Source organism: Phaseolus vulgaris, chromosome 1 (genome assembly GCF_000499845.2).
Source record: "Phaseolus vulgaris cultivar G19833 chromosome 1, P. vulgaris v2.0, whole genome shotgun sequence".
NCBI classification, from domain to species: domain Eukaryota; kingdom Viridiplantae; phylum Streptophyta; class Magnoliopsida; order Fabales; family Fabaceae; genus Phaseolus; species Phaseolus vulgaris.
In genome coordinates, this window is record NC_023759.2 from 13,097,712 (window position 1) to 13,159,466 (window position 61,755).

At 37.4% G+C, this 61,755-nt stretch overlaps 5 protein-coding genes and 1 long non-coding RNA gene across 6 annotated transcripts; 5 read left to right on the plus strand and 1 right to left on the minus strand.

Moving 5' to 3' along the window:
• Window positions 1-10,164: 10,164 nt before the first annotated feature.
• LOC137815540 (uncharacterized) lies at window positions 10,165-10,770 on the plus strand. The gene is made up of 2 exons (XM_068618657.1): window positions 10,165-10,377; window positions 10,423-10,770. The coding sequence occupies exons 1-2, from the start codon at window positions 10,165-10,167 to the stop codon at window positions 10,768-10,770; spliced, it is 561 nt and encodes a 186-aa protein (XP_068474758.1).
• A 5,239-nt stretch (window positions 10,771-16,009) lies between these two features.
• LOC137813609 (sialyltransferase-like protein 1) lies at window positions 16,010-25,402 on the plus strand. Its single transcript, XM_068615960.1, has 11 exons — window positions 16,010-16,404; window positions 16,491-16,567; window positions 16,879-16,965; window positions 17,078-17,155; window positions 17,240-17,331; window positions 17,422-17,623; window positions 17,859-17,949; window positions 23,858-23,916; window positions 24,052-24,200; window positions 24,376-24,457; window positions 24,539-25,402. The coding sequence occupies exons 1-11, from the start codon at window positions 16,287-16,289 to the stop codon at window positions 24,929-24,931; spliced, it is 1,428 nt and encodes a 475-aa protein (XP_068472061.1). The 5' UTR covers window positions 16,010-16,286; the 3' UTR covers window positions 24,932-25,402.
• LOC137813610 (uncharacterized) lies at window positions 22,435-23,158 on the plus strand. Its single transcript, XR_011081461.1, has 2 exons — window positions 22,435-22,644; window positions 22,723-23,158. It is a non-coding gene; the product is annotated as an uncharacterized lncRNA (long non-coding RNA).
• An 840-nt stretch (window positions 25,403-26,242) lies between the features above and the next one.
• On the plus strand, window positions 26,243-27,311 carry LOC137813611 (light-regulated protein, chloroplastic). The gene is made up of 3 exons (XM_068615961.1): window positions 26,243-26,695; window positions 26,788-26,946; window positions 27,126-27,311. The coding sequence occupies exons 1-3, from the start codon at window positions 26,511-26,513 to the stop codon at window positions 27,199-27,201; spliced, it is 420 nt and encodes a 139-aa protein (XP_068472062.1). The 5' UTR covers window positions 26,243-26,510; the 3' UTR covers window positions 27,202-27,311.
• Window positions 27,312-52,408: 25,097 nt separating this feature from the next.
• Window positions 52,409-55,448, plus strand: LOC137813612 (putative pentatricopeptide repeat-containing protein At2g01510). Its single transcript, XM_068615962.1, has one exon. The coding sequence runs from the start codon at window positions 52,725-52,727 to the stop codon at window positions 55,152-55,154; it is 2,430 nt and encodes an 809-aa protein (XP_068472063.1). The 5' UTR covers window positions 52,409-52,724; the 3' UTR covers window positions 55,155-55,448.
• Window positions 55,449-56,478: 1,030 nt separating this feature from the next.
• Window positions 56,479-57,230, minus strand: LOC137813613 (rRNA-processing protein CGR1). The gene has a single exon (XM_068615963.1). The coding sequence runs from the start codon at window positions 57,161-57,163 to the stop codon at window positions 56,588-56,590; it is 576 nt and encodes a 191-aa protein (XP_068472064.1). The 5' UTR covers window positions 57,164-57,230; the 3' UTR covers window positions 56,479-56,587.
• Window positions 57,231-61,755: the final 4,525 nt, after the last annotated feature.

A 61,755-nucleotide genomic window follows, 5' to 3' on the forward strand; every position in this document is an offset into this window, starting at 1 on the left:
AGTTCTTGCTGAATTTCCACATGAGAAGCTTTTAGTAATTAAGGATAGGTTATGATTTTCAGACATGGCCAATTTAAAAGCTTTTGGAGCAATTCCGGAGAATTTGGATTGGCACCAAATAAGTTTTTTTTTTTTTTAAATGTGATAATCATTATGTATGAGATGATCCTCATTTGTTTAAAATTAGTGCAGATAATTTGTTGTGAAGATGTGTTCCACTAGATAAAGCCAAGAGAATCATATGGCAATGCCATAGTTCATAAATATGGAGGACATTTTAATGGGGAAATGACAACTGCAAAAATTATCCAATCAGGTTTCTTTTGCCCTTCATTATTCAAAGATGCACATACTTTAGCACAAAGATGTGATAGGTGCCAAAGAACAGGAAGCATCTATCAAAGACATGAGATGCCATTACAAAACATTCAAGAAATTAAAGTTTTTGATTGTTGGGGCATTGATTTCATAGACCACTTCCATTTTCTTTTTCAAATGAATATATATTATTGGCAGTTGAGAATGTCTCTAGATGGGTTGAAGCAATTCCATCACAAAATGCAGATTCTAAGACAGTCATTAAATTTCTTAAAAGGAATATTTTTTGTAGGTTTGGTACTCCCAGAGTATTAATAAGTGATGGTGGTTCTCACTTTTGTAATACCTAAAGAAAGTTTAGAAAATTATGGTGTTAGCCATAAAGTAGCTTCAATCTATAATCCACAAACAAATAGGCAAGCAGAAGTTTCTAATAGAGAAATAAAGAAAATTTTAGAGAAAACAGTGGCCCCATCTAGAAAAAATTGGTCAATCTAGATCGATGAAGCTTTATGGACTTATAAGACTGCATATAAAACCCTACTACTCTTTCTCTATTTCAATTTATCTATGGGAAAGCATGTCATCTTCCATTAGAATTGGAATACAAGCACATTGGGCATTGAATATGTTAAATTTATATGTTAAAGTTGTTGGGGAGAAGAGAAAACTCCAAATTCAGAAACTTGAGAAGTTGACATTAAATGCATATAGTTCCTCAAAGCTCTATAACGAATGCACAAAGAAATATCATAACAAGAAGATTGTAGAAAGAAATTTTCATATTGGCCAATATGTGTTGTTACTTAATTCCAGATTGAGACTTTTTTCCTGGAAAGTTAAAATCTATTTGGTCAGACCCTTATATTGTGAAGGAAGTTAAGCCATATGGAGCAATAGAGTTAGAAGACCAAATATCATATAGAAGATGGGTAGTAAATGGTCAAAGGGTGAAGCCATATTTGGGTAATTAGAAGGAAGAACTCACTATTGTGATTCTTTTAAATGGACCTTATATGACGTTAAACAAGTGCTTATGGGGAGGCAAGCCTATATATATATATATATTATTGTGATTTATTATTTTAATTTTTGTTTTGATTTTTGCTCCTAAATCCATATTTTTGTGTAAATTCAAGACTTTTGTGCAGGAAACTTGCCCAAAAATGATATAGCTCGCCTAAGCAAGTTAGGCATTTTAAGAGGGATGCTCTCTGAAGTACTCTCGCCCAAGCGAGATAAATCTTGCTTATGCGAGATTCCACTTATACAATTGCCTAGTCGAGATATTGCTCGCTTGAGCAAGTTTGACGATCCAAAAGTACGTAATTAAGGGCAACCCATCCCCTAAATGCCTCCAGATTAATTTGAAGCCTGGGATAGGTATTTTTATGATACATGAAAATTTAACAGGATGATTGATTAGAACAGAGAATGACAAATCATAAGGAATGAGACTAATTAAACGAAATACGTGTGTGAATCTTAAACAATTTTGAGAGGTTTACTGATGAATTTGACCGTTGTGGTTGCTTAATTTTTACTTTATGTTACATTATAAAAGAGCATGATGATGATTAAGACATTTGTGTTAATTAGGAGCTAAGAGCCAAATAGTCAACCTTTATGTAAATAGAATTCATTTTTTTATAACCCTATTGTGCCAAGAATTTTTGTTATTATTTATTGCACCCTAAACCTTTAATGATATATTTGCCTACCCATTGACATGTTTAAGGAAGGAGAACATAAATGCAATATTTATAGAAAAGGGAATGATTGGTTCTAATTGTTTTTGAGTTTAAATAATAAAGTTGTTGGAAATAGGAATAATTTATTTCTATTATTTAAAAAATAAAATAGAAAAGAAAAGAAAGAAATTCATGTGGAAATCATGAATAAGTAAAAAAGAAAATGAGGAAATGTGTGAAGTCAAAGAAAATGGTGATTAGATGATACATATGTATTGTAATTGGATTGTTGGTATGTTCTTCTTCTTTAAAATCTGCATTTTATTATCTAAAAAGACCAATATATTTTGGAAGCCCAACCTCATTATAACTCTGTAAAAGATCTTAAGATTCATGTTTCTAATATGACTGTGATATGAAGATGAAACGAAAAGCAACTGTGATTTGTTAGGATTCAGTGAAAATAGAGAAAAACACTTACATGTGAGCATATGAAAATAAATTCCTTGATGAATTTTAATTTTGTTATTTTAGTTTGATTTTGGAAGTTGATTGTATTTATATTTTGGTATATTTGAAGTTGGAAGTAACATAAGTTTCTAATTTAATTTTTTGTTTAGTGAATAAAGTTATTTTGATATTTAAATTCAAATATGATTTTTTTATATTCATTTACTTTTCTTGAGGACAAGCATTATTCTAGGTTGGGGGGAGTTGATAAGTGTCATATTTAAGTAATATTTCATATTAAAAGACCAACATTTATGGATATTTATTGATAAAAAAAATTATAATTTAACCCTAATTTATGAATTTAAATATTTTACATATTTTGTGATTATAATATGAATAAGAACGATTTATCCCAAATTTGTGTTAATTTTAGGATTCTAGGGGAAAATGGAGATGAAAGAGCTAAAAGAGAATAGACAAGATGAGAAGGGAGAGCTGGAACGTTAAAAACTCGCCAAACTTGCGTAATATTTTGTTCTTGATTGATAATTGGTATTATCATTCTATTCTTAACGCTTGTTTTATCATGATTTTTGATCCTTAGATTTGACTAAAAAGTACTTCTAAGCATTTGACCTAAATGATAATGTTTAACATATTTGAATGTTAGGAATAGATTTGAAATGTTAATTGTTATCAACATCTGCTTGTAACGATAAGAATTTATTTTATAAATATGCAATGAATTAATATTTAGGAGACTATTTTTATAATTTTATATTACATGTTTTTTAAAATACAAAAGAGTGAGAAGAACGAACCCCAATCCTAATTTGAATGTTAAAGATATATTTGTCTCCACTTCTTTATCACATACTTGTTCTTTCTTTAACAACTGAACTAGAATGTTATCCATATGAATCTTCATATTGCGTATATTCTATTCTTGTATCAGATGTTGACATTGGATTGTTTTGATATGAGTTATAAATACATATTTTCCACATGATTTCTCTTGTGTGTTTCCTCTAAACAATGATTGAATGATGCTTTAATGCTTGATTGCATTAATATCATTCATCAACGCATGGTTTTCTCAATAAGATGTTGAGTATGAAAACTTTGGATATTGTCTTTGTATACGTTTTTGTGTTCTTAAAACACATTTAGAAACTCTTTGTGAATCTCAGAGTCAATATAATCTTTATATTAAAGCATGAATATCACTGAAAACAATATCTTCTAATATATTTGAATTATCAATATTTTAATTAAAAAAATACATTATCAAGACTTTCCAAATTAACTTATATTAAAAATGTAAGTCCAAATAGATTTAATTTGGTTTATATACCATTTGATAAAACTCTTTAATATATTATCAGTTGTATACTTTGTTTTTCAAAATCTTACTTATACATTTTTGAATAAAATTAATGGCGAATAATTGTATTCATAAACAATTTATGATTAGTTAGGAAATTATATTTCTTTCATTAAATATTAAAGCACTATTTTGCATTATATTTCAAATCAATTTCACAAATACATTATATTCTTAGTTTTGACTTTTTCGTTTTGATTTAAATTGTTTACAATGATTTCAAAATATCAAAACGATTATGAAAACATTTGATAATCATTTGAACATTCTATATATAGAATGTAAATAGTGAGTTTGTGAACTTCTCTCTGAAGATCGTCCAATGTGCATCATCATCTGTCACATGTATGACTTGATCATTGTCTGACACATTGTATATCTTTCATCGTTTTTCAATTGTGTTAGCTCTTTCTAGAGCATCTAGACCATCCAAGACCAAGCTAGGAGCGTCCAAGACCAAGCTAGGAGCGTCTAAAGATCAAGCTAGGAGCGTCTAAGACCAAGCTAGGAGCGTCTAAGACCAAGCTAGGAGCGTCTAAGACCAAGCTAGGAGCATCTAAAGATCAAGCTAGGAGCGTCTAAGGCCAAGCCAAGAGCGTCTAGAACAAGGAGACTTGGATCAAGCTATGAATGGAAAAAGGCCTAATAGCACATATTCCGTGAAGGCCCATCAAGTGTAGTTTAGCTTTAAATGAGGTGTAAATAGCATAACCATGTGGACAATTGTTTAATTTTCTGCACATTAGAATTAAGGAAGCATTAACCTTGATTAGCTAAAGGTTTCTAGAAGCCTTTACTAATAAAGGACCATGTGCACCCATGTGCCATGTGCACCCATGTGCTTCACATTTACATTTCATTTGGCTTACATTTGTGTAGCATTTAGGTCATCAAATCTGGTCCTCCTTAGCCTATAAAAGGAGGAGCCAACCTCATGTATTGCAAGATTATTATGAGTAAAGTTATCTCCATATTAAGCCTACCATAAATACTTTATGAATTTTTACTAGTTGAAACACTGTTCTAAGGTCAATTGGGTTTCGTTGAATGGAGCCCAACATAGTCCTCTATTAACCACGACTTCTCCTACTTCAAAAATTTCAAAAATAGTTTTTAAAAATTTAAATGCTCGTCGCAAGACACTAGAAACACTTTTTCTTTTATCCAAAGTTTACACATCAATTTCCCTTATATCGGCAACAGCTAGACAAGTTCAACTTCTGAGTCGAGTAACTCCTTTCTCCTCAAGAGAGGATGAATATAGAAATAATTAAAAACCTCTCTTTCTCTATTAGCAGCAAAGGCCTCTTTAGTGTACCTCGCACCGAGGATCCTCATGCCTTGTTCATGGATAAGGTTTTATGAAACTTTATTCTCCAAGCTCTGTTACTTGGTTAGCTAGCTTCGCTTATTTATCATGCATATATCATGGGAAAGGACTTCGATTATAAGAAGTTGCACACCAAGGTTGGAGTACCTACCTTAGAAAAGACCTTGTTGAACAACTTCTAAAACCCCGCTATGCGAAAGAAGGGTGACACAGGGGAAGGAAGACGATACGTTCTTGGTCGTATCGCTATGTGTGGTTGTACCTCCACCGACAAATGTTCGAAAGTTGAGGTACCAACACCCTTTTCCGACCTAAAGCCAACCCTTCCTCCTTCAGTGGCTCCTAGCATTCCCAGTCCTCGTCCTTTACTCGAATATGAGCAACCTGCCTTGCTCGGGCTGATAATATGTGGAAAAAGGCGACCTTTGATTTGAGTAGATCATGTATCTACTCGGTGCCAAACTCTTACTCCATGTAGCACATAAACATGAAGTTCAATCAAGTTAGGGTTGAAGGGAATGAAGGGTTTCCAGTCCCTAATGACGTTGAATTATTAAAGGTCATTGGTCCAAGTAGATGCCTTGAATTTGCAAAAATAATGTTGGCTAGAAGTACAACAAAAATTCACTATTGGAAGGACGTGATGAGTAAAAACATTGAGGTGATTGCTAAGGTGCATAGGTTGGAGTTTGTAAACCAAGAATTGTTAAAGGTAAGGTGCATATGAAGCTTATGCTTTTTGATCAATCCTTAGCGCTTGTGCAAGGTTAACGTAGGATGAAAGTGTTGGAGGACGAGGTCGAGTTGCTGAAAGAATGCCTCAAAGATGCAAAAGGGGACGAACAACAAGTTGAAAGAGGTCGAGGAGAAATCCATGAGTAAGTTAAGAGAGGTCGAGATCCACATGACTCTTCTCCAAAAGGAAAAAGAGAAAAATTGAGAAGAGTGACACAGATTTGAAGGTGAAAAATGCAAGATTGCCTCAGTTAGGCCTGAGGTGATGAAAACCCATTCAGCCACAACATCCACAAAATAAAGAGATTAAAGACCTAGAGCCTTGTTCAGGGACTTATTGGCCAAATGACCTAATTGGTCTTTTATCTATCTTTTGTAGGCCCACTAAAGAGAACAACCCCAAGAAGAAAACATGCATATTATATCCAAGAAGATCTCTAGTTCAAAGAAGAACAACTAGAGAATTTGACAACACACTAGATGAAGAGTGGAACTCAGTAGGGTGAAACTCTTATCATTTTGGGCCAAGCTTTAGTTTGTATAAATGTTTAGAGTATAATAGAATTTATTTGAGTTTGTAATTGTTAAATAAATTGAGCCAAGTAGAGTAGGATTTTTTGTCTTGTATTTTGACATATGATAGATTGGGGTTAGGGTTCTAAACCTACACAAGGTTTCAATTGGGCTTACATTGGCCCAAATGAAACCCTAGGTCGGTCCTAGAGCAAGGAGAGCACACCAAAGGGACTGAACCACAAATAAGGTGCAAGAAAATCATGGGAGAAGCAAGGAAGGTGTGACTAGACACATGACACACTTTCATTTGCTCTTATGAATCTAGGGTTTATTTTTTAATTTGAATATTTGAATTTTGGCTTTATTTTGGGTAGGCCATAACACTACAAGTAAATGTGCTCAACTCATGTAAAAAATAACTTGAATGAGAAGAGTTATGTTGACATTTTTTGGCCATAAACACTTGATTTTGCGCTCTCTCTAAGGTAGTCTCTTGTGTAGCCTCCCCTAGACTCCTTCCTTGTGAGTTGGTCTCACCTTTCACTCTCTAAAAACCATTTTCTCCACTTTAAAATTTAGTTTACTCTTCATATATTTTCAGCAGCTTCCACAACTCTATACAAAATTTCAAATCAAAACAATGCAAAAAGAAGAAGGCACACATCATGAGGGGCATGCAGAGGGGTTAAAAAAGACAATGCATCAAGTTGTATATTTTCCTCCTACTCTAAACGTAGCCTTATTTAACCTAGATAAAGATGTAGTCAGCAATGAGTTAGTTGACGATTAAATCATTATAAACATTAAATAGTAATGAAAAATGATGTTTTGTACTTTGTTTATTTTCAAATGCGTTAATCGAAAAACTTTGATCTGATCAGTTGGATAACTGAATAATTATGGTAATTGAATAACTTTGACCCGACTACTTGCATTACCCAATTTACTTTTACTCGATTACTTGTTTGCGTCGAATTACTTAAATCGAACTATTTGTGTTCACTTGTGAACGTTTTTAATCGAATTTCTTTGATTTAATTTTATCCTTTAAAATTGAATAATTTATGAAATTTATTTATTCAATAACATGTCTCATTAAAACCTTGCTCAACAAAACCCTCCTTAAGGATAAAATTTGAGTTAAAGAAAAAGAGTACATCGTCATCGTTACAAGAATTAAAAATAAAAGTATAAACCTAACTATAATACATCTTGAGGTGAGTGACATTCCATGTTCAGGGTAAAAGTTTGCCACTTAATTATTCTAATTTGTAAGCTTCATTTTGGAGCGAATCAACAACTCTGTATAGGCGTCCTAATTGTGTGCTAACCTTCCATCTTGTTTATTCTTTCGGGCTTCGTTGAGTTTGCGCCATACCTAATGTGAGTTGATTTTAAAATTGCATATTTTATGGGTTGCACTTTGTTTATGAGTTTTTGTTTTAAGCAGAATATGGTGAGAAACCCAAAGAAGATTCCCATTGGACACAAACTCAACCAAGTGGTTAAGTAAGTGTGAAGGTTCACTTTTAGAGGGCAAAAATAAAGCACAATTATATGGTGATTTAGATGATGATGGGTAGAAATGAAGAACATAAAAGATGAAAGGAAGCAAGCTAAAAACCGAATGGTAAAGAGAAATACAAGAACATAAAAGGAATGGAAAATGGTGCAAAGGAGAAATTAAAAGATGAAAAGGAAAGAGATGCTTAGGATGATGAAAGTGTGATCACGCCACTTGGAGGGGAAAAAAGTCTCCAATATGAGTGGTGAAGAGCTGCCACTTGAGGTGTTGTGCATTCAAGATAAGATCCAAAGATAATAGGAGACTTAACTCACTAAACACTTTGACAAAGTTTCTTTTCTATTAAAAATTTAAGTGTCTAATACAAGAGGCAAGACACCCTTTATATAGGAGAGAGTGACTTGGGGAGCAAGAGTGAGAGGGGTAGAGGCGTCATTTGTGAGAAACCTTCAAGAAGGTAGGTCAAAGTGGAATGCCTCCCAAGCTAGCCTACATCTTCTAGAAACTAGGTTAAGGGGAGATTTTGGAAAGGGTTTCTAGAAGCTAGGTTTTTGGTGAATTTGGCACAAACCCAATATTTATACTAAGTACACCATATTCTAGCTTATTCTTCTAATTGTAGCCCATAACGAGCCAATTTATTTACTTAATCGTGTCTTTTAAAAGACCAGAAGAAAGAACATTTGGAACTCTGGTCTATGTCTAGTTCTTATTCTGATGAGGTCCTTCTAAGGTTTGGTGAGGCCTTGTCTTGGATGCTGAAGCGTCTGTGGGGTCCTTGGTCATCTGTTTGTCAAGTTGAGTTGTATCAATACCACATCTTTTTTTGAAAGACTCATTGTGCTTTTGTTTTTGTCTTCATTTATGATCTGAGCTTCTTCTTGAATCTCATGCACAAGGTTCAGTATAACTCTTCGATTTGCATCATTATGTTGTGCATCGTAGTTCTAACTTCCCCATATGGCTTGTCTTAATTCCACAAGAATCATAACATTTGTTATGTGTGTCAAAATGAATGGTGTTCCTAAGTTGAATACTAAGGTGTACGATGGTACCCCTAAAGGATACCTCGTATCTCTTCTGCCAAAAGCCCTTTGGCTTGGCTGAGCTTTTTCTTAAGCTCGTTCAGATCGATTCGCTGCTTTAGTTTGGTCGTTGGTTCGGGTGCTCTACAAATGATACTCGGTGTTTGATGCCAAGTTGTTGTGAAAAATGCTTGAATCCCTTATCTATAAACTACCAACCATTATCGGTGACAACAGAGTGAGGAAACCCATGTCTACAACTAACAATTTTCCAAAAGAACTTTTGTACTTGCTTAGTTGTAATGGTTGCCAATGGTTCTTCCTCTATGCATTTTGTGAAGTATTGTTCGCTTTGGAGCTCGAAGTTCCATTACAGTTTTATCCTTAAAAGGTGTCTCGAAAGGTTGAGGGAAGAAAGTGGATTTAAATCGCCTTTGACCTTTACTCCTAAACAATGTGAGACTATTGGACATACAAGAACCAACCCCTAGTCGAGGGTTAAGAGAACGAATGTTCGTCTTTGGAATCATTTTCCATTCCCACAAATAACGTCAATGTTCTAACATCAAGTCGGTTGAGTTAACATCATTAAGATCAATCATCGCACTTAAAATATTATTTGTTTTAAAGTTCAAAATTTTATCACAGTTTATTCTTAAAAAATGTCTAAAAAAATGTCGCAAAAAATATATTTAAATTATCCTTTAACTCAACTCTAAAAAAATACGAAATTATTCGACATATAAAAACTTGTTTTTTTTATTTAATTTTATATCAATAATACGTTGAATCTCGTTTCTTAAATTTTGGAATCTATTTAATTTGATTCATTTGGTCCAAATTAATGTTGAAATAAGCTAAATAAAAGAGTTAGGTTGTTAACTCTAAGTATCCAAAACTTAAAGCTAGATATTTCTGTTATCAAAATGTTTTAATTCATTATGTTTTTAACAACTATAAATAGCATTGCTTGTATTGTATCAATACAGTTTTTCTAATAAAGAGATTTTAGTTTCAATTCCAATTATCAATTAATTCCCAACAGATTGGTATCAAGAGCATAGGGAGGGAACTTGTGTGGTTTCCTAGCAGTGAGGGTAAGAATGCGGCTGGATCTTTGAGCAGAGGAGGATCTGCTGTTTTGCAAGCCAAGAATTGGAGGTTGACTGCTGTAGGTGATAACTGTCATGGCTGCATTTGGTGTGGTTCCAGAGAATCTTCCGGTGTTTGATGGGAAGGATTGTGATGATTGGATTGTGAAGATGGAAGCCATTCTTGGTTTTCAAGAATTAGAAGAAGTTGTCAAGATTGTGTTTCAAGATTCAACCAAGCTTGAAACAGAAGAGCAGAAGAAAAAGTCTGAGAAACAGTCAAAAGAAAATAAAAAGATTGATTGCAAGGCACGAATGTTACTGCATTAGTGTGTCTCAGCTGCCATTTTCCAGAAAATCTCAAAAGCTGAATCTGTCAAGCATATTTGGGACATACTGGAACAAACCTATGGAAATACTGGTAGGGTTAAGAAGGTGAGACTGCAATCACTCAGAAGACAAATTGAATTGCTATCCATGACTGATCAAGAATCAGTGTGTGATTACTTTGGTAAAATCCAAGCAATTGCAAATTCCATGCGAGGTTGTCATGAGCAGTTGCCTGATTCAAAGGTGGTTGAGAAGATTCTTAGAACTTTGACTCTTGCTTTTGATCACATTGTCGTGGCAATTGAAGAATCCAAGGATCTTGATGAAATGACAGTAGAAGAACTTCAGAATTCTCTTGAAGCACATGAGTAGCGGTTACTTTCAAGAAAAGGTAAAGAAAAGGTAGTAGATCAAGTTTTCCATGCTCAAACTGCTGGCAGAGGCAGAGGAAGAAGTGGCTGGAAAAAGAAAGGAAGAGGAAGAGGAAGAGGAGGTCAATCAAGTGACTGGCCTGCTTCAAGCAGTCAGAACCAGAGTCAAAATAGTATGCAGAAGTAGAAATTAGCTGCTGGTAGAGGGAGTCAAGATCATGGATCCAAGAAATTCCATGATAAAAGAAAATTGCAGTGTTATAATTGTGGAAAGTATGGTCATTTTGCAGCTGAATGTTGGGGAGCTGATAACAGTAGCAACACTGGAAAAATTTTCAAGAAAGATGAAGCACATCTAGCTCAAGAAGATGAAGATTCTGATTTAGATAAAGTGTTATTAATGGCAACTACAAATCATGATGAAGATGCTTCAAGTTAGTACTTAGACACATGTTGTTCCAATCATATGACTGGCACAGGGAGTGGATTATTGATTTTGATTCTAATGTCAAAAACAGTGTGAGATTTGTAGATAATAGTATGATCTCTGCTGAAGGAATTGGCAAGGTCAGATTCACTTGTAAAGATGGAAGAGTTGGTTGTATGAATGATATTCTATATGTGCAAATGGAGAATAATCTTCTCAGCTTAGGCCAACTACTGGAAAAAGGATTCAAAATGTCAATGGAGCAGAATTCTATCAAGATCTATGATCAGAAATCAAGGTTAGTTCTTAAGGCACCTTAGTCTAAAAATAAGACTTTTAAGACTAACCTTAATACATCAACTGCACAATGCTTGTCTTCAATTGGGGATAAGGAGGAAACAAATCTGGTGTGACACTACAGATTTGGCCATTTGAATTTCAAGAGTTTGAACAAACTGAGCAGTAAACAGATGGTCACAGGGTTGCCACGAGTCAACCTATCTCATAAGACTTGTGAAGGTTGCCTATATGGGAAGCAATCAAGAAAGAATTTCAAGAACTCAGTACTGCAAAGAGCAAAGAAGCCTTTAGAGGTTGTATATTCAGATGTATGTGGCCCTCTTGATAGCAATTCACTTGGAGGTAATAGGTATTTTCTTACTTTTGTGGATGAATTTACCAGAAAAATTTGGATTTACCTATTAAAGGAGAAAGGTGAGGTGTTTGGAAGATTTGTAAAATTTTGTGCTAAGGTTGAAAGGCAATCAGGCTATGCCTTAACCATTTTCATAACTGATGGAGGTGGAGAATTCAATTCCAAAGAGTTGGAAGAATTTTGTGCTGCAAAAGGAATTGAACATGAAGTTACAGCTCCTTACACTCCACAACATAATGGAATTGCAAAGAGAAGAAATAGAACTTTGCTTGATATGGCAAGGTGCATGCTCAAAGGCAACCTATATTCTCAATAGGTGTCCTACAAAAAAAATTGGAGGCAGTTGTACCAGAAACAGTTTGGTCTGGACTTAAACCAACTGTTAGTCATTTGAAAATATTTGGTTCCTTGTGCTATAGGCATATTCCAGATGAGAAGAGGAAGAAGTTGGAAGATAAGAGTGAAGCTCTTATCTTAATTGGATATCATCCAACAGGTGGTTACAGGTTGATGAGAATCAAATAAAGGAGGCTTTTATTAATGAAGGGAGAGGTCATTCACCTACACATTTGAAGTTCTTCCTTCTAGTCTTTTCAAAATTAAAAGAAGACATAAAATAAAGAGAGGATCAAGCCTAAAGCCAAAGAAGTCTACTAGCCTTCAAAGAATGGGCTTCAAATAAATATCTCTCTTTATAGTTTCTTTTATAAAATGTAGAATGTTTAAATATATAGTTTTTAGGAAGGTGCTTAGAGGGAAACCTTAGATACCTCTTTTGTAAAAGCATCTTTAGGCATTAGTTTAGAATTTTCTAGAAGGTGACTCTTCATGCTTAACTTTAGGTGCTAGAAGTGAGTAGCATGCAAGGGACTTTTGGTTAGCTTGTTTTGTAAGCTTCATGACCGGCCCTTGCTCTTATAAAAGGAGGGCTTAGGTCCTTCATAATGCAGATTTGGAATTTGTAGTAAAGAAACTCTCCCAATTTGGTGATTGAGTGAGTGAGATTTGAATTTTAGAGAAAAGAAACTATACTCAAATTTTGAGTGATCATTGGAGAGCTTTTGAGCCTTCTTCTCTAGTCTCATCTTGAAGGATCCATGGTGTCCTCAAGTGGCGGCAGCTCACTCATCTAGGAGCATCCATCCTTCTAGTGGCGTGATCATCCAACCATTCTTCCATCTTCATGAGCACTCTCTTCTCCTTCCTTTCTTCTTTTGTTATTTCCTTGTCTTAGCTTGTTTCCTTGTTGTTTTGGTTCGGCAGTTTCAGCTTATTTTTTGTGTTGCTTCGGTTCTTTCATTATGCTTTGCTGTTCTTCACCTTTCTTCTTCATTTTCCAGCTTTTTGTTCGGTTCAATTTAATTTCCAGCACTCAAATTCAGTTTGCTTAGCTTTTATGCCTTTTTGTTCGGTTCAATTTGACAATAATTGGATCTTCTATATGAGTTTGTGTTTTGGCACTAGTTTTGGTGAGTTCCTGTTCATAGAACCTTGATCCATTTCTATGATAAAGTGCCTAGCTCTTAACCAACTCAAGATGATTCCTAAGAATGTCAAGAATCATTCTAATTGTGCTAGTGGAATCACATCACAGGTTGTTCAACCCAGTAAACCAGCAAATTCTCATCAGCAGAGATGTTGTTGTAGATGAGAATGCATCCTGGAATTGGAGTAAATCTGTAAAACAGATTCATTGTGTCTTAGAAGACAATGGACAACAACAAGATGAAGAACATGAAAATACAGTTGAGCCAGAATCTAGAAGATCACAAAGGCAAAGATTTCCTTCTTCTAGATTAACAGGTCATGAAGTTTACAATGATAATTTGATCACTGATGAAGGATAGTTGGTTCACTTAGCATTTGTGGCAGACATTGAGCCAATCACTTGGAAGGAGGCAATAGTTGATAGAAAGTGAAAGAGTGCTATGATTGAAGAGCTGGAATCACTGGAGAGAAATGAAACTTGGGAATTAGTGGCTTTGCCAAAGGGAAAAAGACCAATCGATGTCAAATGGGTTTTCAAGATAAAACTCAAGTCTGATGACAGCATAGCCAAGCATAAATCAAGATTAGTTGCTAAGGGTTTTCTGCAGAAACATGGAATAGACTACACTGAAGTCTATGCACCAGTGGCCAGATTGGAAACCATTAGATTGGTGATTGTTGTGGCCAGTTCTAGAAACTGGAAAATCTATCAAATGGATGTTAAATCTACATTCTTGAATGGAATTTTAGAAGAGGAGGTTTATGTGACTCAGCCACCAGGTTTTGAAGCAAAGGATGCCAACCACAAAGTGTTCAAATTCAAGAAAGCACTCTGTGGACTCAAACAAGCTCCCAGAGTGTGGAATAAACTGATAGATTCGTTTTTGCTCAATCTAGGCTTCACAAAGCGTTCAGTAGAATATGGAGTGTATGTAAGAGAGTCACAAAGTCAAAGTTTGATCTATGTATGTCTATATGTGGATGATTTGTTAATCACAAGGAGCTCAATGACAGAGATTGAGCAATTTAAAAATAGATTGAAGGCTGTTTTTGAAATGACAGATTTGGGAATGCTTAGCTATTTTCTAGGAATGGAATTTGTATACACAGATAAAGGTATTATCATGCATTAAAGGAAGTACATTAATGAAGTGCTCAACAGATTCAATATGGATCAATGCAATGGAGCTAGGGTGCCTGCTGCTGGAAATTTGAAACTGACAGAAGCCTTGGAGGAGATTGCAGTAGATAGTACTTTGTTTAAACAGATTGTTGGAAGTTTGAGGTTCATCTGCAACAACAAGCCTGACATAAGCTATGCAGTTGGACTAATAAGCAGAGTGTAATCCATGAGCCTCTCATATGGCAGCAACAAAGCACATATTGAGGTATCTTAAGGAGACATCAGGGTATGACTTACTTTTTCTAGTAAGCTTGAATGAAGTAGAAGACTGTTTGAAGGCTTGGAGTGATTCAGATTGGTATGGTGATAAAGTGGGAAGGAAGAGCACCTATGGATATTTTTTCAAATATCTGAAAGCATCAATTTCTTGGTGTTCTAAAAAGCAAACTGTAGTTGCTCTCTCATCTTGTGAGGCAGAGTATATAGCTGCAGCAGAGGCAGCTTGTCAATGTGTTTGACTTGAGTCTGTGCTTGATGATTTGAAGCTGGATCATGTGAAACCTGTGCAACTTTGTGTGGACAACCAATCAGCCATCAACCTTGCAAAGAATCCAATCTCACATGGGAGGAGTAAACACATAGAGACCAAGTTCCATTTCTTAAGGGAACAAGTTGGAAAAGGAAAGCTAGATGTGAAGCATTGCAGGAGCAAGTGACTGATATTTTCACCAAACCACCTAGACTAGACAGATTTGAAGAATTAAGAGAGTAATTAGAAGTTAGAAGTGTTGCATAATTTAGCTTAAGGAAGAGTGTTGAAATAAGTTAAATAAAAGAGTTAGGTTGTTAACTCTAACTATAAAAAAAACTTAAAGGTAGATATTTCTGTAATCAGAATGTTTTAATTTATTCTGTTTTTAAATTCAATTCCAATTATCATTTAATTCCCAACAATTAACTTAATATGTTAAAATATATAATTAGAGACATTTTTAAAAACACTACAATTTAAGCACCACTAATTTAAAACAATTTAAAAATCAACCATCTTTATTAAAATATTACGTTGTGAAACAACAATAACAGTAAAAATAATGTAAAATAAAAATAAATAAAGTAACCAAAAAAAATATAGGATAAATGATTAACTCTGTTATTGAATGTGTGCAAGGTTCTTAGTTTAATCCTTAAACTAATAAAAAATGTGATTTAATAGATTATAATTTAGTAATAAAATATTCTTAATTTAATGTCAAAATAACCTTTAAAATTATATTTTAATAACAAAATAGTGTTACACAATTATTACAGTAATAATAATACTTTTTTTTATTTAATCTCTCTATGTAAAAAATATTAATTAATTCCTAAATGTTATAATTTAATAATAAATAATATAGATTGACCTGGACACGGTAAAAAATATTTAGTTAACAATCTAATAAATTAATTTTAATTATATTTATTTTATTTTTTAATTTAGAATATTATTATAATAGGTTTCAAGCGAATTTAATTTGATTTTTCAGTGTAAAATCAACATTTTTGTAAAAGAAATATTGTAGTTTTGCCAAAATATATATCATAACTCAGTAGTCCCTGGTCTGATTTGGCACCAGGTTAAAACGCGATTCTCCCCTCAGAACGCGAATCCAAACGCGCTTCCAATCCTTTCATCACAAGGAAAGTAAGTCGGTGACGTTCGCCAGAGCGAAAAACGTCGTTGTTTGGGAGAGCTGAAGCTGTTCCTTCCCTGCCACATTTTCATTCCGTTGTAGATGACATTGTTCTGTCACTTTCTATTTGCGCGTAACCCAAACACCAATGAGGCAGCACAAGCAGGTTTCAGCTCTTAACCGGCGACCCACCGTCCTTTATCTGGTGTGCGCCGCCGCATTCTTCTCCCTCCTCCTCTTCTACATCCAATCCTCTTTCTTCGCAGGTACTTTCACCGTAACCACACCACACTTATAATATATATCATTCTAATTCAGTTTTCTTAATTTCCGTTTAAATTTGCATGTTCAGGATCCCTCTCTTCGGATCGCAACTCCGAAAGTATCCGCGTCTTGTCTAACTTTCAGTCCAGTGTTCAGCAATGTGTGGTAACTGTTCGATCTGAAACATTCCTCCCTCGTGAATAATAATACTGATATGGTTTTTTATTTATCTTATCATTTCTCAATATGATTGATGTGTAACTCCAGTTACACTCACTTCCAATTCTGATAGAAATCCAGTTACACTCACTTCCAATTCTGATAGAAATCCAGTTACACTCACTTCCAATTCTGATAGAAGAAAAGCACGTCAAACACACATAAGCAACTGAATCTAAGTCTTGTTGTGTTTTTTTTTATTTCTTTAAAAAATAGAATTTAGTTGTGTTATGTGCTGAGGTGGGGAATTGAAACAGGGTAACAGGGGGCTAGGACTCACTGCTCATATTATTGACCATTGTAAATTGATCCTTAAATACCCCGAAGGTACCAACAGCACTTGGGTATGTCTTTCTGTCTCCTCAATCCTGAGTTCTGAGACCTCTTATTTGATTTAATGTTTTGTTAATAGCGAAATTGTTGAGTTTTTTTATTCCAATGTTTAAATTATTGCAGTACAACGCACAGTTTAAGAAATTTGAGCCGTTGGAGTACAGTTATGATATGTGTGAGGCAATCCTGTTGTGGGAACAGGTGCATTGTCATGACACTCCTTTTGTTCCTGTTTAAGTTGAACTTTCAGAATGATACTAGTGCTGATATGTTGAGATGTTGCAGTATCGGAACATGACAACTGTGCTGACAAGAGAGTATCTTGATTCTCGACCTGGTGGTTGGATGGATTACGCTCCACAAAGGATAGCACAGTTGTATGGATCTTGAAACCTTATTTCATGTTTGTTTACTGGGTTGCATGTTTTATCAGTTAGTGTATGTGGTAATTCCTTTTCTTCTCGTAGGGGGACAAAGAAGTGCACTAACAAGACTCTTTGCGAAGAGAACCTCAATGTGTTATTGCCTGCAAAGCCCCCATTTCACCCACGGCAGTTTCAAACTTGTGCTGTTGTTGGAAATTCTGGGGACCTTCTGAAGACAACATTCGGGAAAGAAATTGATAGCCATGATGCTGTTTTTCGAGACAATGAGGCCCCTGTTAATGAGGTAAACATCTCATCATAATGGGCAAAGTTTTAACAATTTCTTCTCTCAATTTCCATTGTCTTGAAATCCTGTTAGTTTATCCAAATCATAGATGAAACAGACCACTTGCTTCTACAATATCCAACCATTATACTTTTACTTCTGAACAAGATGCCAAAAAGTGATATAGCATTTATCTGATATGCTATTAAAACAAATCGCTGATACTTATTTTGTCTCTTTATGGATTTTGTAGAAATATGCCGAATATGTTGGTCTTAAGAGGGATTTCCGTCTAGTTGTCCGAGGTGCTGCTCGTAACATGGTCCCTATTCTAAACGGATCGGGTAAGTTATTATTGTTTAAAATATTTAAACAAAAATGTGAAACTTCGGTTGAAATTTTAGGCCATATGGGTTGACATGGGAATCTATCCAAAATCTCTATCTACTGTGAAATATAGCTTTAATATTTTATTAAAGATTTGACATGCAAAACATCACTATGGAACAAAGATATCTTATCTAGATTGTCACCTCGATGCTCATCTATCATTTGTAACAGGTCAAAAAATATATAAAACTAGAAAAAATTACAAGCAGAAACATTAGAGACTAGGCCAAAACTCATGATAACAAAATCAAGAAAATCTACACTCAGTTAACCCATACTTGTTCCTGGGAAACTTTCCCTAATAGTTTCTTGCATAATATCAAACAAATAAAACTCATGTTTTTCTTCAAAACTGTAGTTGGCCAGTTTATCACCACATACATTACCCTCTCTATAAATATGATATAGAAAAAAAAAATGCATAGAAGAACAAAGTTGAAGACATCTAATCCATCTCCCTCGGATTTGCCATGGTACAAGATGAACATCCTTCGAAGCTTCAGCCACAAGCTTCAAATCTCATTCCTACCAAAGTTTGTGTTGTCCCCTCTGATATGCGTGTTCAATAGGCTATCTGATGCAATTCTATTTTGTAGCCTTTGCATGATTTTGTGTTTCCATTGAGTTTCGAATTGTTGGGGTTAATTTGGAAGGTGAATGAAGTTTGAATTTGTAAGATAATGATTTGAGATGAACTATAGAGATTGAGGACTAGAAGAGCTGAGACCAACTTCTAGAGGAGTTCTAGGTTAAACACCACAAAGAGAGTGCTAACATAGGATGAACTTGAGAGAATTTGAAGTTGCATTTTGGCAGAATTTCTTTACTCAAATCAAGTTTGAATTTACAAGAGGCCTAACACACTTATTTATAGTGCTAAGTGCAACCAATGTTCATATTTGTACCCTAAAAACTCTCCACTCACATTATGACGAATGAATTCCTCTCATTGAAGCAAATTCTCTCAAAGTAGAGGTTGACAAGTGGCATATCTTCATTGGAGGAAAATCCTCTCCATGGAGGAGAGGACATTCATGCCATATTTGCTTATGCTTAGGTGGACTCTTCATGCTTTCCATGCAAGGCTTTGATGTTCATGCTTCACCTAGCCTTTCCATGTCTTCTTATTTGCCCTAGACACTCATTGGTGAACCCTAGACGATCTAGGGTTGCATTGGGCCCAAGGAGACCCAATTGTAACCCTAACTAGACTTTCTTTTCTTATTTACACCCTACCCTACTGGATCCAATACATGGCCCATGAAAAATAACCCAAAAAAAGTCGAAATAAACCCACATTAATCTGTACAAATTTACAAGGCTAGAGAAAATTGGAAGATCAGTTAATGGCCCAATGTGTTTCTTGGAATACAATAGTAAGACCTATTTATGCAGCAAATCCTCCCATTAAATCACCTCTTGTGCCTTAAAAAAAAGTTGCATTGCTAACATATCCAAGACTTCCCCGTGTGCCAATCAATGTAGTCAAACTCGTAACTTGTACGAGGATCGGGAAGGAGCTAAAAGATCGTAACTCGACTCGTAAGAGTTACTAACATATGAAAAATAATATTCAATACATAACACAACTGGAAACAGTTTCATAAATCATAAATTGTTCATACAGAAAACAACTAAGTTCACAAATATCTAATACAATTAAACTATCCAAGGAAATCCTTCATATTAATTGAAGGATAATCATCATTCTCTTCTACAAGATCTTCATTTTCATTAATGTTATCTATGCCATGACCTTCATCATCCGCAGCAATTGGAGGAACCTCCAAATCATCCATAGGTTCAACTTCTCCAACTTCATCCAAATCATCCATAAGTTCAGCATCATTTGCTTCATTATCTTCCACTGTCCATTCTTCATCAGAGGCAAGCTCATCAATGTTGTAGTTTTTTGTGTTCGTAACATCCTTCTTCTTCATCAATCTTGAATTAGCCATCATAAAGACTACATCATTCATGGTCTTCTGGTGTAAACGGTTTCTTTTTTTCGTGTGGACCTAAATAATTATAACATCATAAATTTATCCCTTCATAAATTCTAATTATAAAATGAACTCATAAATTTAACCTAGGTTGAACTTCATATTTTTTCCAACATAATCTATGTTCTTCCAATATTTGATTGGTTTTTTCAACCTGTTGCTTCAAATATTTCACCCAAATTTCATGGTATGATGGTGGCTTAATTCCAAGACCTTGTTTGGCAATCATTTCAACCACTTTAGTGAACTCTTCACTCCTTGCTACATTAAATGCAATAGCATAGTTGTAGAAAAATAAAACAATTTGTTGACATGTATCTTCCCTCTCACTTTTCTTGAAGATGGAATCGATAGTACTTTGACTTCCCCTTCTCTTGAAAATACTTGATGACTCACCCCCCACACTCTCTTCTTGAGAAGGTTTTTTTCTAAAATTTTCAGAATCACTCACATTGCTTTCCAAGTCTACTCCGAACATAGATTTTTTTATTAAATTTTGCTGCAGCATAGAAACAGTACCCAACATTAATTTTTTAACTTCTTCTGTGACAACAAGACATGCATGCTCCAACATCTTTTGAAGTGCATGCAAGATGATGCTTTAGTCTATAGATACCCTAGTTAAAATCTTCTCACAATATTTACACTTCACGTTTCTTGATTTCCCATCAATAGAAATACAGTGATTCCATGCTGGGTCTTTTTTGATGCTTCCTTTTTTTGTACTGTCCCCACCTCCTGAATCCATAACAGAAGGCACTGTCTTGGAGAATAAAAAAATAGCACGGGACTGTGATGGAGAATGAGAGAGAAGAGATGAGGAGAACGTTTGCGGAGGCGGCGTCGCAAGCGGAGGCGAAGGCGGCGGCGGCGTTCGCAACTAGTGGCGGAGGCGTCGCGATCGGCGACAATGAAGTTCTAGGGTGCGGTAGGTACTGTGCTGTTTAGAGTTTCTTATTTTTTTAGGGTTTCACTCTAAAAAACACACATTGGGCCGCACTGGCCGCATTAGGACGCACCAGGCCGCATCAAGTTAAAACAAATTAGTGTTTTTTTAGGGTTTAGGGTGTGTCGTGCCATAGTGCGAGGCGACTCGGAGACGGCCTCCGAGGCAGCAAGCTCCGCGGCAACGTGGTGCAATCCGCTATGACACCGATCCACCGTGCGAGTCAACTCGTTTTTGGCTCCAAGATCGTTGAATCGTGCGTTTTTGCGAGTTTAATCGCGATTTTAACTACATTGATCTACATGCATAATTTGATTTGCTTTCCTTTCTATTAGTGTGTATGCATAATATTGGAGATCCCACATCGACTAAAGATATGACCAAATTATAATATATTAGTGGAGCCACCTTACAAGTTGGTTAGTGGCGTTAAGTTAGAATTAAAGTCCACTTTCTAAGATAGTATGAGAACTTATCCTAACGAGATTTGTTAGACATATAGTAGGCCGCTAGTGAACCACCCAAAAATATCTAAGCTCACGGTCAAGATGTCTTGTCTTTGGCATGATGGGATGAATTGAAGATCCCACAACGACTAGAGATATGACAAAATTAGGTGTAAAACTTACCTTACAAGCCATTTTTGTGAGGTTGAGTTAGGTTAAATGTTCACTTTCTAATAAATATATATATATATATATATATATATATATATATATATATATATAAATGAATGCCAAAAGTGTGCAACTCAACCTTTTCTTCTCAATATCTCAAGTGTTAAGTACAACACAAATGGACTGGCACCAATGTAGTTAAAATCGCGATTAAACTCGCAAAAACGCACAATTCAACGATCTTGGAGCCAAAAACGAGTTGACTCGCACGGCGGATCGGTGCCGGAGCGGATCGCACCGCATCGCCGTGGAGCTTGCTGCCTCGAAGGCCGTCTCCAAGTCGCGTGACACACCCTAAACCCTAAAAAAACCCTAATTTGTTTTAACCTGATGCGGCCTGGTGCGGCCCAATGCGGCCAGTGCAGCCCAATGTGTGTTTTTTAGAGTGAAACCCTAAACAAAGCAGTACCTACCGCACCCCAAAACTTCATTGTCGCCGATTGCGACGCCGCCACCACTAGTTGCGAACGCCGCCGCTTCCGCGAACGTTCTCCTCATCTCTTCTCTCTCATTCTCCATCACAGTCTTGTGCTATTTTTTTATTCTCCAAGACAGTGCCTTCTATTATGAATTCAGGAGGTGGGGACAGTACAAAAAAAGGAAGTATTAAAAAAGACCCTGCATGGAATCACTGTATTTCTATTGATGGGAAATCAAGAAATGTGAAGTGTAAATATTGTGAGAAGATTTTAACTGGGGGTATCTATAGACTAAAGCATCATCTTGCATGCACTTCAAAAGATGTTGGAGCATGTCTTGTTGTCCCAGAAGAAGTTAAAAAAATTAATGTTGGGTACTGTTTCTATGCTGCAGTAAAGTTTAATCAAAATTGAGGGTTTCAAGAGCAAATCTGGATTTTTGGGTAGTGAAATAGCTCAACGTGCACTCAAAACAAAAACTCCAGCACAGTGGTGGGAACAATATGGTGATGCACTTCCGGAACTACAAAGATTTGCAGTTAGAGTTTTGGGTTTGACTTGTAGTTCATCCGGGTGTGAGCGCAATTGGAGTGCATTTGAAAGGGTAAACATTTAAATTTATGAGTTCATTTTATAATTAGAATTTATGAAGGGATGAATTTATGCTGTTATAATTATTTAGGTCCACACGAAAAAAAGAAACCGTTTACACCAGAAGACCATGAATGATGTAGTCTTTGTGATGGCTAATTCAAAATTGATGAAGCAGAAGGATGTTAGGAACACAAAAAACTACAACATTGATGAACTTGCCTCTGATGAAGAATGGACAGTGGAAGATAATGAAGCAAATGATGTTGAACTTTTGGATGAAGTTGGAGAAGCGAACCTATGGATGATTTGGAGGTTCCTCCAATTGCTGCGGATGATGAAGGTCATTGCATAAATAACATTAATAAAAATGAAGATCTTGTAGAAGAGAATGATGATTATCCTTCAATTAATATGAAGGATTTCCTTGGATAGTTTAATTGTATTAGATATTTGTGAACTTAGTTGTTTTCTATACGAACAATTTATGATTTATGAAACTGTTTCCAGTTGTGTTATGTATTGAATATTATTTTTCATATGTTAGTAACTCTTACGAGTCGAGTTACGATCCTCGAGTTACGATCTTTTAGCTCCTTCCCGATCCTCGTACGAGTTACAAGTTTGACTACATTGTTGTAGATGACATAAGGCTACAATTCAGAATAAGGGAGAAGAAAAGAACAATTACACAACATATAATATATTATCTAAAGTTTAAATCTACTGCTTCCTCAAGTTGGAGCATATAAACTATATGCACCAAGATTGGAACATATGAATTGAATTCCAGACCCTCTCAAAAGACTTTGTCAATGCTACCTGCAAGTTGATCATTTGTGTTGACAAGTTTAGTAGAAATTTCATTGGTTAGCAACTTCTCTCGAATAAAATTACAGTCAATCTCTATATGATTAGTCCTTTCATGGAATATTGGGTTATAGGTAATGTGAAGGGTTGCATGGTTGCCACGGTATAACTTCATTTATTGAATGTCACAAAATCTTAACTCTTAAAGTTGTTTAATCCATATCATTTCATAAGTGACTGTGGCCATAGCTACATAGCTTTGTACTCTGCTTATGTACTAGACCATTCAACAACACCGAAATCTAGAAGTTCACTGGATACTATGAGATTTTAATCCTGATTTTTTCCTTGTTTTTGTTTCTGTTAGTTCATGATATCTATATAATGAAAGGATTAAACCTTTTGTTCTTTCACAGACAATGAGGTTCTCATAATCAAAAGTCTGACACACAAAGAAATCAATGCAGTTATAAAGGTTAGAATCTGTTCTGTGATAACTATTTTATTGGAGGCTTTTTGGTATATATCAGTACAGATGGGAGCAACTGGATACCTAGCTACTTACTAGAACAGGTTTATCTACATTTTTTTGAACTACCTTTCATGGCAGACCATACCCAATCCAGTCTATCTCTTCCAAGGAATTGTACTTCGTCGAGGTGCCAAAGGAACTGGAATGAAATCTATTGAGTTAGCACTCTCCATGTGTGATATTATTGATATATATGGATTCACAGTTGATCCAGGATACACTGAATGGTGAGTTTTCTCTATTTTTATATTTATTATTTCTCAAATTCTTGGTGTTTCCTCCACTGATACACCAAATCTTAATTTTTAAATTATTTGTTTATTTATTTTGTAAATGTAAGGTTGTGATACTAAAAGACTTTCATACATTTTATATTCCCTTTTTATCATTTTTTTCTTATAGGACACGATACTTCTCTGAGCCTAGGAAGGGACACAACCCACTTCAAGGAAGAGCATATTACCAACTTCTAGAATGTCTTGGGGTATACATTAATTATAAATTTCTACACAATATATTTAGTGTATATATTTTATAATGTTTTTGCTTTTGGTTTTATTGTCAGGTAATCAGGATTCACTCGCCCATGAGATCTAAGAGGAGGGAAGACTGGTCAGATATACCTAGTAGAGAAATGATAGGCCAAGCACATGCAGCAGCTTTACGCTTGAAAAGGAATCAAGACGGCCAGAGAGGTGATTTAGGGCAGTTTGGCAATTGTAAGGTGTGGGGCAATGTGGATCCAGATAACAGTGGACCTGTCTCAGGATCACCAGACATGAGTGATGTCAGGAAATATTCAAATTATAATAAATGGGAAGTCATGCCTTTTGAGAGTTTGAGGAGGGAAGCACAGGATCATCAAAACCAGATGCAAGGGGTCTCTCTATATAAAATGGACGGCAATAGGTTGGATGATCTAGTCTGTGTGAGACATTCCTCAAAATCTGAGGCGTAAATGGTGCCTTTGCTTTCTGTTGTTATTGTTTGATCACGCCCAACTGTCTTCTATAGAATCTGGGATGTAGTTGCTTTCTAAGGGCTGCTAGCATAGCCCTCCAACAGCGTTCTGTTTCTTCACTTATTGAAGCCAGAGCGTAGCACCAATCTCAACTCCAAGTGAAAAAATGTTGAGTGAATATGCATAATTCCACAGATGATTCATGGTAGGGTCTAGAAGTCACACTACAGGAATTCTGACCACAGAAGTTTGTTGTACCAATTTTTTTTTTTCAGTTTTGGAATGGACAGTCCTTAGTCCGTTGTATGGTAGTTGTCTGTCTTCTATAATGTATTAATTGGCCAAAGAAGTATCTGCAAAAAACATTTTTTTTTTGTGATGATGGATAAAAGAAAGTGATAGCAAGCTGTTTTGTTTTACAATATTTTCAATGTATCTATATTGTTGCTAAGCTTGTTTTCCCCTTTATTCATGTTTTTTCTCTTTTGCCAGTACTTATCTGGTTTGTTACCACAAATTGCTGCTTGACTTATTTTGCTGAATTTACCTTTTCATTTGTTTACTAATTGGTCAGCCTCAAGATCAATAGCTCTTCAAATGTTTGTGACTCCTGCAGCATGTTATCAATTGTTGGATGGTGGATATACTTAAAGTTGATCCTATTCCACTAACATTTAACTAGTTCTATAAGGCAATTGTCGATTGTAAAGTTGTGCTGTAAAAAGTAAAGCAGATGCTCTCCAGATCGTGGTACATTGACAGCCTTATAGCAGTTTGGAAACATGAATACACGAAGCCAAATAGTGTTCCTGAACTCAACCTGTTATCATTGGAAGACGCGTTTACTGAAATTGGTTTAACAACCATGAACAGTGTCGTTGCCATGCCTATTTCCAGATCTTTTGCAACCCAAAAAATAATTTCTCATGGAAATGAATGCCTTGTTAAGTTATACATCAGCAAACTCATTTTTTACATCGTATTTCGTTTTCTTCTCCCTTAAAAAGACTGATCCTATACATCAGGTTATCAATTATACTGCAATGGAGTAACAAATCTGGTAAGAATCATGCGAGAAGTCTGACTGGAAGAAAGTAAAGAAAAATATACTATGAGTTCAAACTTGTATCCAAAGTTCAATTAACTTTTAATTTAATCAAACACATATTAAGCAATGAAAAATAAACAAACGACAAGGTAAAAGGTAAAAACTAGCTCAATGGGTATATTCATTTTAAGGATAGAACTTGTCTAACAAATACTTCATTCCTTTACAAAACTTAAATTTAAAACCTTGGGTGAAGATGAAAATGAGGGTTGATGTTATTATTTCAATGATCAAAAAATTCCAAGAGCTACATAATAAATATCTTGAGCTGATGGAACCCGCTATAGAAGGACGATCCCGAACACAAAAAGACAACCTTATCCTATACCTTAAATATCTCACTTACTACACTATTACACTATCACACTATTATATCACAAACCCTCATTCCATTCTCTCCTATAAATAGGAATCACTGCTCCTCATAATCTTAATCCAAGCTCAGTTCAGCAAACCATCACCTTCAAGATGCAAACAGCTTTAACCTTTGCTGCCCCCAACGTTGTGCCTTTGGCACCCACAAAGACTGTCACCCATGTCACCAACTTCCCTACTAAATTGAAAGCCCCAAGCTCCTCCCCTCGTTACTCTCCAATAAGGGCTGCAGCTGTGGATCCTGACACTTCAACAGTGGACTACAACTCGTCCTTCTCGTAAGCCATTCCTTCCAACTTCCTAGCATGCATGTTTTTCTAAGGTAAGGTGTATGAGTTTGTCTATTTTTTTATGGTTGCTTTGTTTTCAGAGTGTTTCCAGCAGAAGCATGTGAAACTGTAGGAGGGGAAGCCTGCATGGCAGAGATGTACCCTGAAGCCAAGCTGCAGCCACAAGCTAAGAACGACACACCACGAGTAGTTACAGAGAACGTTGAGAGAGAGTATCTTGAATACAATGATCCTCAAACGTAAGATCTCTCATCCACCAAATACCAAATCAATTGAGATTAATTTTCACACACTTTTGTTATAAAGATTTGTATGCAGGATGGATCTATAAAATTCAGAATAAAATATTGATTTCATTGCTAGATGTGAATTCAGAAGAGTGGAAAATCATTATAATATTGTGGATTGTGTTTTGCAGGGTATTTCGGGGAGAGGCTTGTGATGATCTTGGAGGAAGTTTCTGTGAGCACGAGTATCAGAAGAATGTCTTCTAAAGCAAACACAAACCCTCAACTTTCTTGTAATTGTAGTGTTGGTTGTACATAGCTATAGTGTATGTTGAGTTTCATATAAATTTTACAATAATTTTACACTAAATTTGATACCTTTGCTTCTCTTATTCTTCACTAGTTTAAAATTGAGGACTCATATGTTAACAATCCTTGTTCAGATTACAATTAGAAATAGTATTTTATTAAAATAGATCAATTTTGAAATTATATTATCACACCCATAACTTCCTTGTGGTTCTTCATATAATTCGTTAACAATTTTTAAAAAAAATTAATTTGATTTTCTACAGACAAACATCAACTTTTCTTATTCGATCCGGTAAATCTGTAGATGAATTAGAGATTTTGATATCATATTTTAGATTAAAATTTCCTTACTATAATTTTATGATAAAAAAAAATTATACTTTCACACCTTTAACTTTTCAACTCACAACAAAGTCCTAAATAGGGGAATTTGAAAGAGGTTAAAAAGAAACAGTTTTTGAGACAATTGCATTAAATTCTTCTGCATAGTTGAATATGGATCATCTTCTGAATTAAATTAAGATGGTCCAAAACAAAGTAAAGTTTTGGAGGAACAATAAAAGCAAGTAAAGTTTGAAATATCTATTGTCAAGTGGATAAGGCTTATCCATTCACAATCTGCTGAATAGACCTTTCAATATCAACCAGATTTCAGAGGTCGCATTGTGACAGATGTACAAGGATTTTATTGTATTTTTCTTAAAGAAATTAAATAATGTTTTCTTCAATCTAAAATTAACTTATACAGAAGTTAAATAAAAATTAAAAAAAAAGTTATATAAGAGAGTTTTATAACTTTAATTTTAGTTTAAAGAGATTTTGATTTTTAACAAGTTTAAATTTGTATATTTTAAAAAATATATTTGAATATGATTATAATTAATTGAGTTACAAAATATTCAGTAATTAATTATATATTTTTTTATTTTTTTACATATTTTTAAAAATATTTCTGTTGAAATCTAAAAATCTATAAATATAAATTAATTTATAGAAAATACTCATTTTACAAACTCAATTTTCTTATTCATTTCTATACTTATGTATATTTTTATAATTTTTTTAGTTTTTATTAATTTATGTAAAAAATCTTTTACAAGTAAACTTCTTTAGACTTTATCAATAACTATCAATTTTCAGAAATTTTCTAATAATATCATTTTCTTTTTTTTCATTTTGGAAGATTCTCTCAATCATTTGTTGATAGTCATATATTATATATGTATATGAATAGAGAGATTAAGAAGAAAAATGGGAAAAACGTAATGTCATGCAAATTAGTTGAAAATTTATTTTTTATATTAATTATTATACTTGATTATTGGTGAAAAGATCCACAAATTAATATTTATTCTTCACACAATGGTTTCATCTCTTTCTTTTAATCTTATTTATTCTCACCTACGAAACATCTCCCTTCGGTAAACAAATATTGTAACATCCCTAATACTTACTCATATATAATAAAATATAAGTAAAACAAACACTATCTACTTAACATATGAATATATATAACTATTTCATAATTGTGTCTAAAAAGAATATCCTTCTTCATAGGGATTTTAATATATACATCAAAAGTTTTAAAAACAAACAGAGCATTCAAATTAAAATTATCACATCCTCCAGCTGCTCACTTAGGAGTTCTATTACCTGCAATCTCATCTGCTCCCGTGTACAACACGATCATCACAGATAAAGAAACAAACAAAAACAAATAACAGGTAAGCTGGCTATAACAAAGTTTTCTATATAATTTAAATTTCAAATTGATACACAACATTCATTCTCATACAATTTCACATAACCATCAAGTGTCTATCACGTTCACCATCCACATTACTCCTGTCAGATTTCAACTGACTCACATACTCAGACACTTGACTCTACTTCCGGAAGACTCGTGTATTGAAATTAGTATCCAGAGACTTGCACCTGTCATACTACTGCTATGAAACCCACACAGTCATGCGCATAATTATCTCAATATCTCATCATCTTCATATGACAGGTAAATCCATTTGATCTGCTCTGATCAGTTCTTTCAAACCTCAGACTCAGCCAAATGGACCTCCTTCGACTCTCACCAACTGAATAACTTTGATTCCATTATATCAGTAGAGTCAGATCCTCTCATTCACAGGACACTCACAAATCAATACACCCTAATAACAATCTCAACACGATATTTCCTTTCCTGAAAATACTATGTCTTGATCACACTTTAACCTCATTACTACATACATCTTTTAACATATCAATGCACCACTCATTCTCATCATATTTAAACTTTCTAAACAATCCAAATATATCTCAAACTTTACTTAAACACATAATCAATTCCAAATATATGCTCTTTAAATCAATCATCATCTAAAATCAAACAACCACTTCTCATCAAACATCTCACTTAAGTAATTCAATAAAATATTCAAAAAAAAAACAGTTCAACTCATTTATATTATCATTCAAACACTTTCAATTCTCAATCACAAACACTTTCAACAATTTATTCACCTTAAAATCAATATAAGATTCAAAATCAACCATTCCAGTCAATATATTATTTTACTTTTCAAAAGAGACAATCCTGAATTGGTGACCACGTCACCCTCATATCATATCAAGATCTTTAGCCTAGGGTTCTATTGAAAGGAATAAGACTAGCTTCCCTTATCTGGACTTGAGTAGATGCTCACTAAGAGCTCCAACCCACCAAAAGCTTAAGGATAACCCAACATGCACCACAAAGTCCTGATCACAAATCTAACTATATCATTATGACCCTGAACTAATAGAGACTAATTCTGGAGATAAAAACCTCACATGCAAACTTAACTAAAAGACAACCCTAACCAAATCAAAACTAACCCAAAGGAAAATGAGCCAAGAATGAACTTACTCTATCTAAAATTCTGATCGGGCAATCTCGTAGAGTTCATTGCCAGGAGTCCAATGACAGACTCTGATCATCAAACTAACGAACAAGCAAGTCAGAATCTTAGAGAGAAGGGAGAGGAAAGGAAAAAGGGAACAAAAATGAACTTACTCTATGAAAGATTCTGATCGGGCAGTCTTGTAGATCTCACTGCCAGGAGTCTAATGATGGACTCCGATCGTCAAACAGATGATCGAGGAGGTCAGAATCTTAGAGAGAAGGGAGAGGAAAGGAAAAGGAAACTTGTAGAGAGATGGTGAATCTTTTAAAATGAAACCTGAATAACTAATTTTCTATTTGTATAACTTTTTTCAATTTAATAATAAAATATTCAGATATAATTTTAATTGTACCATTTCAACTCTAAGACTATTTTTCTCGGTCCTTACAAATATAGTACCCTAACTTTTTTGTGTATGTTTTTATTTCTCTAAGTTTTAGCAATCTTATGAATATATGTTTTATGTGTTGTAAATTTTTACTGTAAGTTTCCTTTTCAATTTTTTATTTTATTTTAAAAAAATATATATGTTTTATGTGCTTTTACTTCCTGAAAAAAATTATAGTTTTCCTCCATATAATTTTTAAGATTTTTGTTTTTATTCTTTGTTCATTACTTCCATTATTATTTTTTTGTAAAAAAGTATAATTACAAAGAGTAAAATGGAAGCATTTGAAAATTACGAAAGACAAAAAAATTGCATGTATTAAAAATTAAAATTGATATAATAACAAGATAACAAAATATATAAATCTTTATTTTGTTTTAGTTTAGTTTTATATGATAGGAGAGGAAAAGGGAATACAAGGTTGATTTGGTGATGCAAGTTGAAAAGAGAAAGAAATAGATTGTTAGCTTAAATTCTTTACTGATAAAAACTAACATGTTAATAACTTTAAAAAAAATAATTAAAAAAAAAGTAGGAAAGTGTGGTGCCAATTTTAATTTAGTAAAGATATTTCTTTTATAAAAAAAAATTATATTTTATGATAAGTATATAAATTAGATTATTAACAATTTAGTTATATATTTCTAAATCTCATCATTTGTTTAAATTATCTCTCAATTCTTTTTTATTTTTTATTTAACTTTTTAGAACTTATTCTTATCCATTTGTTAATCAGAGAGTGTGAGTGAGATGGTAGCCAAATAAGCATCAATTTCGATCAAAATAAGGTTTTCTCTTTCTTCATATCTCAAGTTGCTTTTTCTTTTTTTAATTGTATGTGGGGGATTTTGTGAACACGGTAAGATCAAAGCCAAATAAATGAATTTATCATTGATTGAATAGGTTTGTTTTCTTCCATCCTAAACATTTCTCTCATAACTATTTTACGGCATTTCTCTCATAACTATTTTACAGCAATTATAGTGTGTCACAGCAATTATAGTGTCTCAGAAGTAATAAATTATCCTCTATCAAATTCACAAGGAACAGTTGAATTTTTAAATATAATATTCACTAAATAGAAGACAATATGTAAAAGTTTGTTGGAAAAAGTTTTTGTATGAAGAATTTGCAAGAAATTAAATCAAGCAAAATAAAGAATTTGAGTGATGCAATTGGAAAAATTGGGATTGAGATTCATCCTTCTCACTTGTCTGTATTTTTACAAAAGATTATAATATTTAATTTTGATTGATATTGATGCACATATAAAAATCATTTATATTGATTCCTCGCATACAAAATTATTAAGAGAGTCTCCTAAATATCAATTCCTCGCATATTTATAAAAATTTCTTATCAATACGAACAAATGTTATAAAACAATTAACATTTCAAATATATTCCTATCATTCAGATATGTTAAGCATTATCATTTAAGTTATATTCTTATAAGTACTTTCCAGTCAAATCTAAGGATCAAAATCATGAACAATTCAAGCTTTGAGAATAAAATGATAATACCAATCTGATGACTTTTTACGGCAAGTGCACCGCGTTTATCAAAAGTAATAATTGTCCCTAAGGACGGATATCGATCCCACGAGGAACAGTAAATTAATTATTGAGTACAATATTCGTTAAATATAACAACAGAACAATAAAAAGAGTTTAGAAGTGATTGTGTTGGCACTGATCAATAAGAAAACAAACAAAGAATTAGTTGCTTCAATTGGAAAAATAGGAATTAGATTTCATCCCTCTCACTCTCATGTATTTTGATTAGCATGTTAATATTGAGTTCTTTGATTGAAATTGATGCCCGTAGAAAATTCATTTATACCGATCATTCGCATATAAAATCCTTAAGAATGTTTCCTAATTATCGATCTCTCACATATTTATAAAAACAACTTAGAATCACACTCAGACATTAACATTTCAAGTCTATCCCTAACACTTAAATATGTTAAGTATTGTTGTTTTGGTCCGAACTCTAAAAATACCTCCCAGTCATATTTAAGATTCTCAATTTGTCACAGAAAGTTAAAAGTAAAACAACAATATCAATAATCAATCAAGAAGTAAATATTAATATATAAGATATCACCTCAATACATAATAGTTTGAGCAGATTACTCCCAATCCCAAAGGGTAGAATTAGCCACGCATACTTCTAGCACCTTCCATTCTCCCAATTGGATTACAATTCACTCTATAGTGTTTTCCTCTCAATCTAGCACACTAGGGTTGAACCTCTAGCCCCCTATTTATCCTAATTTTCTAGGATTAGGTGGCTTCATGTGTCGCGCTAATGGGCTAAGTGATAAAACATAAAAAAGACCAAATCTTTCTTTGCATCTTTTTCCATTCTGGGACCTTCCAGCTTTCTCTTTTTAGCTCAAATTATTCTCCTTTACTCCAAATCTTCAATCTTCCCTAAAAATCTGCAATTAACACCAAATTTGGGAATAAAATGTTCTTAATCAAATAAAGCTCATAAAAAATGTAAAAAAGTATAAATTCATAAATTAGGGATTATTTTATATGTAACTTAACAATAAATCCTCATAAGTGCCTATATTTTAATATGAAATATTACTGAAATTAGACACTTATCACAATCATCAATCAAGAACTGACATATTATAGATAAATATCATTTCAATACATAAGAGTTTGAACATATTACTCTTGTTCTACCAAAAATAAACTCGGGGAGTGCAACTCGGTGAGGACTGCGTGTTCCTTGGAAACGAGCTTTCAGTTGGTCTCCGATGAGAGAGGTAGGTCCACCTGCAAAAGACTCTTCGATGCTCAAGTCAGTAGGAGCACAAAGATGATGATAAATTCTTAACAGTGAGCTAAGAGTAAGAGTATAGAATAGAGTTTAGTGTCTTCCCTTACTGAGAGAGTCATTACCTGTTTATAGGTCTTGTTGTACTCAAACCATTAAGAAAATGATTGAATGACTATCATGAGATATAAATAGATTTTATAACAGTAACTATAACCACTAGTAACCTATAACCAATTTATGATCTAACTTATGTGTCTTAAATATAATATTAAATAACTAGTTATTGTCTCAATGTATCCGATCGTAATTGGGGGTATGTGCACAAGTCCCCCCAGCTCATAATCTGAGATACAAGTGGATCAATTTAAAGGATGAACGAATTCAACTTGGACCTGTTTGGATTTGGTTTTTAGCTATACTTGTGGTTGAACATGCTTCGTTCTTGATTGAACTTGCATTATTTTTCTTTGCTCTTGGTTGAGCATTTCTAGTTCTTGATTAAACTTGTATTATTTTTGCTTCGCTCTTGGTTAAGCGTTTTTAGTTCTTGATTGAACTTGCATTATTTTTCTTTGTTCTTGGTTGAGCGTGTTGTCGTGCTTTTGGTTGAGTTTTTCTAGTTCTTGATTGAACTTGTATTATTTTTGCTTCGCCCTTGATTGAGCGAGTTGTTGTGCTCTTTGTTGAGCGTTTTTAGTTCTTGATTGAACTTGACAAGATTGAACCTGCTATAGAACGTGTCAAATGATTATACCGAGTTTCTGAGTAGAGAGTAGTACCATTCCAAGGTCACCCCGACCAAAGTGGTGGGAAACAGCTTGCAGTGCACGTCCATGTCCTTCGAGAATAGTTGAGCCTAGGTCGTATAGGCCTTAACATGTGCCTCAGGATTTGAGGTCCCTGAGTATTTCTCCAGATTGGGTCAACTCCACCTCTAGGGCAATTGGGCCCTCATAACCTCATTTGTGAAGGGATGAAAACCCCATAGGTTGGTTCTCATTGTGCGATTGATCATCGGGCCAGGAAGTGCCTTAAAGGGCTAATGCTCGTGCTCACGACTCCCTTGCCCCATCTTGCATTGTGTGGAGCTCGGTGGGGTTCCCCTCCAGGATGATTTTCTTGTGGGAGTGTGAGATATCGACCTCTTCTGCTGATTCAAGTTTTCTAGGGGACCCTCCGAGATTTGACGGTATGCTCCGAGTGTTGTTGGTCACCCTGAATGGTGTTGTTGTTGTCCCTACGAGCTATCTAATCATGCAATACCAACAATTTTTCCTTCTGTTGCTCTCTTAGGGATTCCAAATCTTGTTCCATTTTTCCCGCATTTGGCCTAGGGCGTCTCTCATAGTTCTGGGTAGGTCTTCCTCGTTTGTTCTGGGAGGGGGTTGATTTGCGTTTTCTTGTTGGATACTCATATTGAGAGTGTAAGTCCAGAGTTTTGTAGTGGTTCTAGGAAAATTTTTGCCAGGACCTCACGATGGGCACCAAAAGTTCCTACCGAAAATGAACTCAGGGAGTGCAACACGGTGAGGGTTGCATGTTCCTCGGGGAACGAGCTTTCAGTTGGTCTCCGATGAGAGGAGGAAATCCACTTGCAAAAGACTCTTTGATGCTTAAGTCAGTAAGTAGGAGTACAAAGATGATGATAAATTCTTAACAAAGAGCTAAGAGTAAGAGTATAGAATAGAATTTAGTGTCTCTCAGAGTCATCACCTATTTACAGGTCTTGTTGGACTTAGACCATTAAGTAAAGCATTGAATAGTTATCATGAGATATAAATAGATTTTATAATAGTAACTATAACCGCTAGTAACCTATAGTCGATTTATGGTCTGATTTATGTGTCTTAAATATAATATTAAACAAACAATTATTGTCTCAATGCACCCTATCGTAATCGGGGGTATGTACAACTCCCAATCCCAAAGGGAATAATTAGCCACTCATGTTGGCCATTACAAGCATGGAAAGTAAGAAAAGAAAATTCAGGATGTTTCTCCTTGACGACTGCCTCCTCTAGAGTTTTTTTATCTCTTTCTATCCTCCCAATGATGTTTAGGGTTATGCCTCACGTCTCCTATTTAACCTAGTTGGGCTTGGCATAAGTGACATCTTGCCTAAGTCGGTTATTACTTGCTTGGGCAATTTTGACGAGAAAAAACCCAACTTCACTGGAGTGAACTCTCCTGGACGAGCCTTGGGCGAGTTCCTCTGAATTGATCTTCCTTAGGTGAGTTTGGACGAGTTTTGAGCGAGTTTCTAATGTTCTAACTTTCCCTTTTCATCTTGTATATTCTCCTTTAGTCCTCTCATTTTCATTTTCTCCTAGAATCCTGAAATTAATACAAATTTGGGAATAAAATATTCTGATTCATATTATAATCACAAAATATGTAAAAAGGTTTAAATTCCTAAATTAGGGGTTGAATTATAGTTATTTTATCAATACACATCCATAAGTGTCTATCTTTTAATATTAAATATTACTGAAATATGACACTTATCAATTTCATATTAAGTTTTCAGTAGAATAAGCTTATTTCGTCTTACCTCTTTAGATCCTTTAGGAGACAATTGTTCATGACATGGACTTTAGATATTTCTTCTTCAGACAACACACACAAGAGAATATGCCTAGCCTTGGCCTTGTGTTGGTGCAATGTCTTTTCTTCCTTGTTCCATGAACCGTAGTCAGTAAACTTTCTAAAGGAATTGAGAATAGAGGACATACCTTACTTTACAATAGTTAGAAGGTCTACATTGATGAATTCAAGAAAGGATGTCATCCTATAGCTTCCACAAATCATAATTCTCTCCCTTGAACAAGGGTGGCTGGTAACAACTTGACCTTTAAATTCCATTGAGTTTGTTATAAGATTGTTTCCTCACGTCATGTTCAGAATTAACCCCTGAGGTTAGTTTTGATACCAACTAAAGGTATAGTTGGCTCTAGAATATGGTTTGAATAGAGCCCGAACACAATTCAAGTACATGGAAAGTTATCACAACAAATGCAATATCTAAAAGATAAAAGGCAAAAAGAAAGATTAGACACACAAAATTTATACTAGTTCACCCAAGTCTTGGGCTACGTTCAGTCTTCTTAAGCAACCTGCTTAAAAGTCTTTACTAACACAAGTATTCTACACCTTTTCATGTATAAGTATTCTACACCTCTTCAGGTAACAAGTATTCTTCACCTCTCCATGTAGCAAGTATTCTACACCTCTCCAGGTAAAGCATTCTCCACCTCTCCAGGTAAAGTATTCTCCACCTCTCCAGGTAACAAGTCTTAATTTCTCTCTGAGACCAACACCTCTCAACAAGTGAGAAACATTCTCAAATAGATAGCAACAATAAAAGTGCATAGGGTTATTTTCACACATTAAACGATTTACAATGTATGACTCACTCCCCAAAGTATGGATGATCTAAACAACAAATATGAAATACAATTAAAGTAAGACTATGCACACTACAAATTTTGATCGTTTTGTATATTTGTGGTCTCTTGTGTATTCTGTGCTTTTTCGTCTTCATCTTTAAGGTCTTTATATGGATTTCAGATTGTGATCGTTAAAGCTTCAAATTCTTCTCTTGTTCACATAGTCGTTAGACGCTTGATATGAAATTTCTTTAATTTGATTGATCCTTATGCATTTTGGACTTTAAATGTATTTTGAATTGTTTCTTTCTTTGTCCAAATGTGAACGTTGATACTTTAATATTTTAATATTGAGTATCTTTATCATATCATTCATGGATGTATAATTTTCATCATCTTATTCTCATCAGACATTTAATATGACAACTTCTACCTTGATTGAATTCTGCACATCTTTGAGTGTGTGAAGCAATTTGAATTGTTTCCTTTAAATTCCAATGTGAACATTAACCCTTCAATACTTTGTGACTTATTCTTCAATCATCTTTGCACTTTGAATTTTATTCTACACTTGTGATTGTGTAAACGTTGAAGTTATATTTGGCAAGGCTTGAATCACGTTCTTCACTTCTTTATCGTGTATTTGTTCTTTCAAATGGTTTCCTTAACCAACTAAATAAGAACAATGTACTTGATCTGATAGAAACTGAATCTTAATGTATGAGACGCATAATTAGGAATGTTTTGATATGAGCTCTGAGTATGTCTTTGTCATACGATTACTCTTGGGATTAATATGTTGCATGTGCTTCCTCTAAGCAATGACTGGATGACACTTTAATACTTGATTTGCTTAAATATCATTTATCAGTCTTCATGATTTCTTTAGTCAAACACTTAGTATGGAAACTCTGGATATTGACTTATGTACATCTTGATGCTCCTAAGGCACATTTAGAAACCTTTCATAAATCTTAGCAATCAATATAATCTCAATGTTAAAGAATGGGAATTACTGAAAATAATATGTTCTAATATCTCTGAATTATCAAGTCTTTATATTCTCAGGAATTAATTCAAAAACATATTATCATGACTTTGCAGATTATCTTAAATGTAAACTAAAGATTTAAACGCTAATAGTTTTAATCTGGTTTATTCGAAAAACTCTTTTAATACATAGTCAATCATATACTCTTGTACCGCCCTGGTAGTCGGAAGTGATGACGTGGCACCAAGCTACAGTGTAGGCGTGTTGACAAGACGCCAGGCTGGCAGAAGGGAAAGAAGTCGGGGGGCTCGTGAAGTCGCCAGTTATTAAGTTGGCGTGTTCCGATCTCTAGCATACCAGAATCGGCGATCACCGGGTTAAAGATGAAGTCGCCAGATGTAAACTCAGGCGACCTAGTGATTGGAGATCGCCAGAGCAAGCACATCGCCGGAGATGAAGGTGGTGCAGATTATGAAGGCGGCCGGCGAGACCACAGGGAAGGTGTACGAAGGCACCCTAACTCGCCAATTCCAGTAGAGATCGCGCTCCCAAGTTAGCTATGCACTGGGCAGTACCATGCATAAGTAACTTAGCCAAAAGAGAGTCAGAAGCAGCGCCCAAGTCAAGGAGGCTCCAGATGGTGGCACGTGTACGACTGGATGCGAGCCACGTGTTCAGGTCTGTAACTGCCAGGAGAGAGAAAGTGACCAGGTATTTAAGGGTTTCTCAACGAACTTTCGAGGTACGCACGTTCAGATTATACTCTTTACGCTTGCGAGTTCTTGAGCATACTGTGAGAGAGAACATTGCACGGTTCCTTGAGAGTTCTTGAGTGTTATTGCTCTTAGTATTTGGTGGTTCGGTCACTGACTTGGGCGTTGGAGTGCGATCGGCCGCAGCGGCGCCGCTCTGTTCTTTTGCAGGTTCTTGAGGTGGATCTTGGAGAAGGACGGAGGTTTGAAGCGGTGCACACGTCGATCCTTTGACGAGGCAAGTTCCAACGTTCTGATCAACAGGCAGGATCATCAGGCGCCCACCGTGGGGCCGTGTAAAACCTGTTCCCATCCACAGCGTGAGTTCTTGGAGGTTTTCGTAGTTTTCTGCGTGGTTGTGTGCTGGTGCAACCACTGTTCGCTGTTCGTTTGAGTTTTGTTCGGTGATTTCGCGTTTTCCACCGTTCGTTCGGGTTTTTTTTCGGTGAAGTGAGGTTTTCTGCTGTTTACGCGAGATTTGTCCGGTGAAGTTTGAGTTCTTTGGCTCGTTGTGTTATTCGTAGGAGAAGCGGTGGTTTCTGGTGGAGTTGCAGGTTTCTTTGGAGGATTCGCGGTGTTCTTGAGTTTTTGCGAAGTTTTGCGAGGTTCTGACCGATTGATCGCTGAATCAATCGTAGCTGAAGTAAGTGTTGTTCGCTGCATTCTGTGATTCGCCAAGTTTCATGAGAAAAAAGAGAAGCAATCGTTCAAGTCCAGTTGCGCCCGTCGCTGCTGAAGGCGCCGCCGCCATGACCATGGCGCAGATGGCAGAGATGATGCGTTCGTTGCAGGCAACTGTGGAAGCCTCGCGCATAGAACAGGCGAGAATGCATGAGGACCTGGCCGCCTCTCGCGCTAGGAATGATGAGCTTAGCAAGGTGACTGAGGAGCTGCGTCAAGCTCTTCGAGAGCAGCAAGGGCGTTCTATTGCTGAAGAGGTTGCGCCGTCGTCGCCACCTCGTGTTTTTCCTATGCCTTTCGCTCAGGCGATTACTGACACGCCTATTCCTGCGAGTGTGGTTCCTGTTAAGGCTGTTTTCACCGGCGTGGAGGATCCTGAGGCTCATCTCACCACGTTCCATACGCAGATGATGTTGTCAGGGGGATCAGACGCCGTGTACTGCAAGATGTTCGTGAGCACACTCCAGGGAACGGCGCTGGAATGGTTTGTGAGCCTGCCTAACGGTCACATTACCAATTTCCAACAGTTCTCGAAGATTTTCGTCGAGCAGTACATCGTGAATAAGGCACCGCCCAGAGTGTCTTATGATTTGTTTGATATAAGGCAATATCAGGGAGAGTCCCTCAGGGACTACCTAAATCACTTTGGGGCGCAGATGGTCAGATCGCCGGCCAAAGATGAAGAAATGCTGGTCTACGCATTTAAGAAGGGCGTGCTACCGGGACCATTCTGCGAGGCATTGATCAGGGCTCACCCCGCCACGTTTGCTGAGGTCAGGCGACTTGCGGTGGCCCACATCGCGGACGAGAGCGAAGTCGCCGAGAAGAGAGGAAGCGTGGCTCCCGCTAGGCCACGCGCCCAGACCAGGATCCAGCCACAGAGGGTGCTGGAGGCAGCGGCGGCCAGAAGGGATCAGAGGACTCGCCATCCTTATGATCCAAGGAAGAACAAGGGTAGGGGCCAAGGACGCCAGCAACCAGCACGCCGGGAATACAATCGCCCGCCTAAGCACAAGTTTGTCATGGGATTGGCGGACCTGATCGCCATTCCTAATATATCTGCTAGGTTGAAGGCGCCAGAAAAGGTGGGCGACAAGGTGCTGAGACCAAAGCCAGACGCCTGGTGTGAGTTTCACCAGGGCTTTGGCCATACAGTGGACTCGTGCTTGGCATTAGGGTACCAGCTCGACGATCTGGTTAAGAGCGGGTTCCTAAACGACTATTTGCTGGATAGAAGGACGGGGGGCGCGTCGAGCTCCCAACCAGCAGGTGCTGAGGCTCAACAGCACGAGATGCCTACGCACGGAGAGATCCACACCATTGCAGGGGGTTTCTCAGGAGGTGGATGCAGAGGAAGAGGTACGCGAGGTCTGTGATGACGGTGGATATGTTTGAAGACCACTCGCCGGAAGTGGATATTACCTTCACCAAGCAAGATCTTAGGGATGTTGTGCCTCATGACAACGATCCCATAGTAATCTCGTTGATAACAGCGGGAAGAAAGGTCCACAGGGTGCTGGTGGACCAAGGAAGCTCGGCAGACGTGATGTTTTGGCCGACTTTCACGCAGCTGGAGCTGCCCCTTGACCAGCTGAGGCCCTATGGAGGGTGCTTGTATGGTTTCGCTGGTGACCAGGTGGAGGTTAGGGGGTACATAGAATTGAGGACAACGTTTACGGATGTGGCGGGTTCAAGAACGGAAAAAATCAAATATCTTGTTGTAAACGCTCCTTCAGCATACAACATCCTGTTGGGAAGGCCCACGCTCAACAGGATAGGTGCCATACCGTCGACCCGGCACATGAAGGTGAAGTTGCCGTCTATGGAGGGGGTGGTGATCACCATCAAATCCGATCAGAAAGAAGCAAAAAAGTGCTACGAGAATAGCCTGAAAAACAAGAGATCGGTGAGTTACGTAACGACCACCCCGCCTCCTGGTGTGAAGCCTAGATCGACGGTAACAGAAGAGACCGCCGGAAGGGACATGGAGATGGTGGACGCTGAGCTGGGGGAGGGTAACGCTGGTCTTGAGGAGGAAGAGGCAAGGAATCGCCCTGAGGAAGCGAGAGAACTGGGAATCGCCAGAGCGGTGATCGCCAGGGAAACCAGACCAAAACCCGTCGAGCAGTGGCTCGAGAGAGAAATCGGGGGAAAGATCTTCAAGCTAGGAAGATCCCTGGAGGATGAGCTCCAGGACCAGATCGCCAAGGTGATAGAACGACATCTGGATGCGTTTGCATGGTCCGCTTCGGACATGCCCGGGATCGATCCCGACTTCTTGTGGCATCATCTGGCGATGGACAACTTGGTAAGACCAGTGCGACAAAGAAGAAGAAAGTTCAACGAGGAGAGGAGGCAGGCGATTAGGGACGAAACACAGAAACTCCTCGCTGCAGGCCACATCAGGGAAGTCCAGTACCCTGAATGGCTGGCAAATGTCGTGCTGGTGAAGAAGAGTAATGGGAAATGGCGCATGTGCGTCGATTTCACCGATCTGAATAAAGCTTGTCCGAAGGACTCATACCCTTTGCCAAGCATTGATGCCCTGGTGGACAGTGCTGCAGGGTGTAAGTTGTTGAGCTTCCTGGATGCCTTCTCGGGGTATAATCAGATCAAGATGCATCCCATGGATGAAGAGAAGATCGCCTTCATGACCGAGAGATCGTGCTACTGCTATAAGGTGATGCCGTTTGGGCTGAAGAACGCGGGGGCCACGTACCAGAGGTTGATGGATCGAGTACTTGCACCGATGCTGGGAAGGAATGTGCAAGCGTACGTCGATGACATGGTCGTGACATCGCCAGAGAAAAGCAAGCACGTTGTAGACTTGGAGGAGTTGTTCACGACGATCGCCAAGTTCAAATTGAAGCTGAATCCAGAGAGATGCATTTTCGGCGTGGAGGCTGGAAAGTTTTTGGGTTTCCTCTTAACCGAAAGAGGCATAGAGGCCAACCCTGATAAGTGTGCCGCCATCTTGGCGATGAGGAGCCCAGCTACGATGAAGGAGGTTCAACAGCTAACAGGTCGGATGGCAGCCCTGTCTCGCTTCGTGTCAGCTAGCGGAGAAAAGGGTCATCCCCATTTTCAGTGCCTAAAGAGGAATAACAAGTTTGCTTGGACGAAGGAGTGCGAGGAAGCCTTCGTCAAGCTGAAGGTATATCTGGCGAGCCCGCCGGTTCTGTGTAAACCGCTGGTGGGAACCCCTCTCAGGTTGTATTTTGCTGTAACTGAGAGGGCGGTGAGTGCGGTGCTCGCCCAGGATCAAGATCAGGCTCAGAAGCCTATTTATTTTGTTAGTAAGGTGTTGCAGGGCCCCGAAACGAGATATCAGGCCCTGGAAAAGGCTGCGCTGGCTGTGGTGTTTTCGGCGAGGAGGTTGCGCCACTACTTCCATAGCTTCACAATTCTGGTGATGACTGACTTGCCCATCCAGAAGGTCTTGAAGAAGCCTGACGTTGCGGGAAGGATGGTGAAGTGGGCGGTAGAATTGTCAGAGTTTGATATTAAGTATGAGCCCCGATGCCCGATCAAGGGGCAAATCTTTGCAGATTTCGTGGTCGAGCTCTCATCCGAAGCGACACGAGTTGAAGGGGACGACTTCCGTTGGGTACTCTCGGTGGATGGATCGTCAAACCAGCAGGGTAGCGGTGCTGGAGTCATCTTGGAAGGACCCAACGGCGTGCTGATCGAACAATCTTTGAGGTTTGCCTTCAAAGCCAGCAACAATCAAGCAGAATATGAGGCGCTGATCGCCAGGATTTTGCTGGCCAAAGAGATGGGAGCCAGGGTGTTGATGGCTAAGAGTGACTCGCTGCTAGTCACAGGACAAGTAACAGGCGAGTTCCAGGCCAAAGATCCACAAATGGCGGCTTACTTGGAGTATGTGCTGGAATTGAAGAGTTCCTTTGCCTCCTTTGAAGTGGTGCATGTGCCCAGAGAGCAGAATGCCCGAGCTGACTTGCTGGCCAAGCTCGCCAGTTCAGGTAAGGGGGGTAGGCAGAGGACGGTGATTCAAGAAACTCTGAAGACGCCGAGGGCATTTGTAGCAGATCACCTGGTTCTTCAGATAAGCAGGTCGACGGAAAAAGCGGCAAGAAGTCACAAGTCTTTAACGCAAGAAACGTTGAGATCGCCGAGAATTAGAGCGTGTCGGGGAGAGAGGGTGAACATGACGCAGGTCTGCGCTACCCATGAGCCAGACACCTGGATAACACAGTACAAGCGGTGCCTGGCAGATGGCCTTCTCCCGCTGGATCCGGCAGAGGCTAGGAAGGTAAAGAAGAATTCTAGCAAGTACACATTGATTGATGGCGATCTGTACAGGTTTGGGTTCACTCACCCGCTCCTGGAATGTATACATGGCGAGAAGTGCACGAGAATCATGGCAGAGCTCCACGAAGGAATATGCGGAAGCCACGTCGGGGGTCGAGCTCTGGCCGCAAGGACTCTGCGCGCAGGTTACTACTGGCCATCGATGAGAGAAGACTGCAGGAAGTATGCCCAATGTTGTAAATAATGCCAACAGCACGCCGATTGGCACAAGGCGCCTCCCGAGGAGTTGAAGTCGATCTACAGCCCTTGGCCGTTTCATACTTGGGGAATCGACATCCTGGGACCTTTCCCGCAGGCGATCAGGCAGATGAAGTACTTGGTGGTGGCGATTGAGTATTTCACCAAGTGGATCGAAGCAGAACCAGTGGCCCAGATCACCGCACACAAGATCGAAGGTTTCGTGTGGAAGAACATTGTGTGCCGATTTGGAGTGCCCAAGCGCCTGGTGTCGGACAATGGGACTCAGTTTGCAAGCCACTTGTTGAAGAAGTTGTGCGAAGGGGTGGGAATTCAACAAGTGTTTGCATCCGTCGAGCACCCTCAGACGAATGGCCAGGTGGAGTCAGCTAATCGGGTGTTGCTAAGAGGTTTGAAGAGAAGGCTAGAGAAAGCCAAAGGGAGCTGGGCTGAGGAGGTACCCCGCATAGTCTGGGCGTACCACACCACCGAGCAGTCAGGAACCCATGAGACCCCGTTCAGCTTGGTCTATGGGTGTGATGCAATGATTCCAGTAGAGATCCAAGAGAGCTCGCCGAGATTCCAGAACTTCGTAGAGGAAGACTCGAATGAAGAGAGAAGGCTGAACCTGGATCTACTGGATGAGGTCAGGGAAGAGGCGAGATTGAAGGCTGAAGCGGTGAAGAGAAGGATTGAACGAAGATACAACTCGAAGGTGACGCCAAGACGGTTTAGAGAAGGCGACCTGGTGATGAGGAAAGCCCACCAGTACGAGATGGAGAATAAACTGTCGCCCAAGTGGACGGGGCCGTTCAGAATAACCGAGGCGCTCGGGAACGGCGCCTACCGCTTGGAGACATTGGAAGGAGGGGCGATTCCTCGCACTTGGAACGCCACGCACCTGAAGTTGTATTACAGTTAAGAAGCTTTGTAAGTAGAAACAAACACGAAGTTATATTACAATATCTCTGTTAAAACAGTTTGAAGGGGGCACTCTTTTTTCCCTAAGGAGGGTTTTTAATGAGGCCACCCAATAAAGAGAAGTTTTCAAAATACAAGTTGTTTTAGATTGCGTGCCTGTTGTTTTCAGAAAGTTTTGAAGAAAGACCTTGTCACTTATATGTGACTTAAGGCAAGTTAAAGATATATTGCATGCTTTCTAAAAAGTTTTAAGTCCTCATCGTTTTTCGGCGATCGGAGGCATCAGTTAAATTTTTAAGTCCTCATCATTTTTCGGCGATCGGAGGCATCAGTTAAAGTTAAAGTCCTCATCGTCTTTCGGCGATCGGAGGCACCAGTTAAAAGACCTCAACGCCCTCGCGCGTCCTGAGGCGAGTTAAAGACCTCCTCGCCGTCGAGCGAGTGCAGGCGAGGAAGAGTGAAAAGTCCTCAGTGTTCCTGGGGGCGAGAAGATGTAACCCCTGGGGCAATGTAGAGGCACCAGTGAAAAGTCCTCAGTGTTTCTGGGGGCGAGAAGATGTAACCCTTGGGGCAATGTAGAGGCACCAGCGAAAAGTCCTCAGTGTTTCTGGGGGGAGGAGATGTAACCCCTGGGGCAATGTAGAGGCACGATTTAAAGACCTTCTCGCCTATGAGCGAGTTCAGGCGAGTTAAAGACCTTCTCGCCTATGAGCGAGTTCAGGCAAGACAAAATCCTTCTCGTCTCAAACGAGTTCAGGTGTGGTGTAAAGGGTGGAAGAAGTTTGGAAGGTGGCCAAGGTTCGAAGAGAGCGCCTAGCCACCCGGTCTTTTGTTCTGAAGTTCAGGAAGGTAGAGAAGGATCCGAAAGGCGCCTCTATCCCCAGATAAAAGAACAATGGCCAAGGTGAAGCCAGAAAGAAGCTGATATCGCCAAGAGTCTTTGGCAACCAGAAAAAGTTCAAACAGTGGCGAGAAAGTTAAAGGCCCGTTTTTGATAAAGCAGATCGGGTGAAGCGATGTTTTAAGCCAGTAGTTGAGTTAAAGTTCGTTGATTGAAGAATGGTTTTATGTTAAGGTTCATTGCCTTAAGATTACAAGTTGTTAAAGTGATTATTATTCGAAGTTGAAGTGGTTCGAAGCAGTCAAGTATAAGATCGTGCCTACGAAATTGCTAAGTCATTTCTCTGAAGTAAATTGCGCAAGGGAAGTTAAAGCAGCTAAAGAAGATATAAGAGGGAATACCAAGACTTTGTCATTAAAGTGAGTATCAAATTCAGAACACATGTACAAGAAAATATGAAGTTTATTACAAATTATATGCAAAGAGAAGGCATAAAGGCAGTGGATGGAGGGAATTGATCAGTCTTCAGCGGGAACCACCTTTCCATCCACCACCTCATTGTTAAGGGACACCATGCTAAGATCCAGATCGGGGAACAAGCAGGCGAACTGTTCCCGTGCAGCCTCGAATCCAGCAGCCAGAATCTGGGCAGAACTCAGATTAAGTTCTTCAATTTGTTTCTTTAGTTCTTCAGTTTGTTCCTTCAGCCCCTTGTTCTGCTGCTCCAGCTCTTCAACTTGCTTCTTGAGTTTTTCGTTGGTTTCTTGAGCCTGGAGAAAGTCTTCAGCAACCTTCTTGGATTCTGCTTGCACCTGGCCCAGTTCAGCAGCAATCTCCCCTTTTTCCTTGTTGGCTTCGGCAAGCTCAGCCATGGCGTCATCCCTCGCTTTCTCCACCTTTCCAAGGAAGACCTCCCGGTCGGCTGACCTTTCTTCCAGTTTTTTCACCTTGGCGGCGTCAGCTTTTATTGAGGCCTCTAGGTCAGCCACCTTAACGCGATAAGGTACAATCTTGCTCTCCAGCTCAATTTTCTCTTGGGCCAGAAGCTGCACCTTGTGGCGTAGATCGGTGGCCTCCTTGCGCGCCAACCGGAGCTCGGTGCTCATCGCATCTTCTACTCGAGAGTGTTCAACCTCCGCGAGTGTCAGATTGAAGGACAACTTCTCCACCTCAACCCTCATAGTGCTATTCTCAGTTCGAAGGTTGAAGAGGTCGTCCTGGAGCTTCCTGGTGGAGCTCTCCACAGCTCTAGAGATAATGGTGGGGAAGTCTTCTGCCATCATCTTCAGTTTAGCAGAGAAAGGCTCCCACATCCTCTTAACCTCAACGGAGAGACCTGCCTGTGGAGGCGCCGGTTGGGCCTGTTGTTAGCTCTCGCCGCCACCTTCTTTAGTTGGTTGATCAGCAGGTGCTTCTTGGCGAGGTGGCGACGTCGGGGATTCAGTAATTAGAATTGGAGAGTTATGAGCAACTTCATCCCCGATTGGAGCAACGTCTGCGGCTGAGGCATTTGAAGGAGGGCCCCCTCCAGCTGTTGCACAAGGCGTGGAGGCGCTCGGGGGGTCCTCCATGAAGTTTGGCTCGGGGGCCTCAAAATGGAATGGCTTGGACTGGTGAAGCAGGAGCTGGTGGAGGCGGCAATGATGGAGGAGGAGCAGGCGTAGACGGCGGTGTTGATGTTGGAAGAGGGGGTGGAGCAGGTGGAGAAGAAGGTGCCACCCTCTTCCTCTTCATGACAAGGCCATCTTCGGTTACCTCGTCGTCTTCCTCTTCCTCCTCATGGGCTACTTGGGGAGCTTTCCTCTTGGGTTTCCTGAGGACAAGCTTCTTTCGTTGGTTGGCGGGTTGGGCCTTAGAGGAAGTTGGGCCCCTGGGTGGCGATCTGCCTTGAGCAGCGGCGATCTCCACCACAGAGTTGGGCACGGTTTGTGAACCCGATGCCAACCCGTGGGTTCGGGCGAGCGCCCTCAGTTCAGCGAGCTTGCCCTGGCCCAACATATTATCTGCATAGAGCAAAAATGCATGGGTTAGTTCAGAGAGAAAACAAATGCATAAGGCAATATGCAGCAAAACAGATAAAGGGTGCAGAAAAATAAAACCAAAGTCTTGCGCACAACGCACAAGACGCCCAGAAACAGTTAACAGAAGTAGTATTAGAACAAGAACTTAAGCATTCTAACCTATTCGAATTTCGAGTTGGTCCTCGAAGAACTCGAAGCAGATGAGTGTGGTGGTGAGGAAGGTGATGTTGGCGTCTGCCACACTCTTCCAGAAGAAACAGAGATCTCTGTCCAAAGCGCCCATGCTATCAGGACTTCTGGGTCTCCTGAAGCAGCTTTTGGACTCTTTGTTCCCCTTGTTTACCCAGTACAAGGGGAAGCCGTCGAGCAAGGAAGCGTCCTTGTCGTTGGGGCGTATCTGGAGGAACTTGCCTTTCCAGTCTTTATAGGATTGCTGGAAGATGGAGAGGATCGACCTCCCAGCAATACCATTCAAGCTTACCCACAGGCGATCTCCTGGGTGCTTGGCTTCAAAAAGAAATAAGAACACATCTACAGATGCTGGCAACCCCAGATGGTCGCACATGACTTGGAACGCTCGCACAAACGCCCAGCTGTTGGGATGGAGCTGGGCGGCGGCGATGTTGAGCTCGGTGAGAAGCTCCCTCTCGAAACGAGTGAAGGGAAACCTGAGTTTCACCTTCTTGAATAAGGTTGTGTAAACGAAGCAGAAGGGTCCACCGTTGTTTGCCTTGTCGTCAGCGCAAACTGGCAGGTCATGGGGGCAAGGTAGCACCGTCATCTTCTCGTCGTGCTCCTTGTGGAATGATTGGTGAGGCTCATCCCCCTTCGTCAATCGCAAAACTGCCCCAGCAGTGTTTACAGAAGACGTTTCCCTCAACAAGGTCGAGTTGGCCCAGGGATACAGTTTTTTGAAGTCTGGTGGGAGAATGGAGGCTCCTCCGGTGACAGGCGGAGTCGCCTGGGCCAGGTTGGGGCGGGAAGGTGCAGGCCTCTCAGCCTGAGAAGATGAAGCGCCGCGTGCTCGCGGTGGGTCGTGTGCTTGTAAGGAAGGGTTTCGTGTTGAAGGAGGAGGATTTGGGGTGATCTTTGAGCGAGTCATTGTTGAAGCTGCAAAGGAAGAAGAAAAGGAAAAATGATCAGGGTTCACAGAGGCTGACTCGATCATGAAGGAAGGGTGAAAAACGAACGAACGTATGTTCGTTGTGAACGTTGACGAAGCCCTAAGTTACGAAGAAGGAGAAATAGCAAAAAACAACCCACAACGTATGCACCAGACAGTTAAAGGATGATGCGAATCGGTTAAAATGCAGGAAAAACCAGCAAAAGAAGGAAAGGAAGTACCTTTTTATGATCGGGAAGGCGATGAAAGATGTTGGTGATTCAGAATGTTGAAGAACGCTGAGAGCTTTTTTCGCAGAAGAAGAGTTGGAGCGTATGAGAATACGAAGAAAGTGATGGAACAGTGAAGCGAAAATGAGTTTAAGGGTTTTTCGAAATGGGTTTGGAAGCGCAAACGTTAACTAAAGGTAACCGTTGATGAAGCCACGTGTCGAGCGATGGGTGAGGGGTTTGGTGGAGCGTCAGAGGAGCAGAAAGTACAACCGCTTGGAATTCTGCGTCAGTGCCACGTAGATCGGTGTTGACGTGACTCTTTTAGTCTTTTCGCTGGACAAGTCTTCGCTTAAGACTGGGGGGCTTGTGTACCGCCCTGGTAGTCGGAAGTGATGACGTGGCACCAAGCTACAGTGTAGGCGTGTTGACAAGACGCCAGGCTGGCAGAAGGGAAAGAAGTCGGGGGGCTCGTGAAGTCGCCAGTTATTAAGTTGGCGTGTTCCGATCTCTAGCATACCAGAATCGGCGATCACCGGGTTAAAGATGAAGTCGCCAGATGTAAACTCAGGCGACCTAGTGATTGGAGATCGCCAGAGCAAGCACATCGCCGGAGATGAAGGTAATGCAGATTATGAAGGCGGCCGGCGAGACCACAGGGAAGGTGTACGAAGGCACCCTAACTCGCCAATTTCAGTAGAGATCGCGCTCCCAAGTTAGCTATGCACTGGGCAGTACCATGCATAAGTAACTTAGCCAAAAGAGAGTCAGAAGCAGCGCCCAAGTCAAGGAGGCTCCAGATGGTGGCACGTGTACGACTGGATGCGAGCCACGTGTTCAGGTCTGTAACTGCCAGGAGAGAGAAAGTGACCAGGTATTTAAGGGTTTCTCAACGAACTTCCGAGGTACGCACGTTCAGATTATACTCTTTACGCTTGCGAGTTCTTGAGCATACTGTGAGAGAGAACATTGCACGGTTCCTTGAGAGTTCTTGAGTGTTATTGCTCTTAGTATTTGGTGGTTCGGTCACTGACTTGGGCGTTGGAGTGCGATCGGCCGCAGCGGCGCCGCTCTGTTCTTTTGCAGGTTCTTGAGGTGGATCTTGGAGAAGGACGGAGGTTTGAAGCGGTGCACACGTCGATCCTTTGACGAGGCAAGTTCCAACGTTCTGGTCAACAGGCAGGATCAACTCTATTTTTCAAAATCTTTCCTAAACCGGCTTGAATGAGATAAATAAAGTATAGTTGTATTCAAAATCAATTTATACTCACTAAAGAAAATATATTTCTTCCTTGAAATATTAAAGCACATGTATTTTCACAAAATTAGTTGTGCCCTGTATTTCAAAGACATTCATTCATAATTTCAACTGTTCGTTTAGATTTAATTTTTTTCTACGAATTCTTAATATCAAAATGAGTATAGAAAACATTTGATAATCATTTAAATATATATAGGATGGAAAGTGTTAAGTTTGGAAACTTCCATTTAAAGATCATCCAACGTGTATCATCGTCTGTCACGTATGACTTGATCATCGTCTGTCACGTATGACTTGATCATCGTCTGACGAGTTGTTGAGCTTTTTAACCGTCTATCAATTGTGTTAGTTTTCTTTAACACTATGTAATTACCTTGGTCCAATGATTTCTTCTATAGACAATGTTTACCATCTTAATGAGACCTTTGTATAACTCTTTCACATATTGAACATCATCTAGTGAGTTCCTCTGAGACATTGTTTTATGCTTTTCAGTTAATATTGTGTTAGCATTCTGTCATTGTAATATAGTTTAGCATTTGTATTTGCATCGTTTGATGTGTTTTGGTAACTTTTGAATTCTTAACATTGTTGTTAAAGATAATCTTTTATAGTTATTTATTATCATCAAAACATGATTGAAGTCTTTTATCAGAGATCGTCTTAGACTGATTCAATCATTTTGTATCTTAACAAACCCAAGTGAAGCTTTTTAATGGGTAGAAAAATATTTTTACAACGACTTTTTCTTCAACTCTCTATATAATGCAATCTCTATTTGAAGACCAAGCAAGAAATGATCTTTAGTAGTAAAAACACTATCAATATTCATGCTCAAAGCTTTTTGTACCCCAATAACATTTTTCGTGTTCATTAACAAACTAAAAGAGTGTTTAACCCTTGTATATATTGAAAGATGTTATCTCGCTCTCTAGTGAGTAAAATCAAGTAATCGTTTAAAACATATTTATTTGTATAACCCTTTTAGCAAGTTGCGTACCAAAAATTACTTAATTTTTAGCTAGGAATGAGTATTATATATAATACTCAAGTTGTCTAGTCAAGAATAGTTGTGTTTCAAGTAATACTCTGAGTTGTTTCAAGTGGTTGGATGTTCAAACAATACTCGAATTATCTGATCAAGAGTGATTGAATTCCAAATAATACTCAATTATATCTTAGCTACGTTAGTTTGCATAATGAAACTTTATCAACAACTGGATATAGTTTGCTTTTATAGACAAACCAATATAAAAATCTCTAGTTAGATCTTTAATTCTTTTAAATTTAGTTAAGTTACATGTTATTAAATTTGTCCTAACAAAAGAAAAAAACTTATATTGGTCTGTGTATCATACACAACTTTATGAAAACTGAAATAAGTTTTAATATATAATTCAGTTTCTTTTTCTTACGTTTTTAACTTGTAACTTGTCTTTCACAATTTAAAATACAAGATGCAAAGATATCACTTAGTAATTGAAAAAACAAATAAGACAAAGCTAACCTTACCTTTTTTGGTTAGTAAATTTTTTTTATTGTTCTCGTCGGCTAACTTCGATCGGTATTCGAGTTGAGTTACGTTTTGATTTGTCTCCCATTGATGTCCAAGATGTTGATCTTTGAGACAAATGGGACTCTACGTATTGATCACACTCTAATGATCAAGTCAGTGAGAGCATTTAAACTATAATCTATCTCAGTATAGGGTTCAAAAAAAGTGTACCTTTACTTGTGGTCTCAAACCCCTTTTATAGACATTCCTTCAACAACTTTCATCAATGAGAATATAATCTTAACAAACAAAACATAATTTCAACGAAAAGAATATAATTTTAACAGTAAAACATTTTGTTCACATACACCTTTATTTTTGGGTGTTATGTCACATCATTCCCAACAACTTTTATTTGTATTTATTAGATATATACATAATACTAATTAAGCTATTCTTTTTGTTACTTTTAATTATCTTTTCGCATAAACTACCAAGCATCCGGACCAACCTCATAACGTATCATTGGACTATACTGACCTCAAACCGAGCTGGGTACAACCTTAACTAACTGAGCTTATTTCACTTAAGGGTTTAAACCAAGGAACCGACACATCGTACAATTATAAATGTTTTGAAGTTACTGACGGTATTAAACCCAATTTCTATTTAATAAAGATATTTAAAAAATATGTGTTAAAATTTAAATATTTTATACATATAGAAATTTAAATTTAAATTATTTAGTTATTATTTTTAAATATCACCTCTCTCACTCTCTCTATTATTTCTATCTAAATAAATTCTTTCTAACTTCACAATCTCTCCACAATATTCTGATCCCTTGTTTAGACATAAACCCTCAATTTCTTGTGAGTATGTAACGGTTAATGTTATACATTTTAATGCAAAAAATGTTTCTTCTGGTTTTCTGCCCAAAAAAGGTTTTGTAAATCAATTGACATCTTTATTTTTCTGCTTTCTTGTGTTTGCAATTGAACTATTTTCCATTTTGAACTTCACAAACAACTATTTCGAAGAAAGCCGGTTTTTATCTTGAAGAGCTTTCTCACTTTTATCTTGGAGAAAGTTCATCACATCTTTACAAACCCTGCAAAATTAGGCACAAAGAAAGAGCTTTCCATTTTCCGTTTCCCTTCCATGAATTACATCAAAGCATGTACGAGGAAAAACGGCACTTTGACATTCCAAAAACGACACTTTCAGGTCGATGCTTCCATCATCAAGACGGGCTTCGATCCCAACACATATCGTTTCAACTTCCAAGTGAAGACCCATATCCTACATGGGGATTTGGGTGCAGCACGCAAACTGTTCGACGAAATGCCTCACAGGAACATCATCTCCACCAACACTATGATCACGGGTTACTTAAACTCTGGCAACCTTTCCGCTGCTAGGAGCTTGTTTGACGGCATGGTTGAACGCTCGGTTGTTACATGGACAATGCTCATCGGTGGCTACGCTCAGAACAATAAGTTCCGCGAAGCTTTCGGTCTCTTCGTTGATATGTGTAGGCACGACATGGCTCCGGATCATGTCACCTTGACGACTCTGTTATCTGGGTTCACTGAGTTTGACAATGTCAATGAAGTCGCACAAGTGCATGCCCATGTTGTCAAATTGGGGTATGATTCCACCCTCACGGTTTGCAACTCGTTGCTTGATTCTTACTGTAAGACGCGTAGCCTTGGTTTGGCTTGTCACCTCTTCAAGCATATGCCAGAGAAAGATAATGTCACTTTCAATGTGTTGTTGACAGGGTACTCCAAAGAGGGCTTCAATCATGAAGCTATCAACTTGTTTTTCAAGATGCAGAATTTGGGGTTCAAGCCCACGGACTTTACTTTTGCTGCGGTTTTAACTTCAGGCATACAGTTGAACGATATAGAATTTGGGCAACAAGTTCACAGTTTTGTGGTGAAGTGCAATTTTGTGTGGAATGTGTTTGTGGCTAATGCTTTGCTTGATTTCTACTCGAAGCATGACCGTGTTGTTGAAGTGAGGAAGCTTTTTTATGAGATGCCGGAGGTGGATGGTATCTCTTACAATGTGATTATCACGTGTTGTGCATGGAATGAAAGAGTGGAAGAATCGCTTGAACTTTTCAGGGACTTACAGTTTACAAGATTTGACCGAAGGCAATTCCCATTTGCAACCTTGTTGAGCATTACTGCAAATGCTTTGAACCTGGAAGTGGGTAGGCAAATTCATTCCCAGGCTATTGTAACAGATGCCATTTCGGAAATTCTGGTTGGGAATTCTTTGGTTGACATGTATGCTAAATGTGACAAATTTGGGGAAGCAAATAGGATTTTTGCTGATCTGGCTCATCAAAGTTCAGTTCCATGGACAGCCCTGATCTCGGGTTATGTTCAGAAGGGGCTCCATGAAGACAGCCTAAAGCTTTTTGTTGAGATGCAAAGAGCCAAAATACGTGCTGACTCAGCCACTTACGCCAGCATCTTAAGAGCCTGCGCAAATCTAGCTTCACTGACACTGGGAAAACAGTTACACTCGCATATAATCAGGTCTGGATGCATTTCAAATGTATTTTCTGGGAGTGCACTGGTTGACATGTATGCAAAATGTGGATCCATAAAAGAAGCTCTTCATATGTTTCAAGAGATGCCTACGAGGAACTGTGTCACCTGGAATGCACTGATTTCAGCTTATGCACAAAACGGAGACGGTGGCCTCGCTCTTAGATCATTTGAACAAATGGTTCATTCAGGTCTGCAACCAAATTCTGTTAGCTTCCTTAGCATTTTGTGTGCCTGCAGTCACTGTGGTCTAGTTGAAGAAGGACTACAATACTTCAGCTCCATGACTCAAGTGTATAAATTTGTACCCAAAAGAGAGCATTATGCATCAATGGTTGATATGCTATGTCGCAGTGGACGATTTGATGAGGCTGAGAAATTGATGGCTCGGATGCCGTTTGAACCAGACGAGGTAATGTGGACATCGATTCTCAACTCATGCAGGATTCATAAGAATCAAGAGATGGGAAAGAGAGCAGCAGATCAACTATTCAGTATGAAGATCCTTAGAGATGCTGCTCCATATGTTAGCCTGTCCAATATCTATGCAGCAGCTGGTGAATGGGAGAATGTGGGAAAGGTGAAGAAGGCCATGAGAGAGCGAGGGGTCAGAAAGGTCCCAGCATACAGTTGGGTTGAAATCAAACAGATGACTCATGTTTTCTCAGCCAATGACATGTCTCACCCACAGATGAAAGAGATAACAAAGATGCTTGATGAGTTGGAAGAGCAAATGGAGAAACAAGGGTATAAACCTGACTCAAGTTGTGCCCTTCACAATGTGGATGAGGAAGTTAAGTTAGAGTCCCTAAAGTATCACAGTGAACGCATTGCCATTGCTTTTGCACTGATTAGCACCCCAGAAGGGTCACCCATATTGGTGATGAAGAATCTACGAGCTTGTAATGATTGCCACGCCGCCATCAAGGTAATCTCCAAGATAGTAAACCGGGAAATCACAGTCAGGGATTCAAGTAGATTCCATCATTTCAGAGATGGATCTTGCTCCTGTAAGGACTACTGGTAGTTTGCCTTTGTTGCATCAACAAAATCATCAGTTTTACTTAAAAAGAAAAAGGCAGAAAACCTTGACAAAGAGTTCGTGTCCATTGTCAAATCCATCTTCATTTGTATACTTATTTATTTATACCAATTTTCTACAGTACTGGCCAGGAGAAAACATATATTATTCCTTCCAAGCAAACTCTCAATTTTATTGAGAAAAATTTGTATACTCTTCTCTTGCAAGAGTAGAACACAATTTTGTACAAGGTTTATAGGAATCGGGTCTCAAAATTGCAAATGCATAAGAATTATACTAGATTATTTGGTAAAGAACGTTATTAAAGCATCTGGCTTCCGATGGGAGCTTGGGATATCTCTACTAATTTCAGTCTCTTAGATTTACTATAAAACTAATTCTAAATTTAATCAATACTCAAAGTTCACTGATCACTCCAAAGATGTTCTATGCAAGAAACAAATTTAGCATGTTATCAAATATCATACTTACTATACCCTATCAGGTTCAACTTCAGCAAGTACACATTAATCAGTAAACGGAACAACCATGACTAAATTTTTATAGAAAAGGTGCAAATCTTAAATTCTTAATAATCCTTAGGGAATTGCTTGAAGATACCGAATGTTAAGCAAAGGAATAACATTTCCCACAGAACTTCTATACTAAGCATCAATTAAAATCCGACGAAAAGCAATATATAAAAACTGAAATTAAAAAAAAATATATATATTCCTTAAGCAATTAATCGGAAATAACCCTATCCTGATTCCTCTGCTTCGATTTCAGGATTTCAGATATGGATCTTCCTCCTATTAAACAAACAGAAATCCTCGACACAAAGAGTTTGGTTTTACTGTCTGCTCTCACATTTTTCTGTTTTCATTTGTATCATCATTTAAACCTGTAATCTACAGGTCAAAAGATGCTTTCACCCAACAAATTGTCTCCCAATTAGCCATCCAGAAATTGGTGTCTCTATAATATTCCATTTCTTTATAATAAAAGACAATCTTATTCAAAGCTTTCTAACAAGAATTTAAACAATGATCCGACACTGAAATTTCCACTTCAACAGAACAGATCAACAGTTTCCATCACAATTTCCCTTAATCCGATTTCATAAAAGGGTCGATCATTTAAAGGGACTATGGTGACTGAACTTTGGGATTCCAATAGAAAAGAGTAGTTCGACTATGGTGACTGAACTTTGGGATTCCAATAGAAAAGAGTAAAAACTACGCATTATTAATTAATCATTCATAATTCATGACACTCTTTAGCCTACAAGGACGATTTTGTGAGCATAAAAGTAAATAACAATTGAAAATACTATAATATTTTAAACTACAGGTTAATTGAAATATTAATACTGAATCATTTTCCACCAAAAAACAATATATTAAAACTGAATTCAAAACAAAAAACAAAACAGATATCTATTTCTTGAGCAATTCATCTGGAACAACCCTAAGCTGCTTCCGCTTTTTCGATTTGGCAATCTTCTTCAAGGTGTTAGGGTTGGTAATCTTCTGGAACTTGGTTCCAGATTTGATAATATTCTCCTGCTTCTTCTTCTCCCTTTCTTCTTTCTTCTTCCGCTTCTCCACCTTGTTCAACCGAATCTCCTCCTTCAGCTCCGTCATCCTCTCTTTGTACGCCTTCTTAATCATCTTCTCCCTCTCCCTCTGCTCGAACGTCGTCCCCTTCCGGCTCACCTGCGTCGCCGACGCCCTCCGCTGCCGCACCTGTTTCCACTTCCGACCGGATACCTTCCCGGCGATCACGCCGTCGTAGCTCGGCTGACCGTACACAGGCTTGTCCGGATTCTCCGACGACGCCATCGCCGATCGCTTCGCCGGCGGAGCGGCGGTCTCATCGGTGTCCATGAGAGAAACGTCATTGCCGGTAATGACGTCATCCGTGTGCTGTTGGGACTGCTGCTCCCTCTTGCGCTTGTAGGTTTTGCCGCCGAAACCCTCGTCGAGGCAGCGAAAGTCAATAGTGCACGCCATGTGAGCGTGGTTTGCCAAACCCTAATGGATTTTAGGGTTTATATGGTACTTGGCTTTCTCTTCACTATTTATACTTGGGAAATTAAGATTGAGTTGATATTTTACTGTACAATTTGATTAAAAGGTTAAGATAAAGTTAATTTAAGAAATAAATAAAACAATTTCTTGTAGATGAAAATTAATGGATATTGTTCAATTTATTTTTTAATATAAATTATTATTATTAATGAGGATTGATATAAAAACTTAATAAAATAGCCAAAAAAGAAAAATTATATTTATCATAACTCATGATAAAAATATAAAATAAATATTTAAAATATTTGAAAAGTATGTCTTTTTTCATATTTATAATATTAATTTAAAATACTATTAATTAGAGCTTAATTATTTATTAAATGATCAAAAATAAATTGTATTAATGAAATTGAAAAATATTATTATACAAATAAAATAAAAATTATGTTTAGAAAATACATTTATTGAAGTATAATTAATTTAAACAATAAAATTCAAAAGAATTTAATTTAAAAATATATTAAACAATGTTTGATGACAAAACATCTAATTGTAGAGAGTTTTAAATTTTTATATAAGACTAATTGCAAAATCCACCTTTTAAAGTTAGAAGCCCCGTGAAAGGAAACTAAATGAAATTAAAAAGACAAAACCATAATTTAAATGAAACAAATAACACTAAAGAAATCCAAAAATATGAGCATTGGAGCTTTTTTTGTTTTTGTTTTTAGTAAAACATAAACCTATGTCATGGTTATTAGTACAACTTTCTTTCTTATAAGTCGTAAATTATTTTATAGTGTTATCTTAAAAAAAATTATTTGGATAAACAAAATTCAATTTTAATTTATGATTCCTCATCTTACAAGGTTGGATGAATAGTTTTTTATGTTTAATTATTTGTGTCACGTGAGTATCAATTTGATTTCTATTAAGTTGTGGTGAATTTTTTATTAACAAGTCAAACTACAAATTAGTAATTGAGTTAAATGACTTGTTTGCTGTTTTTTTAATAGTGCACCATTCTTTTAGGGCTACAATATTTTGTAGGTAACATTATTACCATTTGGATTTTCCATTATGATTGTTTGTTGGATAAGTCTTCTAAAGTAAAGTATAGTTTTAATGAAGGTGCTTAGGTTAGAATTTGTGGAAGAGCTTGTTTTATGTGGGTTTAGAAGTATCATAATTTTTTCGGTGAACTTTTAGGTGTAGCGTATAATTCAATTATAGTATTGATAAAAAAATAATTGGGACTTTCAAGCTATATGTGTTAGATGGACACCAATTAATATCTTAGTAGCATGATACTTAATTATACCATCATTTATGATTGTAGGTTGATGTTAAGACAACTTCTTCAATGTTGCATCATCAACAAAACCCAAACAATGCTCTTTCTTTCAAATTATATAAGGTGCAATTGTATGGGATCTTAAATGGTTTAAAAAAAAGTACATTGAAAGTTGAGATCTTCCTCATTTTATGTGATTTGGCCATTTGCAAACACAATTGGGAGATAAGAATTGAGAGAATTCTCGATATTTGTGATGCAAAGTTGCTTCATATGAAGATCAAGATTATAGAGAAAAGAGTGCATTTATTTGTTTAGGGAGAAGAGTGAATTTGACAAAATGATTTTAAACTCTCACATGGTTTAAACTATAGTTGAAAAATATTTTAGTGATAGATAAGTGTGATTCGTGTGGCTTCTTATAACAATGATATGTTGAGATCCTAGACAATATGCCTAGACAGTTTGTTAAGCTCCTAGATGGTATGTTGAGACACTATACGGTATATGACGCAATAAACAGTCTGAGGACCAAAAGATCATATGTAGAGTTTATGTTTTTTAATGTTTTGATGATAACTAACTAAATGGTTTATTTTGTATATTGATTGCTCTAACAATGTTTTGTAAAACTGCATTTCCCAATATACCCTCTAAGCGTCTACAACATTTGTTCATGATAGATGACTTGATTGTTGAAGGTAGATGAAGACTCTACTCAACTTCGATAAAGAAAGTGTTTGATGAAGAAAATCTTCTTAAAGGTTGATGTACATTATGTCCATAGTCCTTGTTAGGTTAGAGGTTGTTTAAATAGCCTTTTGCACTATGATCTACCTTATATCTCATAACCATAGAGATGAGCTCAAGAATAAAGGTTTCTTTCAAAGTATTTTCAAAATTTGTTTCAAAAAACTAGTTTACTACACAAAAATCAATCTGTTGTTTGACAAAACAATTGATTCTTTTGTAATGATGCAAAACTGTTAAGCTTTCTCAAAAATTCAGTTTTGATTCCAAATTCAGTTTTGCTCACAGTTACTTTATCAATTGATCTAAAAGTGGTTATGTTACCATCATGTGTATTTTCAAAAAATAATATGTTCTTTTGAACTTCAATCTGTTATTTTTATAACAGTTCTTAACTATTTTTTGAAAATCTATTTTGATCTGAAACAATAAAAGGAGGGGTTGGTCTCAGGTCAAAATACACCTTGCAAACACGATTTGCATATAGTTTTCAAGTATTTTTAGTGAGAGATTGAAATTTGCTTTAGTTTTTTGAAAGTTTTTCTTTAAAACTTCAAGTGCTCTTGTGTTGGTGCCTTTTGGTTAAAGATTCAAGGTTCAATCTTGTGCTGCAGCTGTGAGGGTCCTGTTTTGAACTTGTTGTATCTGCAGTCCAGGTGTTTTCTTTCCTATAATTTTTCTTTGTAAGTGTTTGTAACTGTACTTCTTGATAGGGTTTCTTGGAGTTTGAGTGTTACTGAAATAGAGTTTTTCAGCTTGTGATCTTGGTTCTTGGAGGGTTCAAGAACTTTGTTGTGTTTTTGTAAAGATTGTTTTGTATTAGTAGAATCCACCTTGGTGTAAGGTGGGACTGGATGTAGCTCTTGTTGAGTGAACCAGTATAAATATGTGTGTGCCTTTCTCTCTTCTTGATTACTGCAATTAAATCTGAAATCTAATAATCTGCAATAAAATGAATCTATTATTCTAAAGTTGAATTTGTTGTTTTAACTGTAACTGGGCTAAATCATATACTATTCTTCAAGATTATGATAAAATTCACTAAATTTGTAATCTTTAACTGAGTAACACACATGTTAAAATTCAATTAAACAATCCTGTTCAGGATTCTTATTCTTTTAAAAATGCTTTCAAAAAGTTTGAAATTTGCTTTAGAATTAAAGTTTACACTTAATATCTCTGTTACTGGTTGTTTTTAATTTGCGTGTGTTTAGAACTGTTAAATCAAAAAATAAATTTGTTCTTCCCTAAATCAATCTGTTTTTTTCTACCAAGTTTTCTTAAAACAGTTTTATTTGCGAAAATTTTATAAGTCCAATTCACCACCCCTCTTGAACTTAGACACTAATAAATCCAACAATGATAAGATTGGTTGATTTCATAACAAAATTTAGATTGAATGTCTTATTTGTTATTTGAATGATATTTTTATTTGTGATTTAAATAATCTAAGAGTAGTTAGTGAAATTTGCAGTATACAGTAGACCCTTTGAATGTCTATAATTTTGTTCAGATGATTTGATGAATGTGTTAAACGTGTTGAACGTGTAATAGGTTTGTTTAAAACAGTTAATTGTGACAAATGAAATTTTCTAAACACATATATCTACTAAAAGTGCATTCAATAAAAGAGATATTATATCAAAAACAAAAATAATTAATTCAATAAAAGAGATATTATATAAAAACAAAAATAATTATTTGCAAGTTTTGTGGAATAAAAATATATTAACAATGTGTTTTTAGGAAACAAAAATATTTTTATTATTTCCTTCAAAATCATCTTGCTTTAATAGCTTTTATCAACTGTGAGATATTGAGAATATCTAAATAGGAACAAGTACTTTGTTTTTAGCATCACGTATTATCTAGAACGAAAAATTTATAATTATGTTTTGATTTTATTTTACTAACATATATTGCAAATACTTTTGAATTAGTTTCTTAAATAGATTTGAAACAAACAAAAAAATTAAAAGATTGCAAATTCAAACTTCTATTTTGAGTGTTTATCACCAAAAAGATGAAGAAGATACTACAAAATAAAAACTTAACCAATTCAAGTATCAAAGGATATTCAAAAAGCTATATTAAGGGATTGAAAGTGAAGAACAAAGAATGTGACAAGCTAAGCAATTCAAGTTCTTCAAGTGATCTTATTGAAAGTACAAAAGTTATAGTTAATGTTTAATCAAGTTGTTAGAGTTTCTAGCCTTTTGAGTTGTGCTATAAACCATTAAGAGTTATAAGTTAGTGTTCAATCAAGTTGTTAGAGTTTTTAGCCTTTTGAGTTGTGTGCTAAACTATTGTAATTCTTCATATTGTGAAGTTATATATCCTTGTGAGCTTTCTTTATGCTCTCTTTGATATTTATTTTCTTGAGAGTTCTTAATCTCAACAGAAGGTTAGAAGGTGTAACCTGGGAGGTGTGACTTATTGTAACCTGGAGAGGCAAGAATACTTGTTGAAACCTGGTGGGGTGAGAATACTTGTTGTAACCTAATGTGTTGGTTAGTGAAAACTCTTAAGC

Coding starts and splice junctions, on each gene's coding strand:
- LOC137813613 (XM_068615963.1), bottom strand. CDS start 57,163: ATGGCGTGCACTATTGACTTTCGCTGCCTCGACGAGGGTTTCGGCGGC.
- LOC137813609 (XM_068615960.1), top strand. CDS start 16,287: ATGAGGCAGCACAAGCAGGTTTCAGCTCTTAACCGGCGACCCACCGTC. Junction 17,624..17,858: donor ATGAGGCCCCTGTTAATGAG/GTAAACATCTCA, acceptor TGGATTTTGTAG/AAATATGCCGAATATGTTGG. Junction 17,950..23,857: donor CCCTATTCTAAACGGATCGG/GTAAGTTATTAT, acceptor GTTCTTTCACAG/ACAATGAGGTTCTCATAATC.
- LOC137813612 (XM_068615962.1), top strand. CDS start 52,725: ATGAATTACATCAAAGCATGTACGAGGAAAAACGGCACTTTGACATTC.
- LOC137813611 (XM_068615961.1), top strand. CDS start 26,511: ATGCAAACAGCTTTAACCTTTGCTGCCCCCAACGTTGTGCCTTTGGCA. Junction 26,696..26,787: donor GACTACAACTCGTCCTTCTC/GTAAGCCATTCC, acceptor CTTTGTTTTCAG/AGTGTTTCCAGCAGAAGCAT. Junction 26,947..27,125: donor GAATACAATGATCCTCAAAC/GTAAGATCTCTC, acceptor TGTGTTTTGCAG/GGTATTTCGGGGAGAGGCTT.
- LOC137815540 (XM_068618657.1), top strand. CDS start 10,165: ATGGCTGCATTTGGTGTGGTTCCAGAGAATCTTCCGGTGTTTGATGGG. Junction 10,378..10,422: donor ATAAAAAGATTGATTGCAAG/GCACGAATGTTA, acceptor GCCATTTTCCAG/AAAATCTCAAAAGCTGAATC.